Source organism: Arachis ipaensis, chromosome B2, assembly GCF_059453495.1.
Source record: "Arachis ipaensis isolate K30076 ecotype BB chromosome B2, ASM5945349v1, whole genome shotgun sequence".
In the NCBI taxonomy this organism is placed as follows: Eukaryota; Viridiplantae; Streptophyta; class Magnoliopsida; order Fabales; family Fabaceae; genus Arachis; species Arachis ipaensis.
In genome coordinates this window covers 582,796-654,445 of record NC_142437.1, presented here as the reverse complement: position 1 = coordinate 654,445, position 71,650 = coordinate 582,796, and the positions used below count along the sequence as shown (strand labels likewise).

The following is a 71,650-nucleotide window of genomic DNA, read 5'->3' as shown; positions in this document are numbered from 1 at the left end:
CCAGCATCCCTCTGATCTCTTCATTGTACACCATTACTATTGCTGTTGAGGCTGCAACCTTTGAGCTCGATGCCGATCTGCTCACTTCTCATCTCTTCGCTGTTGCTGTGCTCTCTACTCTGTATTCCCTCTCCAACCTTTTGCTTTCTCTACGCACACTGCCGCTATTCTATCCACTAGCAGCCTCCGCCGCCTCCTGCAAACTCTGCTGCCAGCATTGCAACAAATGTCTCCTTACTTCAGAAAATTAGGTATGCGTTCTCCTTCTTTATCTTCTATTTGTTTTCATTTCTCAATTTGGAACCTAAATTTGTGTCTCTTGTTTGATTTTATCTAAATATTTTTTTCCTCTTCCTCTTTGAATTGAATTTATTTATTTTTAAACTATGGTATTGTGTATGATTGTTTTGTGTCATTTTCTCGAATGATAGAGCTTTGGCACTAGAATTTGCTTAACGAAATGGACATTGATGACGTATTTTTTCTTCTACTTTTCTGTGCATCTCTTGATTTTTGATTAATTGATTATTGAATATTGATGACTTGATGAGTTAAGAATATGGATTAGTTCAATTTTTAAATTTCTTTGTTTATCTATCTTTTTTATTAGGATAGTTCTGAGTTGCCTCTATATGAGATAAAAATACAGTGTGATTAAACTTTATTCAATTTAGTGAGAGCTTTTTAATATGTGTGATGTTTTCTTTCCAAATAGAGGCTTAATTTGCTTGTGTATGATTAAACCTTGCTGCATTATAAAAGAATGAACTAGCTAACATTCTGGGGCCTTAATTTGCTTGTGATTTGAATTTAATTAAAGACAAATGGAAGAATGAAGGCCTTAGTTTGCTTCGATTTTGCTTACCATTTTGGTTCACTAATCCATCTTCATTAAATACAATGTAATAAGTGTCTTGCATATGATTGTTTTCAATTCTCAATTTATCTTTTATTCACGTAATGAGACTCTTTTATAGCTATGCAATTGATGACTGCTTGTTAGACCAACTATATTCCTGTCTTTTATTATTGTCTATGTTAATTTGTTAATTGAAATATATCAGATCACACATAATATTATTATCCATTGAAAAAAGTTGAGAAGTTGAAGAAAGAAGGAAGAAAGAAAAGTTGAGATATTCATTTATATAAAGGGAATCTAAAAACACATTGTGATGATTAAATTAAAAGATATCTCTATATATGTATCATGTTGCTAAATGCTACAAAGGGAATGGACATATAACGAAAGATGGAAGGAAAATAATGAAGGATGTTGTGAGAAAATATTGAGTGATTGCTTCAGAAGATGATAAAAAGCTATCCACCTGCTGTAATTTTTGGTCTATTAAGTAATAATGTTGATTAAAATACGATAGTGAAAACTTTTAATTAATGTTGGAGACCTGTACATGGATGTTGCAAATGATATTATGTAGGGTTTTTTAGAGTTTTCTAGGTTTTTCTATCGTTTTTTAGGATTTTTCTAGGATTTTCTAGGGTTATCTAAGGTTTTCTAGGGTTCTCTAGTATTATCTAGGGTTTTTATAGGGTTTTACTAGGGTTTTCTAGAGTTTTTTATGGTTATCTAGGGTTTTCTAGGTTTTTTCTAGAATTTTCTAGGGTTTTTAGGATTTTCTTGACGTTTTTTCATGGTTTTTAGGGTTTGTTAGGGTTTTTCTAGTGTTTTCTAGGTTTTTTAGGATTTCCTTAGGTTTTTGAGGAGTTTCAAGGATTTTCTAGGTTTTGTCTAGGTCTATCTAGGATTTTTAGGGTTTTCTATGATTTTTTTTTAGTGTTTTTTAGGATTTTTTTTTCTAGGATTTTTTAAAGTTTTTTAGGATTTTCTAGGGTTTTCTAGATTTTTTCTTAGATTTTCTAGGATTTTTCTAGGGTGTTTAGCATTTTTAGGATTTTCTAGGATTTTTCTAGGGTTTTCTTGGGTTATCTAGGGTTTTCTAGGATTTTCTAGGGTTTTTTTGTATTTTCTAGGATTTCCTAGGAATTTTTTTAGAATTTTCTACAGTTTTTTTAGGGGTTTTTAGGTTTTTTGTGTTTTCTATGGTTATTTAGTGTTTTCTAAGGTTTTTCTTGGGTTTTCTAGGGTTATCTAGGGTTTTTTAGAATTTTCTAATGTTTTTTTTTGTTTTTTAGAGTTTTCAAGTGTTTTTTTAGGTTTTTTCTAGGGTTTTTCAGGATTTTCTAGGATTTTTAGGACATTCAAGGGTGTTTTTATGGTTTTTAGGATTTTTCAGGATTTTTCTAGGGTTTTATAAATTTTTCTAGAGTTTTCTAAAATTTTTCTATTGTTTTCTTGGATTTTCTAGGTTTTTCTAGGGTTTTTAGGGTTTCTATTATTTTCTAAGATTTTTTTAGGGTTTTCTAGGGTTATCAAAGATTTTCTAGTGTTATTTAGGGATTTCTAGGGATTTCTACAGTTTTCTAGGATTATTTAGGATCTTCTAGGATTTTCTATGGTTTTTCTACAGTTTTTTATGATCTTCTAGATTTTTCTATGGTTTTCTATGATTTTTCTAGAATTTTTTAGGCTTTTCTAGGATTTTTTAGGGTTATTTAGGATTTTCTAGGATCTTCTAGGGTTTTCTAAATTTTTTCTAGGATTCACTAGGATTTTCTATGGTTTTAAGGATTTTCTAGGGTTTTTTATGATTTTTCTAGGATTTTTTATGGTTTTTTCTAGGGTTCTTTTATGGTTTTTAAGGTTATCTAGGGTTTTCTAGGGTTTTCGAGGATTTTTTAGGGTTATTTAGAGTTTTCTAGGATTTTTCTAGAGTTTTCTAGGATTTTCAAGACTTTTCTAAGGTTTTCTAGGTTTTTTCTAGGATTTTCTAAAATTTTCTAATATTTTTTGGATTTTTTAGGGTTTTTTATGGTTTTCAAGATTTTTAGGGTTTTCTAGGATTTTCTAAGGTTTTCTAGGATTTTTCTATTGTTTTATAGGATTTTCAAGGGTTTTTCTAAAGTTTTCTAGGGTTATCTAGAAATTTCTAGGGTTTTGTAGGGTTTTCTAGAGTTTTTCTAGTGTTTTTTAGGATTTTAAGGATTTTCTAGGGTTTTCTAGGATTTTTTAGAGATTTTTCTTGGATTTTCTAGGGTTTTCTAGGGTTTGTTGGGGTACTTAGATTTTTTTTAGGATTTTCTAGGGTTTTTCTAAAGTTTTCTAGGGTTATCTAGAGTTTTCTAGGATTTTTTAGGGATTTCTAGGGTTTTCCATCATTCTTTAGAGTTTTTTAGGATTTTTTAAGAGTTTTCTAGGATTTTTAGGGTATTTTTTAGGGTTTTGCACTAAGTGAGAGATTCTTGGTTTAATACCCACCTATAACAAATTTTTATAACATATATATATAGGATGTAAGTTAGTCACACTCAATTTCCAATCCTATAATTTGTCATATTTTGACAAAATTTATTCGTAAGGTATTCAAACTATTTTAATTAATTCCAATTTAGCCTCTTAAATTTTATTGTTTAAATTTGAAATATTTGATTTTTAATCATAATTTTAATTTGATCTTTAAATATAAAAAAATATTGTTAAACTAATAAACAATTAACAAAAATAAAAAATCTAAAGATTTCAAATTAATACATGAGTGACAAACCCCCCAAAAAATACCCCAACGACTATGACATCCTATTTTCTCTTTGCTTAACCAACAATACCCACTACTTTCAAATCTCCAATATTCTTCTTCCACAGCCCCTCAGTCTCCCACCCTGTCATAGACCAGAACGGCAGCCACTTCTTTCTCCAGCATCCCTCTGATCTCTTCATTGTACACCGTTACTATTGCTGTTGAGGCTGCAACCTTTGAGCTTGATGCCGATCTGCTCACTTCTCCTCTCTTCGCTGCTGCTCTCTACTCTGTACTCCCTCTCCAACCTTTTGCTTTCTCTACGCACACCGCCGCTATTCTATCCACTAGCAACCTCCGCCGCTGCCTGCAAACTCTGCTGCCAACACTGCAACGAACGTCTCCTTCCTTCAGAAAATTAGGTATGCATTCTCCTTCTTTATCTTCTATGTGTTGTCATTTCTCAATTTGGAACCTAAATTTGTGTCTCTTGTTTGATTTTATCTAAATATTTTTTTTCTCTTCCTTTGTGAATTGAATTTATTTACTTTTAAACTATAGTATTTTGTATGATTGTTTTGTGTCATTTTCTCGAATGATAAAGCTTTGGCACTAGAATTTGCTTAATGAAATGGACATTGATGACGTATTTTTTCTTTTACTTTTCTGTAGATCTCTTGATTTTTGATTAATTGATTATTGAATATTGATGACTTAATCAGTTAAGAATATGGATTAGTTCAATTTTTAAATTTTTTTGTTTATCTATCTTTTTTATTAGGATAGTTCTGGGTTGCCTATATGAGATAAAAATACAGTGTGATTAAACTTTATTCAATTTAGTGAGAGCTTTTTAATATGTGTGATGTGGTCTTTCCAAATAGAGGCTTAATTTGCTTGTGTATGATTAAACCTTGCTACTTTATAAAAGAATGAACTAGCTAACATTCTGGGACCTTAATTTGCTTGTGATTTGAATTTAATTAAAGACAAATGGAAGAATGAAGGCCTTAGTTTTCTTAGATTTTGCTTACCATTTTGGTTCACTAATCCATCTTCATTAAATACAATGTAATAAATGTCTTGCATGTGATTGTTTTCAATTCTCAATTATCTTTTATTCACGTAACGAGACTCCTTTATAGCTAAGCAATTGATGACTGCTTGTTAGACCAACTATATTCCTGTCTTTTATTATTGTCTATGTTAATTGAAATATATCAGATCACACAGAATATTATTATTCATTGAAAAAGTTGAGAAGTTGAAGAAACACTATCTCTAGGATCACTTTCGTCCCATTTTGGATTAAAAAAAATTAATAATTTACAATCAAAAGATGTCAAGGAAGAAAATGAGTTAAGCAAAAAGAGAGAAAGAAATAAAAAGAGAAAGAAAGAAGGAAGAAAACAAAGTTGAGATATGCATTGATATAAAGGGCATCTAAAAACATATTGTGATGACTAAAAGATATCTCTATATATGTATCATGTTGCTAAATGCTACAAAGGGAATGGACATATAACATAAGATGGAGGAAAAATAATGAAGGATGTTGTGAGGAAATATCGAATGATTGCTTTGGGAGATGACAAAAAGCTATCCACCTGTTGTAATTTTTGGTCTATTAAGTAATAATGTAGATCAAAATGACGATAGTTGAAAACTTTTAATGATATTGGAGACCTGTACATGGATGTTGCAAATTATATTATGTAGGATATTTGTACCTTTATTTGTGGTCTATTGTAGACATAGTTATCAAATCCGGCTTGACCTGGCCGGTTCGACCGAAAACTCGGTCACCCGGTTACTTGGTCGGGCCAAGCCACTCGTTGAACTGGTTGTGCAACAGACCCGGTCGAACCCGGTTCGACCAAACGGGTTTTCGTGAAATCCGATGATCCAGCCGGTTAATTTAACCCGATCCGGGTCGTTTTTTTTTTTTTTTCTTCCTATTACTTGAAACGGTGTCCTTTCATAACCCCCCTCCTAACCTTTCCCTTTAGATGAAACCCTATGCCCAAATGCCAAATCTAAGACTCTTGACTCTGAGAGTCTAAGTAAAACCCCCTAACCCAGCCAGTCTCTGCGCTCTCTCCATCTCTAGCTCGGCAGTCGGAACTCAATACTCAGTAGTCCCTTTCTCGTCTCTCCCCTCACCTCGACAGTCGTCACTCTCAGTCTCTCACGGCCTCACCTCGTCCCTCTCTCAGTCTCTCACCTCGTCCACTCACCTTGGTCGTCATCGCGGTCCATGCCCCGATGTTCGCTTCTTTGGCGGCAGAAGCAGACGGAACCGCATCTGGTCCCTCGGGTAGTGGTGGTGGTCATCTTCTTGCTTCTCACGGTCTCTGTCTCGCACCTGGTCTCGATCTCTCCCTTCCCTGCGCTCTTCGTCGCCAGTAATAGAGGCAACAGGTCCCGGTGGACTGGTCTTCGTTGTCGTCTTCTTGCTTCGAGCCTTGCCGTTAGCTTCTCCCTCGCCATCAGCTTCTCCTTCGCTGTCAGATTCGTTCGTGCAACCCGATTTGGTGAGTTCCCCCTGTTCTTTCTGTTTTAATTTTGTTGCTGAAAACCGAATGTGTTGCTGAAATTTGTTACTGATTATCATGAACCTTGAATTTGTTAATGAGTTCCCCCTGTTCTTTCTGTTTAAATTTTCTTGTTTTTTTTTGTTGCTGCCTGAAAGTTATCATAGTTTATATTTTTGTTGCTCTCTGAAAGTTATCATAGTTATCATACAACGTAACTAGTTTCTTTTATCTCTCTCTTCAAACTCTTTTTTCTCTTATTCTGATGTTCTGCATAACATCATAATGCAGTGTTTCTTATGAAAGATATAAATGCAAATCAAAATGAGAAAAATGTTGATCAAGCTCCAAATTTGTCCTATGAAGATATAAATTTCGATTTTAAGATCACTTGGACTTGATTATCAATTATGTTATCTTTTGCTTGCTCTTGTTTATTTAAGTAGAGAAAGTATTTTGTATTAAAAACTAATTTATTATCTTTTTTTTGCATCATTAGTTGTCTAAAAATTAACATTTGATTATTATTATATTTATAAAGACTTACATTTTAAGTCTTAGTATGTAATTTTAATTTTATTTATATAATTTATATTTTTTAAATTATGACTGGATCAACCGGGTAAACCAATAACCTACCGGTTGATCCAGTAATCGGGTTACCTGGTCATTTGGTTCTGATAACTATGATTAATATTATATTAAAGTGTGTTTATGTATCGATTAGGATATACTAGAATTAATTAAGATCAATTAGGACTCATCATGTTCTTCTTTATTATATATTATAATTATGAGTAATAATTAATTAGTGTATATAAATCTAAAAATTGAGGAGTTCATTAACCTTTTTCACATTATAATCACCGTCTAAAAGTGGTATCAGAGGCAAAGCATAGGTTTTGTGTTTTTTCAAAAAGCATTCTGTCAGTTTTTCTAGCCACTAATTAAGATGACTTAAAAACTCTGAACCTAAATTAAAATTTAATAAAAAAAAAAAATCTGACATCGTATACCATAGATAAAAATATCATAAATAAACCAATATCAAAGATAGAATAAAATAAACCAATATCATAAACCAATATCATAAATAAACCATTTGAAAAGAGAAACAAGGATAGAATAAAATAAGAACCCCACTTGTTAATGTCATCAGCAACAGCTCCTTGGAATTCTGTTGGTACTTTCAGCTCAACAAGCATAACAGGTTCTAATATAAATGGCCTGGAAGCTGTATAGCACTGATACAAATATCAAAGAATATGGTCATTACTATGAGCACAAAACTATGGACAATATTATCAGGATGATATGAGCAATGTTATGAATATGGATGCAGAATTGTAAAGAACCTGTCTGAAAGCATAGATAGAAGCCAACTTAATGCAAGTTCACTAGAATCAACGGCATGAGCAGCACCATCTGTCAAGACAACTCTAAGATTTTCGACAGGATGTCCAATTAAAGCCCCCCTGTATGAAAGCAACATTACGTTACCATAAAATGAGTATTGTAATACTATCATGGCTGAATCGCATAATAAAATTGATGTTTCGTAAATATGCCAATGAATGAACTTTGGCTTCCTCAATATTACATTCTTAGTCCCCATAAATTACTTTTGAATGCTCACTTATTCCATCATTACATTTTTCGGTGGTCTTTATTACATTCATGGGGAATAAGATAATATATGTTGAACGACAATTAGACTTAAAGTAGAAATCACAAATAAGCAATGATGAAAATTTCACTCACGAGTTGGCGGCTTCCTTAAAACCTTTTTCAATTGCAGGGATAAAACCTGATGGAATAGCTTGCCCAACAAGGAGGTTTTCAAATTCGAATTTAGTTGGTGATCCTGCCCGAAGTGGTTTAATATACCTGCAAACATAGAACATAGTGAATTCACTAAGCATCAAGAAACAAAAGGTGATTAGGGATAAGTTGGAACATCACAAATTCACAATCAGCTGCTATCATAAAGTAAGATATACTTTATACGGAAGCCATTAGCCCAGAACCAGAACCACAGCAAAGAGAAGAAGGCTTTATCCAATTTGTTTTAAATCTAAGGATTATTACACTTTTATTGAGAAAAGAAAAAGGATATTTATACACATGGAGAAGTCTGGAAGTAAATGAAAATCCCTATCTAAAATTTGATTGCCCTTGAATACCAGCAATTTTCTGTTCCTAAGAGACATGCATTTAGTTTGGATGACATTGTTTGAAAATCACGATGTATACTTTCTTCATTTATTAATTCACAACACCTTTTATTTAACAAAACTTTTTTGACTAACTTTAAATTTTTTTAATAACGCATCAACTTAATTTTATTTCTAACCACACAGAAAAGAATATAAATTGAGACAAATTTGTTTAAAAACTAACATGGACAAAAATGCCTCTTTTGTCAAGCGCTTATATTAAAAGGAACTTCTCAAAAAGTAATTTCTGAATAAACAATTTGCTGTAAGATTAATATAAGTTACTTTTTTTTATCTTTTAGAAAGTACTTATTGAGCCTAATACAAAAAATATATAATTTACACACTACAACGGCATATTTATCTTGTAATATTCAGTAAGTTAAAACTTGGGGAAAAATAATTAAAGAATCTTGTAATGATCAAACAGTGCCTACTCCCTAATCTTGCCTTGCATGCAAGGTCTATGCATATTTAGACATGCGATTGTTTGAGAGAAAGTTAATCAAGACTAAGTCACAGTCATTATATTTCTTGCAAGGTTGGTTCACATGATTTCTATGCTCCAACCATAGGGTATTGAAAATTGTAATTGTAATTGCAATTAAACTTTATTTGGAGTTATATCTTTGATGCTAACAGTTTGTCAGTAAGTATCTCTCCTAAAGTTGTAATTATTGTAATTGGATAAAGGTAAAACTCAAAAGAATGGTTTAATATCGAACAGACCCCTTCATACGAATGTCGCTTATTCTGAGTTTGAAGAATGGACAATGCACAGGTCCATCCTATCTTGGGATGCAGCTTTTATTAAGAATAATTGAGAGACAACAAGGATTGAACCCTCTGACTAGTCATAGAAGCTCTTACACCATTATTGAAACTCAGTCACTCTAATTAAACTTTAAAAAATAGCTCAAGGGAGAGGGTTGCCCTAGACTTGTAAAGGCTTCTACCACACCTTATCCTTAGGACATGTGGAACTATAATATACCTTCTCATGCTCAAGACTGGACAAAGACTTGCTATTTGGTTGACTAGACATTTTGGGGTGACCCAAAAACAACCATAGAATAGGTTCTGGTACAGTAATATACCATGATATGAACCATCTTTCCCATGAACTTAAATTGTTGGTCAGCGACACGATTTTATATCTAACACTTTCATGAGAAACAAATCCAAATCTTGATTATTGATATTGTAAATGTGAGATGTAAATTAGTGGGATACAAATAATAATAATAATTAGAGCATATGACGATCATAGTGCAAAGTGCCACTCTCGGGCAATCCACATGTCTAATCTGATTTTAATAAAAATAAAATCTTATGTATGGTAACTAATATAAAAATTACCGATACATACCCGATTACCCGTCCATATTGACGTTGCCCTCCAGATTGCTTCTTGTGTAAATAATCAAAATCAGCACGTTGTGTAACAGTTTCTCTGAAGTTTACATGGGGCTTTCCAACAGTTGCATCAACCTTAACAAGTAGGAACATAATAATGAAACTCCAGAAGCAGGAAATATAAAACCAGTATCAGCAAGGATTAACATTAATGCATGGGAAAGGAATAGGTACCTTATACTCTCTCCGACTACGTTCAACATAAATATCTAAATGTAGTTCTCCCATTCCAGAAATGATAGTCTAACAACAAAGGTAAACTATGTCATTGCAAGTACAACAAATTTGCCACTTTTATGATCTAGAAAAATAGAATAGAACATTACCTGCCCACTCTCTGGGTCTAAACCAACATGGAATGTAGGATCCTCTTTCTAGAAGCGATTCAAAGCTTTTGGAAACTACAAGTGATATACCAAGAAAATCAAATACATGATAAGCTGGGACAGGGTAGTCAGTGTATTACATAAAGAAACTACTTACTTGCCCTCCAGAATCTTTTGAAACTGGCTGTACAGCTAATGACATTACAGGTTCAGGAACATTCATGGAAGTCATTGTGTATTTAACTGATCCATCGGTAAAAGTATCTCCTAATAACCAATGGATGGAAAAAAGTTAGACAAGTAATCATGTATTAAGGCCAATATAAAACTAACTTAGGCAACATATTACTACAAGATTAAGTTCAAAATTGAGTGCAATTCATTCTCTACATCAATAGGCAGAGACTGCTAACAACAAAAGACTCAATTATCAGAAATTCAGAATGTTTAACAGCTGTTGAGAAGGATTGACAGCTATATAGCAAAAACAATAGCCTATAACCTACCCAACAAAAGTTTCTTTTTCTTTTCTTTTCTTTTCTTTTTTGTTTTTTCTTGATAAAAGAAGACTTTTTTTAATATGAAGAGAAAACTAAACAAACTGGGTAGGACAAGGGGATAAGAGTTCCTCTTTACCATAAAAAAATAATGAGAAAAAAATACCAATAACATGAAAATCCGCCAGTAATACTGTAAATCCAAAACCTAACCTCCATCTCATCAGAATGCATCCTAACTATGCGAGGAACCTGCATCCATTAAGAAAAACATTTAGCCAAAAATTCATTCTAATTTTGAAATGCGATACATGAAAGCACAGACCTAATGATCTAACTAGTGAAAATATTACATCACTGGTAGCACAGCAACAAAATTTTGGTGCATAGTTTTAAAGAAATTCATGAACCCAGGGTAGATTAAAATTGAATAATTGCTATAATCTTATGTCATGTAATTTATTACTCTTCCCAAGATGAAATCTAAAGGAAATAATAAAAAGCTGAAGATTTCAACAAAACACTACTGCAAAGTTGTGTTTGGAAAAATCTTGAGAGTTACACCTATGATTTATAGCATAGCATTAGCCAAAAAAAATTCCAGGATTCAATTGCACATATGCACATGAATAACACAATCACAAAAAGCCTTAGATTTTACCTTGATCTTCTTGCCGGTGTTTACATTAATAATAAACTCGCCCTTGCGGATCACACCCTCGTAAATTCTTCAACACCCAAAGCCGGGGGGAAGGAAAATTGAGAAAACAATCCAATAATTTTGTGTAATTTACAAAGTTAACACATTCAAAACAAAATATATGCAGACAAACACACGCAGGGAAAGTGATAAAATGGTTAATGGTGAGAATGAAATGAGTAAATCTCGGTTGTGGGAAAACAAAATGCTCAGGATGGGGAGGAGGGGAGCGCAATATGGGCCTGAGGGACTGGTAACTCTGGGTGGCAAGACTGGTGGGGAGGGGTAGTGAAATGATTTTGTTAGAAAAGAGAGTTGGGGAGTATATTGGGAGGTGACAAAATGCTGAGGAGGGCATTCAGATTGTTGGGATTAGAATCAGACTAGGAGAGGGTCAGGTCTCTCAAAAGCCTGCCATTTGTCACACATTGTTTTTTCCTTTCTCAGTAAAGAACACTTATGACCTGGGGAAGGGTAAAGCCACATTGGATTTTACCCATTTCCTTCAGTTTCTGTACTGTTTGATCTCTTTTCTACCTACAATTGGTACCAGTTGTTACATACATTCATACGAGATGTGACTTCTTTATGTAATCATGTGAGCTCTAAAGTACGTCAACCATTCATGTACGATGATGCAGCCAAGAATTGCTCTCACTCTCATAACAGCCAACTTCTCTCACTTGATACTGCCATATATATGTTGAAAAAGAGTATGAAGTTATATTACCTTAAATATGTCAACTGGCCAAACCGCCCTTCCTCCAACTTAAATGCCAACGCTACAAGTGGCCCATCAAGACTTCCAGTCAACTCAACCTGAAAGTGCATAGATAAATTATTCAATAAAAAAAGAAACAAGAGCACAAATGCAAAATCGGCTTGCAAAATCATTTGCAGGCCTCTCATTGCCACAGCAAGAACTCTTGAGGCCTTTTGGTATCATTTAAAATCCTTGGGTTTTTCCCGATGGATTTGCATCAGTTTCTAATTACCACATTCAGAGTTTTGGATCATACCAAGAAGCAAATACAACTGGTAACTTTTCAGTGTTTTGGCGCATTCGGTTGAAACTTGTAAAGGAAGTCCATGCCTTTTAACAGCTCCTTTTCGACTACTCATTTAATTGAGATACGATTACCTTTTCGGCCTCGCTTTGGTGCTTAGTACATGGTCTGTCTAAGGGTGTTCCTCACTTCCTCTAGCTAACATTCAAAGGGATTGGCATGCTTTAGTACATGGTCCTGTTTGTTGGGTGATACCATTTTGTATCCATGTGAGGATATTCCATCCTCTTGTGTACATTCTTCTCTCTCCTAATAAAATTTCTTTTTCTATCAAAATAATTTAACCTTCCCTTGACTAAGTTGTGATTTATATTTTGAAAACTTATGCAATAGTTAGCATCCCGGTTAAATCTAAGTTATGTTATTTTTCATTTTGTATTTACTTTTTCTGCCTGGAGTCTTACAAATGCTACTATAGATGCAAGAAAATGTCCACATGAGAATTTTTAACTTTTTTAAGGATTATGTTTAACTAGTAATTACATTTTAAAAAATCCATGAAAATTTAATTATTCGAATAATTAACCAAGTTCTTAATTGATGTTTTTCCCCTTTTTCTAGGTTTTACTCTATTTTCCATATATTTTCTTGTATGATTCTTCAAACCAAATATTCTTCTTTCACTCCCACTCAAATATATATCTAATCTATAAATATAAAGAAACTTATAAATCATCATTAAAAAATAGCCTGCAAATTCAGAGGCCAATTGACAATTTATGACAAATAGATCATAATATCAAAGCAAAACAAAGATAAACATCTTACAAATCAGGTACCTTTTCCTCATTCTTTGTTTGGTCAAGGGCATAACTACTAACTTCAATTGGACATGGCAAATAATTAAGTTTCACCATCCAGAAGTGGCTGTACTCCCTGTATCAGTAACAGAAGACAATGAAAAGCATAAGAGGCAGAAGGTAAAAATAGGGATGCCTGGAAGCATATGCATGTACAAGAGAACCTCTTGGGGGTTTGGGAGTTTGAACTTGAGAGCAAGGATACCAACCCGAGACGAATTGATGATAAAAAGATTCATCAATTACACAAATCCGATCAAAAGGTAACTTAATAAATGATACAAATTACAAAACATTACACGCCACATTAACAGAGCAATCCAGAATATCACAAGCAAGATAGGAGATCGAACACAAATAGGAGACGAGTAGTCAGTAATAGATAGTTATAAACACAGCAGCATTCTAATAAAAATTTATCAGGACAAAATATTTTATTCCTTTATATTTATTGTGTATGGTCATAAATTGACCTGTATTTGATTTCATTTGGGCATATGATGGGATCAAAAATCCCAGACATCTATGATCCAATCAAAACAAACGTAAAGGATCTAGTAGGTTGGGCAACTTAAGCTACCTCTTGCAATATTTGAATATTTTACACTCCTAATATTTTGAGCCATCCTGACAAATATTAAATACCTGCTAACATGATGCATGCCATTTATGATCCCATATGATATGCATACTCAACCATTATAGCAGTTGTGTATTACAGAATGTCGAGGCAACTATGCCAAGAGGATTTAAGTTCTCAAAAAAAGAAAAGGAAAAAAAAAACAAATATCCAAATTAGGTGCATTGTGTACATATGGAAAATAAGGATACAACGTATTAATAATGTAAAGAGGAGGAATACAGAAAGCAATGACTATATAGCATAGAATACACATAATAACTAAAGGTAATTCAATGGTTGCCTTATTTTTAAAAACACTACCCATGAACACTGGTACAAACTTCCGTGCTATGGTGGCCCTACGAATTGCTTCCTGCTCAAAGAAAAATGACATCACAATAATAAAACTCAATATTTAATAAAATAATTAAATATTCTAAACTACATATAAAGCTAAAGGAGAATGCAGTACATCGACTTCATGATAATCTATTGGTGAAAAACCATAGGCCGAAGTGAGTGAAAAATGCAAGAACTAAGCATCAACGAAGAACCAAAGAACCATGCTTACAACTTTTATTAGCAGAAACCATACATATTACAATATAAGCAATTTTTTTCACTGATAATCATAAAATAACAAGACCACTTCCCATTGACACACCTATGCCTTTACTATTTCTGATACACATCTAGAATGCTCAAGACTTCTATGTAATCAACAATAAAACATCCCAACAAAATAATTGTCAGAGGTAAACCAAATTCGATGCATATCCTATAAATCAAATAATGAACATACCTAATAGAGAAAGCTAGAAAACTCTCTAACTTGATTAGAAGAGTAGGGACTTAAGAAACTGACTCTACCAGCTAGATTAGGATAAATACAACAGATTCAGAAAATATCTTCTCTCTCTACTCAGTTTCAGTTAATACCAAACTTCAATAGGGATGAGGGAAAGGAAAAAAAAAAACCGACAAATGAAAAAAGAAAACCCACAGACCTGAAGGTCAGCAGGTGATATGGGCTCATCACCAAGAAAAGCTTCAGCAAGTTGATCATCAACTTCTGACAAAGCTTCTATGAGCTCACGCCTTTTTTCTACTTCCAAGGCTTCCATATCTGCAGGCACCTCTTCAGTGACAACTTTTTCACTGAAATAAGCAACAATAGAGCATGCTAAAAGTAAGCCATAAGGAGAATTAATTTTAGTAATAAACAGCAATAATTTTGAAACAAACCCATTAGAACCCCGAAAATAGTATGCTTTTAACTGCACAAGATCAACAAGTCCCTCAAAATCATCCTCCAAGCCTATCGGAACTTGCATTGCAGCACTATGATGCCGAAGTTTAGATCGTGCCTGTAAAAGTATAGTCCTCAAATGAGAAAAAAGTTATACAACTATAATGATGATGTAAGCACTTTTGGCTATATTTTGCTATTGTATATATGATCTCTTATCCTCCTTCTCCTTCTATCCGTATTAATGATATTCTTCTTTTATCAATATAAATACAATAAAAAAGAAAGTATGGTGACAATGATATAATGAATCAAAAGGAAACTAAAAGGATTTCCAGAATGCACAAAGGTAATAACAAATAATACTTACTAAACTACCAAACTAAAATTGGATAGCTTATATATTGCTGCAAAATCTTAATTAATGTGATGCTATATACATATAAAAATTAAGGTGAAGTCATAGAAGATTTTTAGTAAACAGGTTACAGAAGGTTTTATCATGAAAAATCAGCTTTAGAAGAGGTTCAACTTTTTCAAATTCCTTAATTTCTCAAAGATCAGCAACCAAGGGATTGAGGAACCGAATCTGCGAAATTCTCTTCCATAAAATCGTATGAATGGCAATAAAACTATAAAACATATCATCTATACGGTCTTCATTAATCTCCAATGAACCTGATTTAAAACTTTCCATGGATCTGCTCCCATTCGATCAAGCTTGTTAATAAATGCAAGTCTTGGAACCTCGTATCTTCTCATTTGTCAATCTACCGTGATGGACTGACTTTGCACACCACCAACACTACAAAGTACAAGAATAGCACCATCAAGGACACGCAAAGCCCTCTCAACTTCAATGGTGAAATCAACGTGACCAGGTGTGTCAATTATGTTAATCTGCAATGACAAATTTCCCAAAAGAAATACAAATACAATTATATTTTTACCCAAAAATTAGAAAGTATAAATAATTAGCAAGTCAAAGAGATGAAAGAAGGAAGTCATCAGTACTGCAAGTATAATATAGAATTCTTATTCCAATATTCCAATGTTTCAACATTTCTGACTGTCATCGAGACAATTTACTTTTGCTTAGCAGACTAACTTTTTTATTTTCTCAATTCCACTTAAGAATGATTACACATAGAAAACTTTTCAACCTTTTCTCCATTCTCCATCATAACTAATAACTAATCCATAACAATAATTAGTATGTTAGGGATTGCAGTAACAACAGCACTCAAATCTCACTATACATTAAAAGCTCATTAGCTCTTCAAAATTGATTTAATACTTAAATTCAGTCTGAGCTCAGTCAACTCATAACCACATAAAATTCATCCAACTGAATCTCAACTCCAATCATAACTTCAACACTGAAATGAAACTGACTGATTCATCATAGTCACTAGTAGATTGACAGGTACTTCAATACACATTTTCTTTACGGAAAACGTAAAGAAATAATTACTTTTTGAAAAATTAGACTAAAATTGGAGTAAATAACTACTTTTATATTGTTTTATCATTTGAGGAATAGCAAAACAACAAAACCATTTGGAGAAGGGGAACAGTTTATCAATAGCAGAGAAAGAGATATTACCTTATAGTCTTTCCAAGAGCAGTAAGTAGCAGCAGACTGGATAGTGATACCGTTCTCCCTCTCCAAGTCCATGGAATCCTTCTTGGCGCCGACGCCGTCTCTGCCCCGAACCTCGTGGATCTCGTGGATACGACCAGTGTAGAAAAGCACTCGCTCCGTCGAAGTTGTCTTGCCGGAGTCGATGTGAGCAGAGATCCCGATGCTGCGTAACCGCTCCATGGACTCCTTCCACCATGGCTCCTTGTCCGCCGCCGCCGCCCTCGCTCGAGCAGCGTTGCCCGACGAGAAGTGCCGCAGGTGGAATGCACCGGCAAGGAGGGACGACGCCGGAGACGGAGACGGCGATGGAGATGCCGGGGGCACGGAGGAGGAGAAGAAGGTGTAGAGCAGGCGCGGCGCAGAGGACCTGGCTATCCGTGCCATGATGGTGGTGGAAGAGGTGGCGCAGGGTTTGTCGTTTGGTTTGTGGTTTTGTGGGGGGCTTACTGGTGCGTAAACCCTGTGGTTTGAAATAGGAAATTATTAGGCAAATGTTCTTAGGATTTTTTTTAATAAATAAAATAGAGTATATACGGCCAAATAGGATCCAGAAAATTTCATATCCCACGTTTTGGTCTAATGGAATTTTTTTATAATCAAGGTTTTCGAACTTTATGAAACAATTAGGCTCCCATTAATTACTAACAGTCAAAGACTATGTGACCGATAAATTGCTAACTATAATGTTAGTTATCGCCAATCAGATTAATAGGTTCTTTAAATTAAATTTTTTGGACAAAACACTGCACTTTTACTTAAATTAAAACAACAATATTCATATTCAGTCGCATTCAGATTTATATCAAAAATTTTTTGCATTGGCATTCACATAAGAACTCTTGTGTTTTGTCATTCATTTCAGAATTTAAGTAAAAAAGCAGCATTTTATCAAAAAAAAAATGACATCGCTTTTGTCCTTTAATTTGGAAGACCTATTAGTCCGACTGGCGATACGTGGCAACGTTATGGCCACGTCAACAACTTAACGACCATATCTACTTTTATTGTTAGTAGTTAACGACTTTGACTAACTAGATATCTAAAATGTCTTATTTATATAAAGTTTGGGACCTTGATTATAATAAAAAATTTTCGAAGACTAAATCGTCTTATACAAAATTTTTTGGGACCTATTTGAATATATACTCAATAAAATAAATTTAATAATTATATATTTGTGTACTTTTTTAAAAAATTAGACAAATGTTCTTATGAAAATACAAAATATTATATATAAAAAAAAGTATTAAATTAATTATTATGTATTTATATGTATATAGATATATATAGTATTTAACTTATTTTTAATATATTATTATATTTTTATATATTTTTTATATGAATAGTTAATTTTTTAAATACACAAAGCATGATTAGTTAAAATAATTTCTATTTTTCTTTTGTATTTTTATTTTTGAAAATAATTTTTATTTTTAACTTTTTATATTTTAAAAACATAATTTGTTTGTGAAAATAATAAAAACATGTTGGATTAGTCTATTATAAAATATGTTTTTAATATTAATTTTAGAATATAAAATTATGCTTTATTGAATTTATAATTTTATTTATTTTTTATAAAGTTAAGAATTAATTTTTATAAATTTCAAAAATAAAATAAATTACTATCATAAAGTAATTAACTTAATTCATAATAAAAATAGATAATTTAACTAAATAAACAATAGGGTTAAGTACAATTTTGGTCTTTAATGTATAGGTGATGATTGGATTTTTGATGGTATAGAATTTCACAAATGAATTCTCGTTGCAAGTATAGTTTCTAAACCAATCAATGATCCTTTCATACAAAAGATTGTTTGTCACAAGTAACAAACCCCTAAATTTATAAACCGAAGTATTGAACCTCGGGTCGTTCTCCCTAGGAATTACAATAAAGTGTCTTGTTATTGGTTATGAGTTATTTTGGGGTTTTTGAGATTTTAGACAAGAAATATAAATTGCAAAGAAAATAAACTAACAACTAACAAAGCTCTTGGCAAGATATGAGAGCTAGAAGTCCTATCCTAGTTATCTTCCTCAATTGTGACAACAAATTGTCCATTGCCCCCACTTAGTTAACCTCTAACCATGGAGGAAAGTCAAGTGGATGAATCAATTTGATTCCTCAAGTCCTAATCAACTCCTAGAGGAAAGACTAGCTTTAGAGGCATTCAAATCATTTAGCAACTTCTAATTATCAATCAACAAAGGAATTAGATAACTCAAGAGTTACTAATTACTCTACCTAGGCCAAGAGGAACAAAATCTACACTAAAACTAAAAGAAGCATTTTATCAAACACATAAGAGGCATAGAAGGAAAGCACATGAATTCGACAACAAGAATGAAATCTAACAACAATTATTGAAAGGAATTAACAACAACAATCAAAAGAAACACAATTATTATGAATTACCTTGAATTGAATTGAAAGAAAGTAGAAGAGACAAGAGTAGATCTACAACAAAGTATAAGAACAACATAAAGGAAATTACAACAAAAGAATAGAAGAATGATGATTGCAACAACAAGGAATTGAGAAGTAGAAGTAGAAGAAGATGAATTAAAACCTAGATCTAAGAACTAAACCTAATCCTAATCCTAATCCTAGAGAGAAGTGAGAGCTTCTCTATCTAAAACTAACTCTAAACTAATCCTAATGTGTGTAATGATGGAATCCCCCTTTGATCTTCAATCCTTGGCTTTAAATAGCATTTTTGGCGCCAAAGTTGGTTGGGATTGGGCCCTACAGCTTCTCAAAATCGCTGGGCACGTTTTCATTAAAAGATCATATATCAGCATCGACGCGTACGCGCACAGCACGCGTACGCGTCCATGGGCCAATTCGCAAGGTGCGCGTGAGCGCCTGGTGCGCGCGCGTCCATGGGCGAGTCCAAATCTTTGGCTTTTTCCATGATTTCTCCATTTTGCATACTTTCCTCTTCACTCCTTTGATCCATTCCTAGCCTTTCCACTCTGAAATCACTCACAAACATATCAAGGCATCTAGTGGAATCAAAGGGAGATTAAAATCATCAAGTTAAAGGCCTAAAAAGCATGTTTTTACATCTAAGCACAAATAAGGAGACAATCACAAAATCAAGCTAATTCATTGAATAAATGTGGGTAAAAGGTATTAAAATACTCTAAATTCAACACAAGATAAACCCTCAAAACGGGGTTTATCAATAGGCCGAAATTTTTTTTTGTCTCTAATCTTTTTTTGCATACAAAATCGTCCCTAAGGTTCGAGTTGGTTTTAAATCATCCTTGGGGCTAAAAAATATTTTTTAAAGACAATTTTGCTCTTTATGGTTTCTTTTCTTTCATGTCATTCTCGTGAAATCATTTCGTCTTCCTCAAATAACTCACAATATTTGAGAACACACTTGGTCTTTGAAACATTTGCGTGAAACCCTACAAAAGTGTTCCTGCGAGGATGATCTACACTAGTGGTTGAAGGCATTTTGTTTGTTGGGAGTTTGACCGAGGGTGTGGCGTGATGTCGCATTCGTCACTCATCTTCATCGCTGCAGATAGCCGTTGTTGAGGTAAGCTTGCTTTCCATGCAATGTCGCTTCACCTCAAATATTCTTACATTTGGGTGGTTTAAGCTTTACAACAATGTTGCTGCATCTGAATTGTTTAGGGTTTAATGTAGACTGCATTGACGGTGGATAAACCTAGGTTTGTGATGATCTATTTCTTTTCTTTCTTGTTTGTTTCAGTAATGTATTATGTTGAATAATAATAGGGTTGTTTGAGTAGAAGACGGTGTACTTTACATGAGGGTGCATCATGGGGTGCATTCGGATATGAGAACGGGGTATTTAAGTATTTGAAGGGGAAAACTACAATTATCGAAAAAATTGATGGCGATCGGTGCTCTGTGTTGAGGCCTGTGAAGAGTTAAGACGGTTTGGATACTTGGAGTCCAACATTGCAGCATTATGGTATAAAGATCCAACTACAGAAGATTCTGAAAATAACTTGAAGATGTTAAAAGGTGACTCAGATGAAATTGAGATGTGCAAAATAGCTGAGATGTGGGGTTTGGTGATTTGTTTGTGGTCTATGATATTGGGGATGCGGATGGATTTCCGAAAATTGGTTATATTGACATAGGGGGAGTTATTGGGGCGTTGAAAGTGAGAAACTTAATGGTGCTGGTCTTGAGATAGTTGGTATTTGAAGGAGAGCAAGAAAGGAGTGTGATAGTAAAGGATGATGACCATGTGACTGAAGCAATTGATGATGAGGTCGAAATAGAATTTCAGAATGCGGAAAGTGGGGAACATAACGAGGGTGTTTCAGGAGAGTTATTAGGAGGTGGAGGACAGATTAGAAGAGGGCTGTTTGTCACAAAGAGTGCCTCTTTTGGCTTTATGCACACAGGGTTGGCGGAGAGGAGTCAACATGGCAATTAAGAAGCTTAAATTTGCAACATACTTGCATGCAAACACACAGGATTGGCATAATGAACTCCAAATGGCTAGACAACCAATTTAAGAAGAAGGTGGAGTCTAATCCAAGAATCAAAATAAAGGAGTTGGTGGCAAAGGCATACAAAAAGTGGAATCTGACTGTGACTAAATCAATGGCAGTAAAAACCAAGCAAAAGGCATTGAGCCAGATTCAGGGCATTTAGAGAGCAGTATAAGAGGATTAACGATTATTGTTTGAACTTCTAAGAGCAAATCCAGGATCATCCGTTTACCTGAAAATGATTCGGTCCCTGGATTATGCTCAGGAGATCCAGAACCCAATCTTGATGAATTATTGTGTATTCCAGAGACTGTATGTATCCTTTGATGCATGCAAGAAAATCTTCCAACACTGTAGACCGTTTGTTATTTTGGACGGATGCTTCTTAAAGACTCCTCAAGGTGGACAACTGTTGACTGCAATTGGAAGAGACCTGAACGATCAGATGCTTCCAATTGCTTATGTAGTGGTTGAAGCTGAGACATATGACTCCTTGATTTGGTTTCTGCGCCATCTTGTTGAGGATTTGGAGTTGGAGAAAATTGGAAAATGCACCTTCATGTCTGATCAGCAGAAGGTAATGATACAGTTTACATTATTGTTATGCTTTTACAAATAATGATTGTTTCAAATTAGATACAATGATTTCTGGACTAATCAAATGCATGCTCACCTTCATTTCAAAAGGTTTGTTACCAGCATTTGAAGAGGTCATACCAGGGGTGACAACAGACTCTGCATGAGGCATCTCTATAGCAATTTCAGAAAGAAATTTCCTAGTTTAGAGCTAAAGAATAGAATGTGGCAGTGTGCAAAGGCAACTCATTGGAGGGATTGGGAGAAGGAAATGAAATCTCTGAGACTTGTAATGATGGGGAATTTTGACATTTAAACGGCATTGCACACAGGTTTTGGTCGCGTTCTAGATTTATATTTCATTCAAAATGTGACACCCTTGTTAATAACATGGGTGAAAGTTTTAATGCTGTCATAGTAGAGGCAAGAGAAAAACCTATTGTAACCATGTTAGATGACATTATGGTGTATCTCATGACTAGATAGGCTGCCAATAGAGATAGGATTCAGCTTTACTAGGAAAATATTATGCCAATAATTAGGAATAAATTGGAGAAAAGAGCAAGGTTAGCTAGGGACTGGAGGCTATACTGGTCAGCTACTAATAAATATGAGGTCATGTGTGGATTAGATAAATTTATTGTGGATCTGGCTGCTGCTTAGTGTTCTTGCAGGAAGTGGTAGATGAGTGGAATTTCATGTCCTCATGCCATTAGTTGCATTAACTTCAAAGGACTAGATTTAAAATCCTATGGGGATGATTGCTAAAAGAAAGATGCTTACCAGAAGTGCTGCTACCAGAAGGTGATATACCCTCTTAATGGACCGGATTTATAGGAGAGAAGCCAATATGATGATGTCATGCCACCTGCATATAGGAGGCCAAGTCACATACCTGTGAAAAAGAGGAAGCGAGGATCTGGAGATAAGGAGAACAGAAGCCAGAATCACCTATCACAGAGGGGTCAAATTCAAAGATGCTCTAATTATGGTGATGTAGGGTACAAGAAGGGGGCTGCACAAAATCTAATAAGAGTGTATGTGCCATTATGCTCTAGGGTTTACTTGGGTTTATGCTATGTATATATTTTACTTTTTAGTTATGTATTTAATTCTGATTCTTTTTATATAATTGTGATTACCTTTATAGGCCCAAATCTCAACACAACAAGCTGCCAAATCTCCTAAGAGAGGGAGGAAGGCTTCATCCTCACAACTCCCTGGTCAAATAGTTCAAAAAGGGAAGTAGAGGAAAACTTCATCCTCAGAACCCAACCCTCCAGCAACTCAACCCAAAAAACCAGCTTCTAAACCCAAGAAATCAGCAGCTCAACCCAAGAATGCAACAACTCAGTCCAATAACCAATTCTAGTCCAATCCTAAAGCACCTTCAGCCCAACCATTGGCCAAGAACAAAAGTACAGTAGCAATAACCTCCTCCATCCAATAAGAAATAGTCACTGAGTCAACTAACTAAGAGAAAGAGACATTTTTCTGTCATCCAAACTGGTGCACCACATGTTCTTCTACAGAAGTTCAAGCTAATGGCAAAATTACCTTCTAGTAAATGGAAAAATCTTTAGATATTGCTCGTTATATTTGTTTTGTTATCAATGTGTTACTTAGTTGGAAACAATGTTTTATGCAACATTCCAGATACTGTTACTTGGCTTTAGGTATTTCAACACACTATCTTGAATTGTGTTTTTTGTTTAAGTGGCATGACATCCACTGTAAGCTATGGTTTCAATTTAGACTTGTATAATCCATAGGTTAAATTGTGAAAGTTTTAACTTGTCTTTAATTAAAATTGGCCATTAGGTCATTACTAAATTTACAAATCTCATTCTTACATATTGCTATACCAAGCTTCTGATTTAAGCTTGGCAATATTATTATTATTATTATTATTATTATTATTATTATTATTATTATTATTATTATTATTATTATTATTATTATTTAATGAATATTTTATGAATTAAAAAAATTATTTATTTATTTTTACCAACTTATAAATTTTATTTCTATTATGTTATTGTTGATTTTTCAATATACTATTGAGATTCGATATGCTGTTGTTTATTATTTAAAATTTGATGTTGAAACTTGTTATGTATGTTTAATTTTGTAATTTACAAAACCACAAATCCGATTCCATCCAAACTGCACCTCAAGTAAAATTAGTATTCGAATCAAATGAGTGTTTGACTCAAAACTGATCCAAACTGCACGAACACCCATACCATCGGCGTCGTCTCTCCCTCCCATCTTCTCTTTTTCCTTCCTCTTCTTCCCTATCTTTTTGTTCAGTCTCTGCTCTCTCTTTCTTTATTTCTTTCGTTTTCAATGTGTGGGATGACCAAATAGGAATTTTATTCTAATTTTAATTTTTTTATTAATAAGGATATTTTAGTAATTTTATTTATTTCAATTTCTATATTTATCTTCAACTAAACAGGATACTAACATATAACTCATTCTTATATACTTTCCACTAAATATAATACAGAGACTTTATCTTTGAGCGAGAGTGTGCCAATAGTCAGACCATGGATTAAACACCAACTACTTCAAGATAAAAAAACACTAACTATTTGCAACATAAGAGAAAATATTACGATGTAAACTCTGTTAAACTCTAAAGTGGTCATTAAAATTGGCAGCTTGCACAAAAAAAAAATCACCGAAATTTTAATTGCACTATACAAATCTCCAAGATTAAAAAAAATTACACCACGTGGTTCCTATCCCCTCTCTGTCGAGTTACACATCATATCTTGAGTAACTTGACTTAGACAAAATGACGTTACTTTAGTTTTGACGATAAATATTTGTTGAAATGATAATAATACAATTTTTTTAATCTTAAAGATATTTATAATGTATTTAAAATCTCAAAAACTTTTCCGGTGCAAACGAACAATCTCAAAAACTACTTTGAACTTAATCCAAATGCTACATTGCAAACGTCGATAGGGTGAAAAAGGAGAAAGATTTATTGCACAATCAACTTACGTCTATCTTTTTCTTCTCTTTTTTTATGGGATTGTATGCCGCTTGCTATTATTCTATTGCTTCTGCCATTACTTTCAGATTAAATACTACATGATGGTTTTCATAACAATATAAAACATCTATTAGCAAAGAGAATACACAATTCAAATTATTAAAATTTATAACACGAAGGGTTAACAAATGTCAATAGCCAATGGAATGCACGGAGGCTCAGACAAATTGAGTAGGTTGGGAGAAAAATCTAAGCATAAATTTAAAATGAGGTTGACCGATACAATTAATCATAGCTATCAGTTACATACTCATTTTAAGTAGTTTGTACTACTCTTAACAGAATGAAACCAATCCTAACATACATATTTAGGAGAATAATTCTCATTACTAACTAAATAACTGAACCTCAATATAATTATGTAATAATCTAACAATTATGCTTCCCCAAGTATAAACCAACACTGAATTTGAAACTATATGGTATAAGCAACTTTGTAGAATGGTCTAGCAACTAAAAACCAATACTTGCATTTCTTCGATCTAATTAGTCAATGGCATTAATCTAAAACTGTAGAACATTAAATAAAAAATGATGAACTAGGGGCCACCAAATTTACATGGCCATCCTCTAAAGAGATGAAGAGGATGGTACTGTTAGTGCGCATAATAGCTTTAGCAGGCATTTAACCTTCTTCTGACTCTGCAGATAATAATAGATATCATAACTAGAGTATTCTGGAAGATTCCAGGATTTTCATTCAGTGTGAAAGAACAAAAACAAAATCAAGGGTTGAAATTACGCAAAGTCCCCCAAAATTGACAATGCTCAAACTCAGCTTGATAATATTTAGCTCAACTCATGGTTTGACTGATTTATTATTGAGCTTAATCTTATTATGGAATCTTGATGCACGAGTAAAATTTCAAAGACCATTTTAAACATTAACCCGTAGATATTAATTAAGCTTTTGGCTATAAGTACATACTTATTTTCAACATATTTAATCTACAAGACACATTATGCAAATAATTGAGATATTATATATTATTATTGATAATATATAATGATATAGGTGATATTATGCCAAGGTCTCAGGCATCTACATATCTATGTGAACCGAACAATGAATATACAATCCTGCTCATGGAACATAGCAAAGTTAAGTTTGACTCATTTAATAAATGAGCTCAAATTTTTAGCTCATGCTCAATAGCTCACCGGCTTAAGAGCTTAGCTTATAAAGTAACTAACAAATTGAGCTAAAAATAGCTCACATGCTATTAGGAACAAGGTAAACTACCGAAATTGCACCAAAAAACTCATATCGCCATGAAAAAAAAACCAAATAAGATTTCTATGAATGACAAAGAAGTCTCAAAGGATTTAAAAACGTGACAAAATTAACAAAAATATAATTTTTTCTACATAAATGATAAAAGAATTTTGTATTTAGCAAAAAACTTGTGCATTTTATTTTAAATTCAATCATTCACAAAAAACTTTGAAAAAATTCCTTAACAAATCACCAAATTTTAACTATGACAAAGTCTCATTTTTCTAATAATACTTACAAAAAATCGCATCGAAATCTAATATCTAAAGTATTTTATGAAAAAATATAACTAATATCTGGTTAGTTTTCTCACGTTTTAAATCTTTTGGAGCTTATTTGTTATCTTTCTAGGTTATTTTTATTAGCGGCATAAACTTTCGAGTACCATTCTTGGTAGTTTATTTTTAAGAAAGTATCTCTTCATGCAACAAGGAAACTAAATGAACAAGATATAGCAATATTTTCAAATAGAACATTTGCTTCATACCATATATAGCTTCCATGTTATTTTCCTTGTAAACACCAAAAGGTGATCCATGGACAGAGAGAAGCATCTCGGTAGGTTTCGGCAGCCTAAGGGTTTTGGGTGTCATCCCAACAGACAAGCGTTGACTACTCACCTGCAAAAGGCAACAAATCCAAATCAATCACAACTGTTTAAAAAATAGCCTCAGCAATGAATACTAGAGTTCATAAAGTCATCCATAAAAAACAGAAGGTAAAAAATAAAGGGAGAAAATTCGGACATTGGGAGTCTGAAGACCTTCTTGACTTGTGAGAGTCTGAGCTTCACATGGCTCCTCAAAAACCTATGTAACAAACATTCAATCAATTCATATTATCACAATACATTGCAATCACTAATTAGTTTTTATTTGCAAGCTGTTTAAGTTAGTCATAATAGATTTAGCAGCGTATGCAATGAAACTAGTAATAGAGGCAAGTTCTCTTCCATCTGCACATGAAAGGATCCTAAATGAATAGCAACATTTCTCATTCAAATCAATTCGTGGATGCTTCAGCACATGATGGAAATGAGAATGGAAGTGTGGTGCACGAAATTGTTATCACCCGGCATGGCTCCAAAAACTTGGTCGCACTATACCATGATTCACACGTTTCTTCACAACTTTGCACACCTGACCAGCAAGTGCACTGGGTCGTCCAAGTAATAAACCTTACGTGAGTAAGGGTCGATCCCACGGAGATTGTTGGTTTGAAGCAAGCTATGGTCATCTTGTAAATCTCAGTCAGGCAGATTCAAATGGTTATGGAGTTTTGATAATTAAAATATAAATAAAACATAAAATAGGATAGAGATACTTATGAATTGGTGGGAATTTCAGACAAGTGTATGAAGATGCCTTATTCCTTCTGAATCTCTGCTTTCCTACTGCTTCCATCCAATCAATCATACTCCTTTCCATGGCAAGCTGTATGTTGGGGATCACCGTCGTCAATGGCTACCTCCCGTCCTCTCAGTGAAAATGGTCCTCTACGGTTTCTACACGGCTAATCAACTGTCGGATTTCTCATCTCGGATGAAAAATACCAGGCACAGCTACCGTATGACTAATTAGCTATCGGTTCTCACTTGTGTTGAAATAGGATCCAGTGACCCTTTTGCGTCTGTCACTACGCCCAACCTTTGTGAGTTTGAAGCTCGTCACAGTCATCCCATCCCAGATCCTACTCAGAATACCACAGACAAGGTTTAGACTTTCCGGATCTCAAGAATGCTACTATTGATTCTAGCCTATACCACGAAGATTCTAATCTCGGACTCAGATGCTCTGTTGTCAGGAGAGACGATGTGAATCGTTGAAGAGAGATTCAAGCTTGTTTTCATGTAGAACGGAAGTGTTTGTCAGGCACGCGTTCATAAGTTAAGAATGGTGATGAGTGTCACATAATCATCACATTCATCATGTTCTTGTGTGTGAATGAATATCTTAGAACAAGAATAGACTCGAATTGAATAGAAAACAGTAGTAATTGCATTAATACTCGAGGAACAGCAGAGCTCCACACCTTAATCTATGGTGTGTAGAAACTCCAACGTTGAAAATACATAAGTGATAAAGGTCCAGGAATGGCCGAATGGCCAGCCCCCTAAACATGCAAAATATGATCCTAAGATCTAAAAATGATCAAAAGATTACCCCAAAAAGATAATCCCAAGATAATCCAAAGATGAAAATACAATAGTAAAAGGTCCTATTTATACTAAACTAGTTACTAGGGTTACAGAAATAAGTAAATGATGCAGAAATCCACTTCCGGGGCCCACTTGGTGTGTGCTTGGGCTGAGCATTGAAACTTTCATGTGTAGAGACTTTTCTTGGAGTTAAACGCCAGTTTTTATGCCAGTTTGGGCGTTTAACTCTAGTTTGTAACTCAGTTCTGGTGTTTAACGCCAGAATAGGGCAGGGAGTTGGCGTTTGAACGCCAGTTTGCGTCGTCTAAACTTGGGTAAAGTATGGACTATTAGGTAGCATTTGGTGGAGAGACAGAGACGGAAAGACTGAGACTGAGAGACAAAGACTAAGAGACAGGGATTGAAATAAATCTCAATATTCTTTTTGGTGCAAAATAGGAGAAAGGAATTGAAACAAGAATGAAACTCTAATTTAATTTGTACAAAGGGTAAAATTGGAATTAATTAATTGAAATGAAAGTATTTTAGGTATAAAATGTTATTAAAGTTTCAGTCTCCATCTCTAAAAATTTCAGTCCCCTGTGTCCCTACTTTTTGGAGGTACTAAAATACTGAAATTTTAGAGACAGAGACAGAAATTTTAGTACCAGTCTCTAAACTAACAAACACGATACTGAGTCTCAGTCTCTTAGTCTCTGTCTCAGTACCTCAAAACAAATGCTACCTTATATATTGCTGGAAAGCCCAGGATGTCTACTTTCCAACGCAATTAAGAGCGCGCCAATTGGGCTTCTGTAGCTCTAGAAAATCCATTTCGAGTGCAGGGAGGTCAGAATCCAACAGCATCTGTAGTCCTTTTTCAGCCTCTGGATCAGATTTCTGCTCAAGTCCCTCAATTTCAGCCAGAAAATACCTGAAATCATAGAAAAACACACAAACTCATAGTAAAGTCCATAAATGTGAATTTTGCTTAAAAACTAATAAAATTATAATAAAAAGTGAACAAAACATACTAAAAACTATGTAAAAATATTGTCAAAAAGCGTATAAATTATCTGCTCATCAAAGTGCTATATTAATGCTGCTCCTACACAGCTACCCCAATTTTATGTCGCATCAAGTCCTATGTAAGTGACCCAAACAAGCCAGGTAAGGATGTTACAAAATACAATTAATCAAAGTGCACAGAGAAGATAGAGAACATACAAAGTCCTTAAAATGAAGATTTTCATCACCAAGAAATCCTGTTCTCCCTACCAACAAAGAAGTAAACTAACAGGTATCAACTACAATCTATGCCAAAATGTATAAGAACTATAATATCTATAGTAAAATCGTTCAAAATTGAAGGAACTCAAACATTTTAAGGGGGCACAGAACAATAGTATGTTTCGTAACATACATTTCCATTTTTTTTAATTCAATTTAGGAAACTTTAATTCAGATATGAAATGAGTTAAATCGAAAGAGAAAACTAAACACTACCAGTATTGCTAGAGTATTCAAAACCACCAAACTGAGGAACCGAAAAAGGACATTCCGAAGGAAAAACAATCGAAAGCCTCTAGAACAGAGAAGCGTGCAAATCTCTTCCTACACCACCACAAGTCGTGGACATTCTGCTCCCTCTCTCTTTCCACTTCACATCAAATTTTCCATTCCCTTCATCTTTCACAATTGAGGGATTCGGTAAGGTTTCTTCGAAGAACTGCAGCATTGGCTTCCGGAGATGTTCCTCACTGAAACACGACCGAACCAAACGAAGTTCCATCAACAATCGCTCAATCTCAACATCACGAACCACCTTAATTGCACTGATTTGACGCTCCACTGCCACAAACACACAGGTAGAGTTTTAATAAAAATAAATAAATAGGGAAAACTTTATGCTGATCAAGAAATTTGTTATTTGATTTTGCTGTATCTTCGATTTCAAGCTCTTTGAATTGAGGTTGCTGCGTTTGGGTTTTAAGTTCCTTCAATTGAGTTGATTGTTTGACCATTTTCTTCGCTCTACGCCTTGGAAATTTTGCCTTTAATATACTAAAACTAATATAGTAAGAAAAAAGGGCTACAAATCTACAATTATAGTTATCAGAACTGAATCGGCAATCCACCCGGTCATATGACCGGGTCACTGGTTCAACCGATGGGTCACTGATTCACCCGGTTGACCCGGTCATAATTTAAAAAATATAAAATTATATAAATGAAATTAAAATTACATATTAAAACTTAAAATGCAAGTCTTTACAAACATAATAATAATAATAATAATAATAATCAAATGTTAATTTTTAGACAACTAATGATGCAAAAAGAGATAATAAACTAGTTTCTAGTACAAAATACTTTCTTTATTTAAATAAACAAGAGTAAGCAAAAGATAACATAATCGATAATCAAGTCCAAGTGATCTTAAAATCGACATCTATATCTTCATAGGACAAATTTGGAGCTTGATCAACATTTTTTTCACTTTGATTTGCATCTGTATCTTCCATAAGAAACACTGCATTATGATGTTATGCAGAACATTTGAAACAGAGAAAGAAGAGTTTGAAGAGAGAGGTACAATAAACTAGTGATCTGAATTAACTTCATCTTACTCTTCCATCAATGAATCAATTCTACACACCTCTTAGAGGGATGCAAGAGCTTTATTTATAACAGAGTTGAAAAAGAGAAAAAGATCAGAAATCAGAATAACAAACCCTAACTAACTGTACCAAACTGATTTTGTTATTGTCTAACTCTCTTATCTCTTATCCCTTAACATACAGCAACAAAAGATTTAGCATTTTTTAAGCAACACAACAAGAAGGTTCAGTAACAAATTCAACTCAAGTCAGTTATCCAGTAACAAATTCTACTTCTAGCAACAACTACATTTATGATAGGTTTTGCATCAAATTCAACTTAACAACAAATTCTACTTCTAGAGTTCTAGCAACAAATTCAGCTATGATAGCTATGATAACTTTCAGGCAGCAACAAAAACATAAACTATGATATAACAAATTTCAGCAACACATTCAACTTTCAGCAACAAATTATTTTGGCAACAAAATCAAAGTACAGTGATGCAGCAACAAAATTGAAACAGAAAGAATAGGGGGAACTCACCAAATCGGGTTGCACGAAGGAATCTGACGGCGAAGGAGAAGTTGATGGCGAGGAAGAAGCTGACGGCAAGGCTCAAAGCAAGAAGACGATAATGAAGACCAGCTGATAAACCACTATTTTGTGATTTATCTTGTGCTCAATTGAGTGATTTTATCAATTCTTCACCCATTTATTCATATGAATTTGCATGGTTTTACAATTCCTTCCCTATGATATGATAAATGTGAAAACATGTTTTCTATGCTTTAGAATTATTAAATTTAATTATCCTTTATTACCATTCGATGCCGTGATCTGTGTGTTAAGTACTTGCAGGCTTTATAGGGCAGGAATGGCTTAGAGGATGAAAAGGAAACATACAGAAATGGAAGGAATGCACAAAACAGAGTTTTTGAAGAAGTGGCAGCGACGCAAACGCGTGGATGACGCGAACGCGCGCCTCGCGCGAAACACAACTGATGCGAACGCGTGACTTACGCGGACGCGTGGAAGAGCGAAACTTCAGATGACGCGGACGCGTGACCCACGTGGGCGCGTGACGTACGCGATCTGCAGAATTTACAGAAGTTGCCCCAGCGATTTCTGGACATCTTTCGGCCCAAATCCAAGCCCAGAAAACACAGATTGGAGACTATAAAGTGGCAGAATCCATTCATTCACACATACAGAATATACAACATTAATAATAAATAATTTTAGGATTAGATGTAGTTTTTAGAGAGAGAGGTTCTCTCTTCTCTCTTAGATCTTAGGATTAGGATTACTCTTAAAGGATTTAGGATTTATTTCTTCGTCATATCAGGTTCAATGTTTCCTTACTTTAATTCCTTTTATGCTTTTATTTACTCTAATGCTTTTATGTGTATTTGATTTATGTTGCCAATTTGGCTTATGAACTTTTTCATGTTAGGATTTTCTTAATTAATATAATTTGAGGTATTTCAGACTTATTACTTCTTTTATTAATTATTCTCAATTGATGTTTTAATTTATATTTTCTCTTGGCTTTGGTTGAGTAATTGGTAATGCTTGAGTTGTTGAAATAAAGCAGTGGTTGAAATTGGCAATTGCTAATTGATTTATATCGCTCTAAAAGTTGACTAGGACTTGAGGATCAATTTAGTTAGTCCACTTGACTTTCCTTTATTTAATGAGGGATAACTAAGCGGGATTAAAACCCAATTTCAACACACCTGATAAGGATAACTAGGATAGGAATTCCAGCTCTCATACCTTGCCAAGAGATTTTCCTTAATTATTAATTTATTTTTCTTGCCATTTAAATTACTTGTTCTCTATTTCGAAAACCCAAAAATATATTTGTTTTCCATAACCAATAATAAGAACACCTCCCTGCAATTCCTTGAGAAGACGACCCGAGGTTTGAATACTTCGGTTTATAAATTTAATTGGGTTTGTTACTTGTGACAACCAAAAATTTTGTAAGAAAAGGATTCTTGTAGGTCTAGAAGCTGTACTTACAACGAGGATTTATTTTGTGAAAGTTCTAGACCGCGCGAGAGTCTCGTTCTTCAAAATGGCGCCGTTGCCGGGGAATTGCAAATGTGTGCCTTATTATTGGTTATTGTAAATATTTTTCTTTTGCTTGTTTATTTGCTTTTATTTTTATTTTTAATTTTTATTAGCTACTATGAATTCTCACCCCTCTCGCTTTGAGTTTGGTTCTAATTTTGTTGAAAGGAATGGAAGCTATAACATGAATATGCATCAAGGTCAAAGCAACCAAAGATGGATGGAGCCAAGAGGATCTGATCAACCCTTTAGGCAACAACACCTTCCAAGATATTATGGACAAAGACCATTCTACAATGCATACCAAGACAATAGATATGGTGGGCCCCCTTGTAGTTACCAACAAGCCCCACCTTATGCTTGTAAACCATCTCCTCAACATAGCTTTGGACCACCGTACTCACAAGTCCCCTTTCACCATTCACCCCCGTATGACCCTTATCCATCCCAATTCTTATCCAATTACTCCCAAGAACCACCACTTCCCTATGTACCATGTCCATATCCATCACCTTAAGAATCAAAGGAGCGTTTCAAGGAAACAGTGGAAACACTTAATGCAACCCTTCGCCAACTGGACCAAGCGATAAGTCGATTACCTCCCAGACGTTCAAACACTCAAGGAACCCCCATGGCTTTATGTGGAGAATCTAATGAAGAACGTAGCATGAAGGAGACACTAGAAACTCCAGTAGACAATAAGGAGCATGACTTTGTTTTGGAACAATTGGAGGAAGCCCAAATTATCCAAGAAGAAGAAGTACTGATTGAAGATTTAGGAGATGCTGAACCTCCATGGGAATCCAAAATTGTGGAGAATTCCGTCAAGGACGTTACAATTGATGCTAAGGAGGATAGTACACAACCCCCAAAGCAGGTGTATTATGAAGAACTGGACGAAACAACTCAAGACACAGGTTCCCTTGAGAATGATAGTCACGAGTCAAGTTCTCCTAGTAATGAACTTGCATCCGCAAGTAAATTCTTTGAGACTGCAGAATCTTCCTCAAGTGACTACGAAGATGATGCAGAGGTAGACTTTTCTCAACCTCCCAATTATGACTCAAGTGATGAGGAAGATATCGTGCACTTTGATCAAGACGTGGTTGCAGTTGAAGAAATTCGCAAAGAAGTGGATGAAGTCCCAGAAGACTACAAGGGAGTAGAGCTTGCAAAACCACTGGAAACACCTATCCCAAGGCCATTACCGCCCAATACTAACTTCAAGTGGGTAAAATCCTTAGCTTTTGTCTTTACTTTTCCATTTGAATATGGTTTACTTGAAACAGATGGCCAGCTTAGAGCCCTCTGCGGCTTTAAGGGTAAAAGGGAAATGACTCGCACTCAGAGCTGGTATGCGAGATTCAATGAGGTTTCACACTTCAATTTGAGGTGCAAGGATTGGTGTCAAGCTCAATTGTATGGGTCTCAGATGCTGTTTGGTCACTACAGTGAGAATTCAATTTACTTATCACCCGGCTGGAAAAATGCAGATCAAGACAAAGACGGGTGTAAAAGTAGAGTTTGGGATCCTGGAATCTATTCTGACATTCAACACCCTAGGAGCCTTGGTACTTGTCTAAACTTACTCAAGGGCTTTACATGCCTTGTTTGGGACCCTGGAGGCTGTTGGAATTCCAAACATTGGTGGAAATTTCTGGATGAATTCAAGCACAAGCCACCATAACAGGAAGCTCATCAAATGTCCAACTTAAGGACTTTAACTAAAAGTGCTAGGTGGGAGACAACCCACCATGGTATGATTGTCCCCTTTTTAAATTTCAATTTTTATTTCGTTTTGTTTGTTTTTAAGTTTTATTTTATTTTATTCTATTTTGATTGAACCTGGAATTTTGCATAACATGCATTGCATTTTGCATTTATCTATCTTAAAAAAAAAAATCACCCACGCCAGCGCGCAGGTTACGCGTGGGCGTGGAATGGAAATCGGCGTAAGGATCCAACGCCTAGAAAGTTGGGCTGGAATCGTACGGCTGGTGTGCGTTTAGCACAAAACAGCCCACGCATTCGCGTCCCTGACGCAAACGCGTCACCTGCACAACCATCATCCCACGCGAAAGCGTGAGCGACGCGTTCGCGTCGCGTGGTTGGACCATATTGAATAGAGAGTTGCGCCAAAACGACGCTGGAATTGTGCATTTAACACAATTCACAGCGACTCGTTCGCGTGCTTCACGCGGCCGCGTCACCCATCTTTTACCCAATTTACGCGATAGCGTCAATTACGCGACCGCGCCACTCCCTTTTTCACCCTAATCACGCGATCGCGTGCCCCACGCATTCGCGTGGATTTGAAATCACTTAACCCCCCTACGCAAAACCCTACCTCTTCGCGTCACCATTCTTCCCCCTCCTCCTCTGCACCCCCTCCACTGCCTGCCCCCAACCACCGCGACCACCCAGCACCGCCGCGCCGCACCACCTCGCCCCCACCGCGACCCCCCATCTCTTCTTTCCTTTCTTCTTCTCGCCTCACTTCTTCTTTCCTCTCTTCTACCCCCCTCCGCCATAGCGCCCACCGCGGCCACCCCAAGCCCGCTGCCTCCCATCACTGCCGACCACCACCACCGCCCATAACCCTCGCCCCCCTTCTTCTTCCTTCCTCCTCCCTTCACCCTAACCCAGCATCCCAAGACCTCCAACAACCCTCTGCCGCCACCTCCGACCGCCGCCGCTCCACCCCTCCTATCACCGCCGTGTCAGCAACACCATCACCACATTCCCACCACCTCTCTGTCTCAATTTCTAATCTGCCCACACCAGGTTCCGTCATACACCGATTTCTTTATCATTCATAGTTAGTTGCATATTTTTCAGATTATGTTCATGTTAGGATAGTTAGAGATGCATGATTGTAGTGGACTCTAGGTGGTTAGGTAGCTAGGATGTGGTTAGTGGATTTAGGCCTGATAATTGCGCCGTTTTTGTTACTTGTTTTATCCTTTCCGCAATTTTGATCTGGCTGTGCTGATAATACTGTTCATATGCTGTTCTTTCATGTTTGATGCTGATGTTACACTGTTCATTACTGTTCATGCTGTTTGTGACTCCTTGCAGCACCTTTTCCTCTCATATAAACTATTTTTCTTGCTGTTTATTTCCCGGGAACATCCAATTTTAGCCGGAATGCTGCCCAATTTTCTGCAAATTGTTTTTCACCCATTCATGTATTGGTTTTGGCAATTTCAACATCTGCACTGCTTAGCTATAACCAAACCAATTCATGATTGCATGAGCTAACATTCTTATTTCTTTCTGGTTCCCTGATTAATAGACTGCATTATTGATGATTTTATTTTAATTTGCAACTCTTGCATCTATCTGTATTATCATCAATAAATTGAAATCTTTGCTTGAACATGAGTTGATTATTCTTTAAATTTGAGAATTTATTATTAATTAGGATACCATTTATCATGCCACTCACTTTAACTTTCTTTTTACTAACTCACTGCTTTCACTTTCTCACTTCCTTTTTACCGACTAACCCTTTTAACTTTCTGCCTTCTCTTTTCACCTAACTACTTTAAATTTTTAACTCAGGGCGTGATCATTGTTTTTCCTAATTAACATGAATTTTCCTTTTCATATATTTTGGATTGTGATTTCTATTTTCAGACTTTTTCACTTGAATCCTGTAACACCCTACCATACAGAGTCTTATGCTTAAGTCATAATTCAGAGATGGCAAGGTATTACGACCTCTAAAAATAAAAATTTAGTACGTATAGTAGTGTGAATAAGGTTTATAACTAGGAGCCTTTGTGGAAAAGGGGGTAAACAAAAAAATCGCAACTCGAAAGCGCAACACTCCGATCGATAATGTAACGAACAAAGGATAAGCCAACGCAAGATTATATATATACAAAGGAGTGTCAAAAACAGGAATATCAAGACTCAAAATCCGGTTGCGAAGATAACCGGTCCGAGTATAGCAATATATACATATGATAAAATAAGGAAAACCCCAAAGGAAACCCAAAGGGACACAAATACTGACAACCTATTCTCCAAAATCTCCTATAAGAGGAGTCATCACAGTTTGTATTATTTAATGGAGATAAAGGTATCTAAGCAAAACATATGAGCCAAAACAGAGTCCCGAGAACAAAGGATCTTCGCTAATCCAGAAGTCTCCAGCATGCCTCAGCGAGAAACCTCACGTCCCGCATCTGAAAACCACAAAATCCGCATGGGTGAGAACCAGAGGTCCCCAGCATGGTAACAGCTTCCATATATATAATACATAATAATAGAGGAAAGCCGAAGGCAATCCTAGAACTTCCTCCAGATAATTCAAAGCTTATAAACAAGCTAAACCATAAAGGGCATCTGACTAAAGATTCTTCAGTCTAAATAATACTTCCCTTTCCAATTTCTTCAGACCTCCCAACCACCAGCAGGAGTATAAAATAGCAAACACAGTTATTTCAAACAATAGATATACAAATAGGAACAGATAAGGCATTTAGACAATTAGCAAGTAATATGCAGTCAAGTAAGCAGTCTCAAACAAATCACATAGTATGCATATGATGAATGCCTATCCCTAATGGCTGATGATATCATTTGTCGGTTATAGAGCCAACCCGACAAGTCCTGGTAGCTAACCATTGAACTGTCCCTCTGTCGCGCATCCCCAACTCGAGTTATACTCATCATAAACTTGATCATAATCATGATCCATATCCATCACCTTCACTGGTGAATATTTACGGGGGCGAGCTCATCCGGGTCTTTCACAGTGCCCGACCACCCTTACCATAGGGTCAACAGAGTCTCGAGTCTCCACCTGGAGCACGTGGTGGCTAGCCACTGCTTCCTCCCAGGGAAACTCGTGTCTCCGATGGTGCAAGTGCAACATTCACATTTTATTCAACAGCATATATGCATTTATACTTAGCCATAATCATGGCTCCGCCGTAACTCAGCAACAATCTAGCCATCCGGCTCACGGTTAAATCCATAACCAGCCAATTCATTAACAATCACGGCCCTTCGGCCCATGGCATGACAAGCACTTCCACCGCCATCCTCCGCATCTCACATAATCATCTTTGATCCACATTGATCATACATTTTTCCCTTGCTTCACTCGCAAGTTACCACATTTACTAGCCCCTTTTCTCATTGCTAGGCATATCATAATGATTTAAGATATAAGTGGTGAGATCGGAGGCTTAGAAGTATGAAATTTGGCTTTTAAAACTCAAAAAATCAACTTTGGAATAAAAACAGATCTATGCGCACGCGTACACCATGCGCACGCGTGGATGGCCACAAAAACTCATCGACGCGTATGCGTCATTCACGCGGACGCGCGGATTGGAAAATAGCCAACGACGCGTATGCGCCCTTCACGCGGATGCGTGGATTGGAAAATAGCCAAACGACGCGCAAGCGTCAGCCACGCGTACGCGTGGGTGCTCTTGCGCCCCAGGCACAAAACTGGCATAATTCTGGCACAACTCTCGAGAAAATAGCTGGGCATTGGGTGCAGCGCATCGGCGCACCCGTGCACACCACGCGCACACGTGGATGGCGCTTTCTAGAAGAACGGCGCGTACACGCCAAGTGCGCCTACGCGCGGGGAGTTATTCTGCTAAAATTTTTCTAAGTTAAAAGCTGCAGAATTCACAGATTCAACCCCCAATCTTCCGACGGACATAACTTTCTCATTTTAAATCGTTTTTCACCCGTTCTTCGAACGGCATGGACATCCCGGATCCAATTTCATTTCTAAACAGATTTGGCACAAAACAAAGATCCGTAGTCTAAGTTATGTCCCGTCAAAGTATGCCCAAAAATAATGTTTTCATACAAAACCATAAAGTGCCATTTTCAAAACAAGCCATTGTCAACTCTTTTCAAAATCAATCAAAACATGCCAATTTCATCCCTTTTCTTTGAAATCAATCAAAATATATTAAAGTCGATATCAAGCCTCCTCAACTCACACATTGACACTATATCACAATTCACAAAATCACCATCCCATCATTTTAACCCACTTCACCCAAGTGGCTCAAACTCAAACACATTGACACATCATATACTCATCCTCATGCCAATTTTCAACAACACCATTTCCAATTAACCATCATTGTACATAATCAATATCATACTCACCATCAACATGGTTTCACCCATAATTCAACCTTAATCAATCATCAAACATATATCACAACATGCATATTTTTCATACATCATACCATCAAGGCATCAATAATCATCATCACATATATGACCACATCATATATTTCAACCATTCAACAACAACAACAATTCAATGCCTATCTTAGGGCCACTAGCCTAAGTATTTCCTACCACATTACATATTAGATACGAGAAACCGAGACCATACCTTAGCCGATTTTCCAAGCTCAACCGGAGCACTTCCAAACCATTTTTTCCTTAAGCTCTCAAGGTCTCAACACTTCTAAGAACAGATTTTTCACCACCAAATCCCTTTTCAAGCTTTTCAAAATCATCAATCAAGCTCCAATATTCACCCATGCACAACATCTCAATACCCAAACATCATAGAATAACAAATTATACTAGGGTTGAGAATCTTATCACACCCAAGGTCCAAGGAGACAAGATTAAACTTCTCCTTCAAGAGAGTTGGGTCCTATAACATCAAAGAGCCCAAAATCTCAACATTTTTGCTCATGAAACTCGAAATCAAAGCTGGAAATTCAAAGATCAAAACATGGCTTACCTCAAGATTGATTGTATGAGTTTTGTAGAGCTCTCCGTGATGAACGCGTGGCCACAAACGGTGCGGCAATCGGAGCTCTAGATCAAAAGTTATGGTAGTTTGAAGATCAAGGGAGAGATAGAACTTGAGAGAGTGTTCTTCCCTCTTCTACCTCCATTTTCAGCGTGTAAGAGTGTTATGTGAGGAGAGAGAGTGCTGAAATGAGTGTTTTTAGGGTTTAGTTATGTTGGACCAAGGGTGCACTTTGGGTCCGGTTGGCCCGGTTTGGCCCGTTCGGTCCAATCTTGGTCCGATTTCTATAAAATTGGTACCGAAATTCTCGTCTCAATCTCCTCTATCACATTTAGCCATAAAAATCTCATTTTGGGATTTCTAGAATAAATTCTCCTTTATGGGTTAATTAGTCGTTAATTAACCGGGTCTTACATTCTACCCACCTAATTGGAAATTTTGCCTACAAAATTCAAATGCAATTACCTGAGAATAAGTGCGGATAGTCCGTTCGCATCTCCGACTCAAGTTCCCAAGTGTGTTCCTCAACACCGCCTCGACTCCATGCCACTTTGACTAATAAAACCTCCTTTCCACGCAACCGTTTGATACTAGTATCATCAATTCTGACCGGAGCCACTGGAAGCGTCAAATCTTCTCTTAACTGAACCGATTCAGGTTCTAACACATGGCTGGCATCAGGAGTGTATTTCCGAAGCTGCGACACATGAAACACGTCGTGCAGGTTCGAAAGATGAGGTGGTAGAGCCATTCGATACGCCACCGGCCCAATCCTTTCCAGGATCTGAAATGGACTAATGTACCGAGGATTCAACTTCTTTGCTGAAGCAGTAGTGGGGTTAGCATATGACCCCAGAGTCCTTCTGGACTGTTCATTTCCATTTAGGTCCATGATGGAGAAAAGGAGATGATAAGGATTGGAGATAAAAATATTATTTATTTATATATAAATTTTTTTATATATACCAAGATTAAAATAAAGTAAAATAGGATAAATGAAAAATAAAATAAAAATTCAAAAATTAGAAAAATAATTAAAGGAAAATTCAAAACTAAAATAATTAATTAATTAAAAAGATTTGAAAAATTGGGATAAGGATTTTCGAAAAATGAAGAGAGAGAAAGTGGTTAGGAAGTTTTGAAAAAGATATGTCTTAAAAGATACTTGTAAGAAAAATAATTAAAAGAAAAGATTTGAAAAAGATATGATTTTTGAAAACTTGACTACTAAGATATGATAAGATAAAATTTTGAAATTGAAATCTGAAATTTTTATTAAAATTTTCAAAATTTTTGCTTAAAATTAGTTAGGGAAGATATATATATATATTATTTTATGATGAAAGAGGAAAACACACAAAAGACATAAGACTTGAAATTTTTAGATCTAATGCTCCTTGTTTTCGAAAATTTTGGAGGGAAAATAACAAGGAACACCAAACTTAAAAATTTTAAGATCAAAACACAAAGAAGACTCAAGAACACTTTGAAGACTCACAAGAACAACAAGAACAAAAAGAAAGAACACCAAACTTAAAATTTTTAGAAAATCAAAATAAAATTTTTGAAAACTAAAGAAAAATTAAGAGAACACCAAATTAAAATTTGACACAAGATTTAATCAAAGAAAAATTATTTTTGAAAAAAAGATACCAAAAACATAAGCCAACGCTCTAACCAACTGAGTTATGAAGGAAGAAGTATTTTCTTGAAAAATCTTTTTGAGCTTTTCGAAAATCACAAGAAAAACAAGGAAGGACACAAAACAAGAAAAACTAAAGATCAAACAAGAAAAATAAACAAGAACAACTTAAAAATCAAGAAAGAACAATGAACACAAATTCAAAAATATGAAGAACAATTAGGGACATACAATTTGAAAATTTAAAGGAAAATAAAAAAATGCAATTGACACCAAACTTAAAACATGAAAAAAAACTCAAAGAAAAATTAAGAATTAATAAAGAAAAATAAAATTTTTGAAAAGAAAGTAAAGGACTCAGATTTGATGACTCTCTAGCAACAATAAATAAATTATTCCTAATCTAAGCAACAAGATGAACCGTTAGTTGTTCAAACTCGAACAATCCCCAGCAACGGCGCCAAAAACTTGGTGCGCAAAAATTACAATCACACTTTGCAATCCGCACAACTAACCAGCAAGTACACTGGATCGTCCAAGTAATACCTTACGTGAGTAAGGGTCGATCCCACGGAGATTGTTGGTTTGAAGCAGGCTATGGTTATCTTGTAAATCTTAGTCAGGATATCAATAATGGTTTTGGTTTTAATTGCGAAAAATAAAAGAGCATGAAATAAATACTTGTTATGCAGTAATGGTGAATGGGTTGGAGTTTTGGAGATGCTCTGTCTTCTGAATCTCTGCTTTCCTACTGTCTTCTTCTTCACGCACACAAGGTTCCTTCCATGGCAAACTGTATGTTGGTGGATCACCGTTGTCAGTGGCTACCATCCGTCCTCTCAGTGAAAATGGTCCATGTACATGGCTAATCATCTGTCGGTTCTCACTTGTGCTGGAATAGGATCCAGTGATCCTTTTGCGTCTGTCACTACGCCCAACATTCGTGAGTTTGAAGCTCTTCACAGTCATCCCATCCCAAATCCTACTCGGAATACCACAAACAAGGTTTAGACTTTCTAGATCTCAGGAATGCTGCCAATTGAGTCTAGCTTATACCACGAAGACTCTGGCCTCACGGATTTGAATGCTCTGTTGTCAGGAGAGCCAATCAAACTCGTGAACCAGAAACCCAAGAGATACACATTCAATCTAAGGTAGAACGGAAGTGGTTGTCAGGCACGCGTTCATAGGTTGAGAATAGTGATGAGTGTCACGGTTCATCACATTCATCATGTTGAAGTGGAAATGAATATCTTAGAATAGAAACAAGCGTGATTGAATGAAAAACAGTAGTAATTGTATTAATCCATCGAGACACAGCAGAGCTCCTCACCCCCACCATGGAGTTTAGAGACTCATGTCGTAGAGATACAATGTAAAATGTGACAATGTCACGAGGTACATAATAATTCTCTAAAAGTAGTTTTTATACTCAACTAGTAACCTAGGTTTACAGAAAATGAGTAAACTAAGATAGATAGTGCAGAAATCCACTTCTGGGGCCCACTTAGTACGTGCTTGAGCTGAGCATTGAAGCTTTCATGTGTAGAGACTTTTCTTGGAGTTAAACGCCAAGTTGCAGCCTGTTTCTGGCGTTTAACTCTAGTTTGTAACCTGTTTCTGGCGTTTAACACCAGAATAGGGCAGGAAGTTGGCGTTTAAACGCCAGTTTGCGTCGTCAAAACTCGGAAAAAGTATGGACTATTATATATTGCTGGAAAGCCCTGGATGTCTACTTTCCAAAGCAATTGAGTGCACGCCAATTAGACTTCTGTAGCTCCAAAAAATCCATTTCGAGTGCAGAGAGGTCAGAATCCAACAGCATCTGCAATCCTTTCTCAGCCTCTGAATCAGATTTTTGCTCAGGGCCCTCAATTTCAGCCAGAAAATACCTGAAATTACATAAAAACACACTAACTCATAGTAAAGTCCAGAAATGTGAATTTTGCATAAAAACTAATAAAAACATAATAAAAAGTAATTAAAATATACTAAAAACTACCTAAAAACAATGCCAAAAAGCATATAAATTATCCGCTCATCACAAAGCAAAGGGGAAAAATCTAAATTATTTATATCATAAATAAAAGAAAGCAATTATAAATCTGAAATATCTCAAATTATATTAAATAGAAAATCAAATTAAACATAGGAATCCATAAATCAATTTGGGAAAATAAACAAACTAATGTAGTAGAATAAATAAATGTAGAAGAGAAACTAAATTAAAGGGACATTGAACCTGTAATGAAGAGAAGTAGCCTAATCATAAAAGAAATCCTAAATCCTAATCCTAATCCTAAATCCTAAGAGAGAGGAGAGAACCTCTCTCTCTAGAAAACTACATCTAAAATCTAAAATTGTGTATATGATTGAATGTATGATGAATGGATTGATTCTCCCACTTTATAGCCTTTAATCTGTGTTTCCTGGGCTGAGAACTGGGTCAAAAGCTGGCCCGAAATCGCTGGGGGCAATTTCTGCATTTTCTGTACGTGGCGTCTGTCATGCGTGCACGTGGGTCACGCGCACGCGTCATTTCGGAGCTTCCCTTGTTCACGCATTCGCGTCTTCCATGCATGCACGTCGCTTGGTGTCTGTGCAAATCGCGCGTCCGTATCGTCCATGCGTGCGCGTCACTTCCAGTTCCTCAAATACTTCATTTTTGTTGTTCCTTTCACTTTTGCATGTTTCCTTCCCATCCTTTAAGCCATTCCTGCCCTATAAAGCCTGAAAATACTCAACACACAGATCGCAGCATCGAATGGTAATAAAGGATAATTAAAATTAATAGTTTTAAAGCTTAGGAAACATGTTTTCACATATATCACATAATAAGGAAAGGATTGTAAAACCATGCAAATTATATGAATAAGTAGGTGAAGACTTGATAAAAACCACTCAATTGAGCACAATATAAATCATAAAATAGTGGTTTATCATCGCACTCATCTAAATTTATTGTATCTTAATTTTCTTTTCTATCCTACTGTGTTTTTAGTTGCTTGGGGACAAGCAACAGTTTAAGTTTGGTGTTGTGATGAGCGGATATTTTATACGCTTTTTGACATCAAATTCATAGGTTTTAGTAGTTTTTATTTAGTTTTTATTGAGTTTTTATAGTTTTTAGTGTTAAATTCACATTTTTGGATTCTACTATGAGTTTTTGTGTTTTTGTACAATTTCAGGTATTTTCTGGCTGAAATTGAGGAGCTGGAGCAGAAGTCTGATTCAGAGACAGAGAAAGCACTGTAGATGCTGTCCAAATCTGACCTGCCTAAATTCAGAAGAGCTTTTCTGGAGCTACAGAAGTCCAAATGGAGCTTTCCATCAATATATAATAGTCCATACTTTGCTTCGGATTAGAAGGCCCAAAAATTAGCGTCCAACGGCAACTACATACCCCCTTCCAAGCATCCAGTGCCCATAGAGCAGAGGCCAGAAAGGACCCCCTAGCTGGCATTCCACGCCCAAGAGACCTCATAGCACGTGGATCTCATCAAAGCTCATCCCAAACACTAACCAAGTGGGCCCCAAAAGTGGATTTTAGCACTAAATAGACTGTTTTACCCTTACTAATCATTTGTTTAGCATTTAAGGGTTTATGCTTATGTAATTCAAGAGGAATTTTTACATTTTTCATCACCTTCCTCCCCCTCTAGGAGGGAGGTCTGCCATTAGTTCATTTTTCTCTGTATTTTTACTTTCAGTATGAGTTTCTAAACCTCCTAGGTTGAGGGGAGGAGCCCTGCTGAGCCCATGAATTAATAAAAGTACTACTGTTTCTCTCCGATCCGTGTATGATTAATTCTAAGATGTTTATTCGTACTTCATCGTGGTGAATAGGATAATCTAACCAATTAGCTCTATTCATCACATTAAGATGAACGTGCCTGACAAACACCCGCGTCTACTTGGATTCTAAATGCGTCTTTCACCGGACAGTGACGAACAACAGCTTGAATATACATCTCTCAGACGGCTAATCCGTGACTTCGTTGGGGACTTCTCAAGACATTAGTTCAGCCAATTTCTGGGGAGATTAGGGTCTCTGTGGTAGAGGCTAGAACCCAAATACATCATTCTCTGATCCAGAAGATCCGACCTTGTCTGTGGCGTTTTGAGTAGGATCATGAAGGAGAATGGAATGTATGCGCTTCACCCTCAAGTAGAAAGGGATCCACCTTAAACTGGGGGTTTAGATCCGGAGGAGTATTGGCAGCTACTCAAACCAATGTCAATCACATACAGCCTGCCATTGAAGAAATCACTCACAAGCAAAGAAGACAGTAGTACCAGAGTTACTTCAGAAGACAAAGCAACTCAAACTCTCAACCTTATTCCCATTATTGCATCCAATCATTTATGACATATAAAGTATTCAAAGTTTATCCAACATAAACCTTCTGATTCTGCCTGACTAAGACCTGCAAGACAACCATAAGCTTACTTCAAGCCACAATCCTCGTGGGATCGACCCTGACTCGCTCAGGTATTACTTGGACGACCCAGTGCACTTGCTGGTATTGCTTGTCGTACGGAAAGGTATGGGGGGTTTTACGTACGCACGCACCAGACCCTATTTGCGGATAAGTCGATGACATATGCTCATGCGTAGTATCAACCGTTGCTACGCGATTTTGACCAGATCCACACTTACAGTTGGGGGTCAGCATGTCTCGCGCATCTTTACAGGGCATTGTACTATGCATCACGGTATGATCCTAAAGAGATGGATGGCCCTCTTAATCTTTTGTTTGTTTGGGCATGGGAGCACATGTATTGCGCTTGTACTGAGATAGTACCTTCCAGTGGTTGACGTACCGGTTGCTCGGAGGTAATAGTTCCTATTTCGGTTATGTATTCTATTGATGACACATTTTTAATTTTTTCAATGATACGTGTTTTAGGTGGAGTTATTCTGAACGAACCGCAACGTGGTTATTGAAGACCACGACGACATTTAGGAAGGAAATAGACTACATGGAAGAGGTAAATGTTTTTGCTTTGTGTGTGTAAATATCCAACATTAATATTAGGATTCTAATTTTCTAATAATATGTTGCACTTTGTGTGGCAGTCGTACGAAGGAGTGATCATACCCGACGAGCTACATGGACACCTTGAGGTGTGTGACACCATTACTCCGTTATTGTCGTTCGAGTGTGTCGGATGGCACCTTGTGAACCGAGTGATACATCAGTTCGGATATGCACAACCCGTCCTAGAGGTAGCAAGAGTTATTCTACCGGAAGAACGTTGGATGACTCTTCGCGAAGTGTAGCTTCATGACTAGAGAGTTTTACATGCAAGGTGGATAGTAGAATGGGGGCATCCATCATAACACTCGGTTGCGGGATGGGCACCCCCTTTTGACTTGGGACTTTAGACCGTCGGCTGAGTACCATGATTGGTATGTGGGGTTGTATGGGCATTTGCTGAGATTGTCGGAGCAAATTCCTCAGCCACCAGCACCTCAGGGACCACCACAGTATGCAGTATTTGAATTGTTTCTCTATTATCTCCCACAGCAACTAAACCATGGTAAACACAATCAGCACAGTCAGCACAGCCAGTCCAGCGACCATGCCGAGCCCAGCCGTCGCAGTCAACACAATCAGCATAGTTAGCATAGTCACGTTGGCTAGTCCAGTGACCACAGCTGTCGCAGCCGACATAGTCAGCACAGCCGGTCCAACAACCACGGCAAGCCTAGCCATCACAGCCATCAGAGTCAGTCCAGCCACCACATCCAGCCCATACAGCACATTTCGCCCAGACAACAATGGGTTGGCTTTTCGCATATCCCATTGCAGATTCCCGTTGATGGGGATGGGGATCATCATATACAGTAGTGGGTTGACACTGGTGTTGGTCATTTTGCAGATTTCAGCACTATCCCTACACCAGCAGAGTCTGGTCGACAGGGGTCTACTTCTGGTCGCACTTCAGGGCGGGTGTCGTGTGATTCCTGACAGAGTGGTTTCATCACTCTATATATGATTTTCAACTCTGCTCGTCTCAATCTACCAGATATTGGGCCAAGCACTTTTGAGCATGAGGCTGTTGAGGAGTACAACCCCGGTGCATCTCTTCTGACAGAGGCTGGTGGGTCAGCCACTCCGAATGTCAGTGAGTCAGTTTAAGGTCATTCGTATAACCTACGGACAAAAAGGAATCCACCTAATAGATTTACTCTGTCGCGTTTTGGTCAGGGCATGATGGGCAAGGGACTTGATTGGATGATTCGAAAGAAGTAAGCAGGGGTTTAATAATTAAGTTTAATTTTTAATTAATGTTTTGTAAGTTTACCTTATCGAACTTTAAATCATGGTTTCAGAATTAAATTAATGTAATTTTTAATTAACCTTTTGTAAGACTATTGTATGAAATCTGAAATTATCCTCTCAGAAATCGTCAGCTGTAATAACTCACAGAAGTTAACATGTAACTTAATAATACAAACACGACGACACACACAGACATTAACTGAGAAAATTAACTTTAAAATACGAACACGACAAACCTCAAAAATATTAATTGATAAAATTAACCCTAAACATACAACACAATGACTAACAAAGATCTAGTGTCCAGCATCATCAACAACTCCACTCGGTTCAACATGCTGAGGACATCGACTCCGACTATGACCCTGTCTACCATAGAAACGGCATATCCGAAGACCACGCATTTCTCGTGAATCCATGTCATTGAAGTAAGATAAGAATCAAGAATCTAGGAAGATAAGTAAGATAAGATTTTAAAATTTGAAATTTACTAACAAGAAGCACCAAACTTTTTTAAAATTTAAAATTGAAAATAAAGATGCAAGATTTGAATTTTTTTTTTTGAAATTTTAAAATTTAAACAAAAAGTGATTTTAAAAATTTTTGAAATTTAAAAAGAAAACAAACTAAAAGACACACCAAACTTAAAATTTGAAATTAAATAAAGATAAGATAAAGATTTAAAATTGTAATTTTAAAATTTTCGAAAATATGAAGAAGGGTGTTCATACCCGGGACCGAGCTACACGATCCGGGTTGGACGAAACCAAAGCGACTGACCTCTTGCAAGATGGGTTATCACCGACCTCTTCCCAAAGAGCTCGGCCAAATTAATATATAGACCCACACCGGCCCAAAACAGGAGATAACGGCCCCTCTAAAGGTGGCTAGCCAAAAAGATAGGTGACCTCGCTTAAGATAAAGATAAGATAACTAACTTATCTCATAAAAGGTCACTCTCTACTATTATAAATACACTGGAGCACCTAGGTATAACTCATACTCTGATTCTACAAAAAATCTGCCTAAAGCACGTGCTGACTTAAGCATCGGAGTCTCTTGCAGCCTTGCAGGTACCACCACCCTCCGGTGACCAAGGATCAACAGCCCCTCTAACCTCAACAAGTTGGACACGGCAGCATCACCCAGGACACAAGATCTCATCCGAGATTGACCTCCAGTTTCAGGTAACCCTCAGAACATTGGCGCCGTTGCCGGGGACCCTGGAAGTCATCCCCTCAACATGGAAAGCAACCCAGTCAACGACCATAACTCTGGATTGGAAGAAGGAACGCCTCTAGAGAACATGGGTGCCACACCAACCTCCCCAAAGGATACACACCAACCTAAGGGAGGCAAACAACCTCAAAATTCTGAAATCCTAGATGCCATCGGTGAACAACAGGATCGCCTTAAACAGCTCGAACAAGAAGCCGAACACTAGCGCGAAGCCGAGCGGGACCTCCGGAGAGAAACAAGACGGCGATTAGAGCTGGAAGACAAGCTCCTCAAGCTCGAAGCCGATCTCAAATCTAAGACTACTCGATTCGACTGCGAAGACTGCCCCCACAAGGATCAAGATCCGTTTACAAAGAAAATCATGAAAGCCAAAGTCCCAAAAGACTTTAAAGCTCTTGACATGACTCCAGACGATGGCACGTCCGACCCGAGCCATCATCTCAGTAACTTTAGAATCCAGATGTACCTCACGGACGCCTCCGACGTAACTCGCTGTAAAGCCTTCGCGACCACCCTAACTAAAACAGCAATAAAGTGGTTCAACAGTTTGCCTCTAAGATCAATCACAAGTTTTGACGACCTTGCTAAAAAGTTCCTCGCCAGGTTCTCCATCCAGAAGGATAAAGCCAAGCACGCTCCATGTTTGTTAGGAATTAAACAAGCCTCTGCAGCTACATGGAAAGATTTAATAAAGCATGCCTTGACATACAAAATCTTCCGACAGAAGCAGCTATCATGGGACTCATCAACGGTTTGCGCGAAGGACCCTTTTGCCACTCCATATCCAAAAAGCACCCAACATCTTTGAACGAGGTACAAGAATGGGCAGAAAAGTACATTAATATGGAGGAGAACTCCCGATTAGGAGAAATCTCAAAGCATGGATTCTCCTACCCATCTTGGGACAAGGATAAAGATTCCAGGAAAAGAGAGGATTAACCTACGGAAAAACCTAGAAAGTACCACAACTACACCCCCACTTTGGGTGTCCCTTGTGGATGTCTACCGAGAAATATGCAACACAGAAAAGATCCCGCCCCCTCGTCCGATTAAACACAAAAGCGGAGGAAGTCGGACGGAGTACTGCGAGTACCACCGAATCTATAGGCACTCTACCAATGAATGCTACGACTTGAAGAATGTCATAGAAAAGCTAGCTCGAGAAGGCAGATTAAAACGGTTCCTCGCCAATACAGGGGACGAACCAAGGAAGCGAATAAGGGATGAAGAGGGAAGACGAGCTGAACGTCCCCCTCACACCCCTGAAACACATGTTCACATGATCAACGGGGATTCGCAGGCGGGGGGATCTCCAAGTCGTCCCGTAAAAGACACCTCAAGGAAGTGTACCACCTCGGAGAAGGGGATAGGTCATCAGACCTTCCCACTATCACTTTTACTCAAGAGGACGCCGAAGGCATCATCCCGGGACACGATGATCCCGTGGTTGTAACTGTCATACTCGCCAATGCCAACCTCCACCGAACATTAATTGACCAAGGGAGCTCTGCAGATATACTTTTCAAGTCTGCCTTCGACAAACTCGGCCTACAAGAAAAAGAGCTCAGAGCATATCCAAATAGCCTATTCGGCCTTGGAGACACCCCAATTCAGCCGCTTGGGTATATTCCATTGCACACAACCTTTGGAAAAGGAAGCCGGTCTAGGACGCTAAGCATAGACTACATCGTAGTCGACGTGAGCTCCGCTTACAACGCTGAACCAGCTTACTGCAGAAGTCTCTACTCCACATTTGTGCATGAAGTTCCCAACTCCAAAAAGGATCGCCACGATAAAGGGAGACCAAAAACTCGCGCAACAATTTTACAATGAAAGTTTGAACCTTAAGGGTAACCCCAGAGGAAAAGAAACCAACACTATCGAACTCGGGGGAGTCCGAGCTCGCGAAGAACTTTGTCCACAACCTGAAGGTGAAACTGAAGAAGTCCAGATCGGGGATACTCAAGACAAAATAACAAATATAGGGACAGCCTTAAAAGGAGACCTAAAGGAGCTACTGATACAGTTCCTAAAGAATAACTCCGACCTCTTTGCATGGAAGGCCGCTGACATGCCCGACATAGATCCCGAGCTGATATGCCATAAGCTGGCAGTGTATCCCAGATCTCGGCCAGTACAACAGAAGTGCAGAAAGCTTGGCCCAGAAAGGTCCCAAGCTATGGAAGAGCAGGTACAGGCCTTACTGGAGGCAGGGTTCATAAGGGAGGTTAAATACCCATTGTGGCTAGCCAACGTCGTCTTGGTAAAAAAGTCAAATGGAAAATAGCAGATGTGTACTGATTACACCGACCTTAATAAAGCCTGCCCAAAAGATCCCTATCCACTCCCAAATATAGACAATCTAGTGGATGCCTCTTCAGGGTACAAGTACCTCTCATTCATGGACGCCTACTCAGGATACAACCAATTCCCAATGTATCTGCCCGACCAAGAAAAAATATCGTTCCTAACTCCAAAAGCAAACTACTGTTACATAGTCATGCCTTTCGGACTCAAGAACGTAGTGGCTACATACCAAAGATTGATGAACAAGGTTTTCGCCGATCACATTGGGAAGTTAATGGAGGTTTATGTCGACGACATGCTGGTAACAGAGTGAGAAATCGTTGTTATCTGGCTTTGCCAAAGTATTCGACACCATAAGAAAGCACGGGATGCGACTTAACCCCGCAAAGTGCACTTTCGTGGTAGAGGCCGGCAAATTCTTGGGCTTCATGCTCACTCAGAGAGGAATTGAAGCAAACCCAGATAAGTGTCAGGCCATACTCAACATGAAAAGCCCGACTTGCGTTAAGGAGGTACAACAGCTCAACGGAAAACTAGCAGCCCTATCTAGATTTCTAGCTGGATTAGCCTTAAGATCTCTCCCCTTCTATGCAACGTTAAGGAAGGGAAAGAGGTTTGAATGGATCCCAGAATGTGAACAAGCCTTCCAGGATTTCAAAAGATTTCTAGGGCAACCACCCATCCTTACCCGACCATGGGAAGGCGAAGAACTCATACTATACCTCGTCGTAGGAAATGGAGCAATAGCCTCAGCACTAGTCAGGGAAGACAAAAGTGAGCAACAACCCATTTACTTCATCAGTAAGGCTCTACAAGGGGCTGAACTAAACTATCAAAAGATAGAAAAGTTCTCCTACGCCCTCATACTCACTTCTCGACAACTCCGCCCATACTTTTAGGCTCACACTATCAGAGTACGAACCAACCAACGCATAAAAGGTATCTTACAGAAACAGATTTAGCCGGAAGAATCCTACAATGGGCGGTCGAGCTATCCAAATTCGACCTCAAATATGAAGCTCAGACAGCTATTAAGTCACAATATCTGGCCGACTTCATCGCAGAATACACTGACACCCCGGGTATCCCCATAGAATGGGATCTCTACATAGATGGCTCCTCGAACAAAACAGGGAGTGGCGCCGGCGTACTTATAGAGAGTGATCAGGGAACTCAAATCGAGCTCTCATTAAAGCTCGAGTTCCCTGCCTTAAATAACCAAGCTGAATACGAGGCACTACTGGCTAGTTTGAGGCTGGCTAGGGAGCTGGGAGTTCAAAAGTTTAGCGTCTTCAGTGACTCACAAGTAATCACCTCACAAATAGGGGGGAGCTATCAAGCTAAGGACTCCACAATGAAAAAATACCTAGACAAAATCAGAGAACAGCTCAAACAATTTAGGGAATGTGAAGTCCGACATATACCTCGGGAACAAAACGCCCGAGCCGATGCACTTTCAAAACTAGACAGCACCAAACCAGGGGGCAATAATAGAAGCCTCATCCAAGAAACACTGCAAAATCCATCAATCTCCAAGGAAGAGAAGATCCTAACTATATCAGGACAGGATCAAGGATGGATGACTCCCATAATCAACTACCTCAAGTCGAAAACACTCCCCACAGATAAAAAGGAGGCAAAAAGGCTAGTACAAGAAGCACAGTACTACACCATGGTGGATGACATCCTATATAGAAGAGGGATTTCGACACCCCTCTTAAAATGTGTACCGACCTCCGTTATAAGGGAAGTCTTGGAAGAAGTTCACAGTGGCGTGTGCGGCAACCACCTGGGGGCACGAGCTCTTTCCAAAAAGGTACTCCGAGCTGGTTTTTACTGACTGACCTTGCAAAAGGAAGCAACAGAGTTCGTCAAGAAATGCCCACCATGTCAGAAGCACACCAACTTCCATATAGCTCCACCCAAAGAGCTCATCTGTGTTACATCACCCTGGCCATTTGCAAAGTGAGGGCTTGACCTCCTCGGATCCTTCCCCCAGGGATCAGGGCAAGTCAAGTTCCTCATTGTAGGCATAAACTACTTCACAAATTGGATTGAAGCAGAGCCATTAGGTACTGCCATTGCTCAGAGAAGTCAGAAGTTTCTATATAGAAACATTATCACAAGGTTTGGAGTCCCATACTCCATCATCACAGACAATAGAACTCAATTCACTGACATAGGTTTTAGAAACTTGGTAGTTGATCTGAAAATAAAGCACCAATTCACCTCTGTAGAACATCCGCAGGCCAACAGACAGGCAGAAGCTGCCAACAAAGTCATATTGGCCGGGTTAAAACGGAAGCTACAGGACGTAAAGGGAGCTCGGGCTGAGGAGCTCCCACAAGTCCTATGGACATATCGGACAACACCACACTCGACAACAGGAGAATCACCATTCCGACTTGCTTATGGAATAGAGGCAATGATTCTCGTAGAAATAGAAGAAAGATCCCCCAGACTGATCCTCTTCAACGAAGATGCCAACTCCCAAATCCAAAGGGAGGAGCTCGACCTACTTCTAGAAGTCCGAGAAAGAGTCTGGATTAGAGAGGAAGCGTTAAAGCGTCGAATGGCTGTAAGGTATAATCGGAAGGTGGTCCAACGAAGCTTCTCCACCAACGATCTCATCTTAATTCGAAATGACATCGGAGCAGGTCGGTCAGGAGAAGGGAAGCTAGCAGCTAATTGGAAAGGACCATACCGAGTTGCAGAAGTGCTAGGAAAAGGTTACTATAGGATGGCCGACCTCGAAGGGCGGGAGCTACCAAGATCATGGCATGCCTATAACTTAAGAAGGTACTATAGCTAGAAAAGATCTAAGGCCAAGGCATACTCTTTTTTGCCTAAAGGGTTTTTTAATGAGGTGCCAAGCCAAGATCTAAAAGCTGCCCGAACTAGACGGGTAAGCACTTACATGTACACACTCTTATTTATTTCTTTGGAAAAACTACCAAAAGTACCCATGAAGTTTACGAACGATGACAAAAGTACCCATAAACTAAGGAAATTAACAATGTATCCATGGAAGATGAGTTCCGTATGACAAAAGTATCCAAACCCTAATTTTTTGTTGATTTTTTTAATAAAATTCCCAAACTATCCCCACCCTCAACCTCAACTCACTTTTTTAATCTTCCATAACTCAACATGCACCTTTAAAACTTGTCATGGAGTTCAAAACTACTCTTACAATAGATGAAATGAACCTTTTATGGTGTAAATTTTGGATAATAACGCAACAGAGGATTGCAGCGCCGAGATTAACAAAAGAATCAATCAATACCAATGAAGAATCAGAGAAAGAATCATAAAGGAACAGTTTTTAATCGTTTCATTTATTTTTTCCTTTTTTTCTTAATTTGAGGATTTTCCTTGTGTGAAGGGATTGGTGAAAAAAATGGAAAAGAGCTCACCATACTAAATTTATTTGCTAGGAATCGGTCGAAGTCCTCTACCACCACCACCACCACTATTGATTTTGGTCTGGTCTATTACAGGAGTAGTTTTGGACTCCATGACAAAGGTTTTAAAGATACAAATTGGGTTATGGAAGGTTGAAAAAGTGAGTTGAGGTTGAGAGTGAGGGTAGTTTAGAAATTTTATTAAAAAATTAATAAAAAAATTAGGATTTGGATACTTTTGTCATACGAAATTCATCTTCCATGGGTACATCATTAATTTCCTTAGTTTATGAGTACTTTTGTTAGCATTTATAAATTTCATGGGTACTTTTGGTAGTTTTTCCAAACAAAAAAAACAAACCAAATTAAATGAAATTAAGTCAACTCAAGTTTAATTTTAATTTATAAATCACATTACAAGTTAATGCGAATTCCAAATTAAATATTGTCAATATGATATATAGTATAATTTATATGAAAAAACGTTATTAATGATGTATCTTGTATTTAATATAAGTCATATCACATGTTCAACGTCTAAAATAAAAAAAATGGTTATAAGAAATTTTTTCGATACCAATATCAATTTATTTTCAAATTTATTGATTTTTTTAAGAATAATATTATATGACTAGTAAATATTATTACTTTTTGTCAGTATTTAGTTAGTAATAATTTGAATTTATATTTATAGATATTTTGCACACAAAAAATATATAATTACACATATATTTAATAGAATTTTTTACATATGAATCAATACAGTGTGTACCCACCAATGAGTTATAACTCAAATGACATAGTTTTTTCTTACTTAATTAAGAGGTTGCGGGTTCGAGTCTCATATCTTTGGTAAAAAAAAAAAAATACAGTGTGTACCCATGAATTAAAACAATTTACAGTTACATTTTTTCAGAATTTACACATATAAATTAGTAAAATGACAATTTAGTATTTATACTGGTTAAATAATAGTTGCTGATTTCCAAAAATTTTTCTTTTTAAAATTCTTACCCTTCTTTAAAAAAATAAAAATAAAATGCATCGTTTTTCGAAAATATTTTTACTTTTTACTTAATTTTTGTCATTTCTAAAATTCTTTTAACATTAAATTTGTATTTTTTTTTCAATTTTACGGCTTTATTTATATTATTTTTAAATTAATAAAATACAAAAATGTTTATTAATTATTAGAGTCTTCCATCATAATTCACCAATTTAAACTCATCGTATATCCATTATGAACGATTTAATTTAAGACAGAATCCATTTTGAGTTATTGCCCTTACGTACCTGCGCTAGTTTCCAGATACATGAAACACGCTTTTGTGAATTGTGAATGATGCAGAATTGATTGAATTAATTAATTAATTAATTAGCCGACTTGTTATTTTATTTTCTTGTGTTTCTTGTTAAGAAATCGATAAAGCAATTGCTTTTTCTTCCACCTTTTGTTTGAAAATGTATAATCTGAGTCAGCAGTGTCCTAATAATTCAACAAAAAAATCTAACTAATAATAATAAGAGAGTTGATCTTCTCAATTTTTTTTACAATAAAAAGAATAATCATTAATTTTATAAGTGAAAAGTGAAAACAAAAATAAACCTTTTTCTCTCTCTTGTTACTTGTTAATAATTCATTCATTTCCTTCCTTCTTCCTTATTTCGAGAAAATAAATAAACGTGGAATAGTTTTAATTAATTAACTAATTAAAATTATTAGATGAGAGTACTATAAGACATAAGATAGTTGTGCATTGCGTGGCTAAGTTGTTTACTCGGCGGTTTGATTGGTTGCAATGAGTGTGACAGAATGCGACTCGTTTGTCTTGTGACTTGTGAGTTGGATTTATACTCATATATATATATACAAAAATATTATTTATACACTAAAATTAATTGTTAATATATTTTTATATAAATATATATGTGATTTAATTTATTTTCAATATGTATTTATATTTTAATATATATTTTATATATATATATAACAACTATGACCTAATGTTCTTTCATTTCTCAAACAAATTCAATTGGATAAGGTTCTCAATTATTCACTACCTCTTAACAATTACACCATAATCATACTTTTAATGTCTCCCATATTTTGGATGGAAGAAAAAAAATTGTTATCTCATCTTATTTGTGATAAGGTTCTCAATTAATTACTAATTGTTTTGTCGATTTTTAGCAAATCGATGGTGGTTCGATATTTAATGATCTGGAAGCGAAACCTACTTCTCTTTTGCAGGTATCAATTTTCTATAAGTGCATTAAAGTGTCTCGAATTAGATGAGCATCGAAATGGAAAATAATTTGAAATTTGTAAAAGAATAACATAAGTAAAAAATAAAGTTTTCGAAAAGTAAATTGACAGAAATCGAAAAAGGTTGCACTAAAATTTAAAGAAAGCAGTAAAGGAGCCTTCGACTGGGTCAAAGGACTTTGGGCATGAAAGTTAAAAATACTGAAATGTAGATTGAACTCGAAAATTAAACATTGCTTGAAACATAAATTTGCTTGAAAGATAAGGTTTACAGGAAGTTTAAATGGAAAATAAAGACATGTGGAAGGAACCCTACAGATAATTGACTCGAGGCAGACTCAGAAAGTCTCTGGGATGTGAGTGTGCGTGAGTAATTTCTGAAGCGAAGTTCCAACCTTTATTCCCTAAAACTTTCTAATATTTATAGTCTACTTCTGTAACCGATTATTAATTACACGGTGCTGTCTTGTATGCGCACTCCCAGGTAACCGTTCCCACTCTTTTGCTAATAAACGTTATCCATAAATTCTCCACGTGATGAAAGCCCTCAACTTCTCCACTTATGTAACCGTTCGATTCACTATTCGAACAACTAATTCAAATCCTCATTCGAATACCTTTTCGACTAGGCCCGTTCGATTTAATAAGGTGTCCAAGACCGAGTCTATGTCGAGTAACTCTCGACTTATGCCTGCACGTGCACCTTTTCGATATCTACTTCCATCCCAATCATCTCTCCAACATTTAGAATTAGTTCAACCTAGTCGAAAATATTTTTTGACTAACAAATTGCCCCTTGGATTAATGTGTTTGTTTTCGAAATCATTTTTTGAAAGATGAAACACTTAATCCAAATTCAAACTTCAATTTCCTGAATCAGTAATAATTACCATTTAACTTCCCCATTAATACTGACCCGTTTGACACGTCTCCCACGATTCGCACTTTCTCTCTCCATCACTTCGCCTTCTTTGCAAAGATACCTCTTTCTCTTTGAATTCCCTCTGTAATAACGACTACAGTGACAAACCCTTTAAATTCGACACTTCCGTCTTTGTTAAACTTTCTCGAACCCTTATTCTCTCGATTTCCCTTGCATCCATCTCTTCACACAACCTCTATTCTTCAATCTTCATTCCTGTTTGCTCTATAATGGCCGCTTCTTCATCTCACGCCGCTGCACAAGACAAAGGCAAAGGCCTTGCAGTACAACTACCAGCTCCTCCAACTCTTCACATTTTGAATCAAGTCAATGATGAGGTCATCGACGACCCACAACTTCAAATCAACGACCCTAGAATTCTCATTCCTTTCACTGTGGGTGAATATATCCATTGTTTCATTGGACCAATTGAGAGTCTAGAAAGGGCAAACAAGAAACTCCCTTTCTTCCCCAGCACCCAAGGATAGGACTTGTTGATCAGTCAAAACCTTGACATCTCCTTTTTTACTAATCAAAAACCCTTTCGAAACAACCCTAAAATTACTCCTCGAGGAATTGACTTCACTTCCTGGAATGAACGTCTTGCCCCATCGAAGAGCGCTGCTTGGGGGACTCTAGGAATTCAGGATCTCTTAAGACTTTCCCACTTTTCGCCTTCGACACTCCCTTGGATGATCGGAGCTGTGACCTTTTTCTGGAACAAGACTATCAACAATTTCCACCTTCCTTGTGGAATGATTGGTATGCCATTGTTAGACGTGGCTGCTATTACTAGACTCTCGATTAGTCCTCCCGACGTTACCTCTGACATGCAGCCCAGGCACCAATACAACATTGCCCCCACAACTTCTTACAGTGACTTTATTGTTCATCACATAGGTGCAGAAGGCACTGCTATCACAGATGATGAACATGTAGCCTTTTAATTCTATTGGCTAAATGTAATCATCTTCTGCTTCCGAAGTGTCCAGATGTCAAAGCTTTTCCTTCCTCTTGCTGCTTTACTTCATGAAGGACACACCCTTAATCTGGCCAAGCTTCTCCTCAGACACATCTTCAAAGAACTTGGTCAATTTGTTAATTGTCTTCGGAACAACTATTTGATCAGTATAGGTGGCCCTATTTGGCTTCTTCAATTATGGCTTAACGCCATTTTCGAAAAACACATGATTACACCTGGAGGTGGTGCTACAGACAAACAACACATTGAAGGATTTCGATTGGCCAATTTTAAGCCAAATTTTCCAGGAGCAGAATCGGACGAGGACTGATTTTGGACTATTTTTTCTCTATTCCATTCTTGCAAAGACTTTCACAATTAGGACCTCAATTTCACCCCTTTTTTGCATCGAAATTATGGTCCTGTCTGGCTCGAACGCCTTCTCTTTCCCAATGACACTAAAGAAAATGAACTTGCTAAAAGGAATTGGACAAATTTACTGGCTGTCCAAGTAACTCCTACAGGGTTACCTCAACACAAAAAAGAACGTTTCAAGGTAACTCTATATGCACCTCACTACACAGCCAGGCAACTTGGATTCTCACAAGCTATCTCGATTCCACTTCCCTGAAACAGCGAACCATTCTGCCACATCACTTTGATCTCTCAGAAAAAACTCGACATCTGCCTTTTAAAAAATAAAAAACACAGAGAGGGCTATAATTTTCTAGTTTACGATCAAAGTTCGTACATCACCAAGTCCTGCTTCGATTGGTGGATAACTTATTACTCTAGGTACAGTCATACCTTAGAGGAGATCAAAAGCTCTGCTATTCAAACTGTCCCTGCTGCTGAAGGTTCTCCCAAGAGAACTCAAAAAAGAAAAGCTGAACCCGCTGCTTCTTCACGTCAACCATTAAGGAAGAGTCGAAGAACACCTTCAAAGACTTATAGGAAGGTAACTATATTTATATGATTATTCTTCAATTGAAATTCCTTGACAATCATATTTACTTACAACTCTTCTTACGCCAACCTTTATTTAGTTATAATTGCCATCATCGAGTGAGAGCTCTGATGGAAGTGAGCAATCTATTCGGAACATCCTTGCTGCTTCCTCACAATCAGAGGATACAATTGACTCAGATTTAGGTCTTCAGTTGGTTCGAAGAGCAAGACCCATTCTGGTAACCTTTTATCATTTTCACATATATTCCGATTGAGTTAAAATAAATCTCAACTAATAACTATGTACCTTGCATGTCAGCCTACTACTGCTGCTCAATCAATCACTTCACCCCTGGCATTTGATTAACCACATCATCAACAACAACAAGACCTGGGATAAACCACATCTCATGATTCAATCCAAGCCACAGAGTCTGTTCAGCCACTATAAGTTGCTTTTCCGCCTTCCACTGGGACACAGGTGGTTGATTTAACCACAGAGCATACCCAACACTCACCAACGCGAACTCTGAGCACTGGACATACCTCTCCAATCATCCAGGCTGCACCTTCATCCGAATATCAAGTGGCCCCTGATTCTGATTCTCCATCTCGAGTTGCTGAGACTACTGGCCCTGATTCGGATTCTCCATCACGAGTCTTGGAAACCTTGTCTTCTCCTCAAAGAATCTCCAGTCCTCCTCAACAGGCTAAATTTCAAACTCCCCTTGATCAATGATCTGGAAATTCGGGTGCTTCCACTGAACCTACAAGCACTACCCTGGCCAACCTGTTTTCCATCCTGAATCAGGCTATCCAAGAAGATGAAGTGCTGATTCCTGTCCCTTCACTCCTTGGTCCTTCTTCATCTGGTCCTTCATTCGAGCTAAATATTAATGCTCGAGAACAACTTCGATCACTTTTGAAACTCTTGGACCATCCACCTACTGCATGGGTTAATGATGCAACCCTCAACAAGCTTTTATCCGATCTCTTGAATTCTGCCTTTGAACTTCTGACTCCAACCCCACATTCCGCCATAGTCCGTCAATTCAAACAAATTTCCAATAAAAGCGTAGCTGTCCAGGAAAAACTTCAGGATGTCAAAAATGAAGAGACTAAAATCAGAACTGAGGCAGAGAGCTATACTGCGGCCCTTCAACCAATTAAAGCTTTCCGTGCAGAATTCGATTTGAGAATCTCTCATGCTATTTCTGTTCAAGCCCACTACGACAAGGAAGAGCATAAACTTGAAGCAGAATTGGCTCAAATAAATGACAAGCTTGCCAGAATTCGAAAGAGAAGAGCTGACATAGCTACACCTCTAGCCACTGCCCAGCAAGAGCAACACCAACTTATCCAGGAAATCGTTTCTATTGAGGCCAAACAAGAAGAATGCAAGAAACCACTCGACGAGGCCCAATACGAAAAATTCAAGCATGCTGAGGCGCTTTCAGTTTTGGACAACGAAAGGGTAAAGCTACGCTTAGATTTGGCAAAACTCATGGAGACTCATATTTCTTCATCTTAGATTTCAGTATTTACAATGGTTTTCTTTCCTTTCGAACTTATGCATTTTGACTTTAACTTAGCAAACAATAATATTGCTTTAAGTACTTTTCGTTAATCGAATTAATTATATTTCTCGATTCGATATCTTTGATCCGATATGCATCTCCCGAATATAATCCTATCACTTGGAAAGGACCTTCCCAAGTATAGGACCATTTGCCAAGAAATCTCGATTTCTTTTCCATTGGAAAAATAACTTTTAAAACCAACTTACCTATATTGAAAAACTTTTCTCTTATTCAATGATTATATCTTTGAGCAACACTTTCTTTTTGTCGAATCATATTATCAAGTGCCGATATTCGCTCCGAGTCTACTTGGTGCACGAAAATTACAATCACACTTTGCAATCCCGCACAACTAACCAGCAAGTGCACTGGGTCGTCCAAGTAATACCTTACGTGAGTAAGGGTCGATCCCACGGAGATTGTTGGTTTGAAGCAGACTATGGTTATCTTGTAAATCTTAGTCAGGATATCAATAATGGTTTTTGGTTTTAATTGCGAAAAATAAAAGAGCATGAAATAAATACTTGTTATGTAGTAATGGAGAATGGGTTGGGGTTTTGGAGATGCTCTGTCTTCTGAATCTCTGCTTTCCTACTGTCTTCTTCTTTACGCGCGCAAGGTTCCTTCCATGGCAAGCTGTATGTTGGTGGATCTCCGTTGTCAGTGGCTACCATCCGTCCTTTCAGTGAAGAATGTCCATATACATGGCTAATCATTTGTCGGTTCTCATTTGTGCTGGAATAGGATCCAGTGATCCTTTTGCGTCTGTCACTACGCCCAACATTCGTGAGTTTGAAGCTCGTCACAGTCATCCCTTCCCAGATCCTACTCGGAATACCACAGACAAGGTTTAGACTTTCCGGATCTCAGGAATGCTGCCAATTCATTCTAGCTTATACCACGAAGACTCTGGCCTCACGGAATTGAATGCTCTGTTGTCAGGAGAGGCAATCAACTTCGTGAACCAGAAACCCAAGAGATATACATTCAATCTAAGGTAGAACGGAAGTGGTTGTCAGGCACGTGTTCATAGGTTGAGAATGGTAATGAGTGTCACGGATCATCACATTCATCATGTTGAAGTGCAAATGAATATCTTAGAATAGAAACAAGCGTGATTGAATGAAAAACAGTAGTAATTGTATTAATCTATCGAGACACAGCAGAGCTCCTCACCCCCAACAATGGAGTTTAGAGACCCATGCCGTAGAGATACAATGTAAAACGTGAAAATGTCATGAGGTTCAAAATAATTCTCTAAAAGTAGTTTTTATACTCAACTAGTAACCTAGGTTTACAGGAAATGAGTAAACTAAGATAGATAGTGCAGAAATCCACTTCTGGGACCCACTTGGTATGTGCTTGGGCTGAGCATTGAAGTTTTCATGTGTAGAGACTTTTCTTGGAGTTAAACACCAGGTTTCAGCCTGTTTCTGGCGTTTAACTCTAGTTTGTAACCTGTTTCTGGCGTTTAACGCCAGAATAGGACAGGAAGTTGGCGTTAAATACCAGTTTTTATCGTCAAAACTCGGGAAAAGTATGGACTATTATATATTACTGGAAAGTCCTGGATGTCTACTTTCCAACGCAACTAAGAGCGTGCCAATTGGACTTCTGTAGCTCTAAAAAATCCATTTCGAGTGCAGGGAGGTCAGAATCCAACAGCATCTGCAGTCCTTTTTCAGCCTCTGAATCAGATTTTTGCTCAGGTCGCTCAATTTCAGCCAGAAAATACCTGAAATTACAGAAAAACACACAAACTCATAGTAAAGTCCAGAAATGTGAATTTTTCATAAAAACTAATAAAAATATAATAAAAATTAAATAAAACATACTAAAAACTATGTAAAAACAATGCGAAAAAGCGTATAAATTATCCGCTCATCACAACACCAAACTTAAATTGTTGCTTGTTGGTGCACGAAATTGTGAATCACACTTCTCACAACTCGTACCACTAACCAGCAAGTGCACTGGGTCGTCCAAGTAATACCTTACATGAGTAAGGGTCGAATCCCACAGAGATTGTTGGTTTGAAGCAATCTATGATTATCTTGTAAATCTTAGTCAGGAAGTCAATTACGTTTATCAGTTGAATTGCGAATGAACAAGAGAGCATGAATTAAAGGTTACTTGTTATGCAGTAATGGAGAATATGTTGGAGTTTTGGAGATGCTTTGTCTTCTGAATCTCTGCTTTTCTCTGTCTTCTGATTCACGCACGCACGTCCTCCTATGGCAAGCTGTGTGTTAGTGGATCACCGTTGTCAATGGCTACCATCCATCCTTCCAGTGAAAAGGGTCCAGGTGCGCTGTCACCGCACGGCTAATCATCTGTAGGTTCTCAGTCGTACCGGAATAGGATTTACTATCCTTTTGCGTCTGTCACTACGCCCAGCACTCGCGAGTTTGAAGTTCGTTACAGTCATTCAATCCCTGAATCCTACTCGGAATACCACAGACAAGGTTTAGACTTTCCGGATTCTCAGGAATGCTGCCAATGGATTCTAGCTTATACCACGAAGATTCTGATTAAGGAATCCAAGAGATATTCATTCAATCGAAGGTAGAACGGAGGTGGTTGTCAGGCACGCGTTCATAGGTTGAGGATGATGATGAGTGTCACGGATCATCCCATCCATCATATTGAAGTGCGAATAAACATCTTAGATAGGAACACGCATGTTTGAATGGAAAACAGAAATACTTGCATTAATTCATCGAGACACAGCAGAGCTCCTCACCCCCAACAATGGAGTTTAGAGACTCATGCCATCACAGAGTACAAAGTTCAGATCTAAAATGTCATGAGATACAAAATAAGTCTCTAAAAGTTGTTTAAATACTAAACTAGTAACCTAGGTTTACAGAAAATGAGTAAACTATAACAGATGGTATGGAAATCCACTTCTGGGGCCCACTTGGTGTGTGCTGGGGCTGAGACTTAAGCAATTCATGTGCATAAGGCTGTTTTGGGCGTTCAACGCCAGGTTTGGATCCATTTCTGGCGTTGAACTCCAACTTGTAATCCTTTTCTGGCGCTAGACGCCAGAATTGGGCAGAGAACTGGCGTTGAACGCCAGTTTACATCATCTATCCTTGAGCAAAGTATGGACTATTATATATTGCTGGAAAGCCCTGGATGTCGAGTTTCCAATGCATTTGGAAGCGCGCCATTTTGAGTTCTGTGGCTCCAGAAAATCCACTTTGAGTGCAGGGAGGTCAGAATCCAACAGCATCAGCAGTCCTTTTTCAGCCTGAATCAGATTTTTGCTCAGCTCCCTCAATTTCAGCCAGAAAAATACCTGAAATTATAGAAAAACACACAACTCATAGTAAAGTCCAGAAATATGAATTTTTCCTAAAAACTAATGGAAATAAACTAAAAACTAACTAAAACATACTAAAAACTATATGAAATTAACCCCAAAAAGCGTATAAAATATCCGCTCATCACAACACCAAACTTAAACTGTTGCTTGTCCTCAAGCAACTAGACAAATAAAATAGAAGACTAATAGGTTGAGAAGCAATAATATCTCAGAGTTTTTGAGTGAAGCTCAGATTCTAATTAGATGAGCGGGACTAGTAGCTTTTTGCTTCCGAACAGTTTTGGCATCTCACTTTATCCATTGAAGCTCAGAGTGATTGGCATCTATAGGAACTTAGAATTCAGATAGTGTTATTGATTCTCCTATTTCAGTGTGATGATTCTTGAACACAGCTATTTTATGAGTCTTGGCCGTGGCCCTAAGCACTTTGTTTTCCAGTATTACCACCGGATACATAAATGCCACAGACACATAATTGGGTGAAGCTTTTAGATTGTGACTCAGCTTTGCTAAAGTCCCCAATTAGAGGTGTCCAGAGTTCTTAAGCACACTCTTCTTTTTGCTTTGGACCTTGACTTTAACCGCTCAGTCTCAAGTTTTCACTTGACACCTTCACGCCACAAGCACATGGTTAGGGACAGCTTGGTTTAGCCGCTTAGGCCAGGATTTTATTCCCTTAGGCCCTCCTATCCACTGATGCTCAAAGCCTTGGGATCCTTTTTATTACCCTTGCCTTTTGGTTTTAAGGGCTATTGGCTTTTTGCTCTTGCCTTTTGGTTTTAAGAGCTTTGGCTTTTTCTGCTTGCTTTCTCTCTCTCTTTTTTTTTTCCTGCAAGCTTTGTTTTTTTGCTGCTTTTTCTTGCTTCAAGAATCATTTTTATGATTTTTCAGATTATCAATAACATGTCTCATGTTCATCATTCTTTCAAGAGCCAACATATTTAACAGTCTTAAACAACAAATTCAAAAGACATATGCACTGTTCAAGCATTCATTCAGAAGACAGAAAGCATTGCCACCACATGTAACTAATTAGAATTTCTCTTATTAAAAACTCGAAATTTTATTGCCTCTTATTCAAAAGATCTACTATTTTATTCATGTTTAATGATGATGAGAGAATTAAATTATAGCTTAATTGGAGATAAAATCAAAATAGATACTAATTACTACTATATGACTCCTAAGGTACTCTCCTATAACGACAACTATCACAGAGTTAAAGCAGAAATTGGAATTTAACAACCTTTGTTCTTGGAAGTGGATGTTCCTCTGATCTGTGGGGTGCTTGGTCCTTCAAGAGATAGCTTCTGGCGCTTCAATTCCCTTAAGTCACACCCTTGCTCCTCTTGTTCTTTAATCAAATAGCAAAGAATTTGACTTTGTTCCTTCTGTTCTTTTATTATTTGTTCCATAGCTTCTTGTATCTTGGTAACGGACGTCTCAAGATACTCCCAGTATTCAGATTGAGGGATTTCTGGGAGAAATTCCTGTGTTTTCTTCTTGATGGGATCATCCTGTGCTTGTTGTTTTTCCATTGATGCTTTGGTGATTGGTTTCTCAACTGAAATATACTCAGTTATTCCCATCCTTACTCCAGCGTCCTTGTAGAGCAGAGAAATCACGCTTGGATAAGCCAACCTGGCCTCTTTAGAATTTTTGTTAGCAATTTTGTAGAATTCAGCTGAGATCAGTTGATGAACTTCCACTTCTTTTCCCATCATGATGCAATGGATCATCACTGCTCTTTTAACAGTGACTTCAGAACGGTTGCTAGTGGGCAGCAAAGAATGTCCAATGAAGTCCAGCCATCCTCTGGCGACTGGTGTGAGATCTTCTCTTTTGAGTTGATTTGGGACACCCTTTGTGCTGGTGGTCCACCTGGCTCCAGGGATACATATATCCTCTAGAATCTTATCCAGGCCCTTGTCTGTTCTCATCATTCTCCTGTTGAAGGAGTTTGGATCATCTTTCAGCTGAGGTAACTTTAAGATCTCCCTGATCTTGTCAGGGTGGGTATGAACAATCTTTCCTCTGACCACAGTCCGATAGTCATAGAAAGCAGTCCCAGATAGTTTCTGCTTGTCTGTTTGCCACATATTAGCATAGAACTCCTAGACCATATTCCTTCCCACTTTCGTTTCAGGATTAGCTAGGACTTCCCAGCTCCTGATTCGAATTTGCTCCTGGATCTCCGGATATTCGTCTTCTTTCAGATCGAATCTAACTTCCGGGATCACTGATCTCAAACCCATTATTTTATAATAATGGTCTGAATGTTCTTTAGATAAGAACTTCCCTTGATTCCAAAGTGGTTTTGGAACGCTCTCTTTCTTGCCTCTTGGAGTGGGTTGTTTTCCTTTAGGAGCCATGATCTTAGTAATCTCGGATAAACACACCAAACTTAGAGGTTTGCTTGTCCTCAAGCAAAAGAAAAGAAAGGAGAGGGATAGAAGGAGAGCTAGGTGCAATTGTTGATGGAAGGGGAGGGAAGCCGAACCCATTTTTAAAGGGAGGGGGTGGGTTTTCGAAAATTTGGAAAAGATATGATAAAAAAGATTGATTTGAAAAAGATAAGATAAAGGATATAATTAAAAATTTAAAAGATATGAAAGATTTTTGAAAAAGATAATGTGGAGATTTGAAAAAGATATTGATTAGTTGAAAAGATTTTAGAGTGAAAAGATAGATTTGTTTTTAGAGAAAAAAAATTTGAAAAGAGTTGGATTGGATTGGAAAACAGGATTTGTGCTTATGGATTAAGATATATTTGATATTCATAAAGTAGGGTTTTTAGAAATTAGGGATTTTAGAAATCAGGGTTCTTAACATGTTTATGCAAGAAATCATGATTTGAAAACATGGGATTTTAAAATTAGAATGAAAAAAAATGAAGAAAAATGATTTTACCTCCTCCCCACCATCCTGGCGTTTGAACGCCCAAACATTGCCTGTTTTGGGCGTTCAACGCCCAAATGCTGCTCTCCTGGGCGTTCAACGCCCAGTTGTTGCCCTTTTCTGGCGTTGAACGCCAGATAGCTATCCTTACTGGCGTTCAGCGCCCACTGGATGCCCCTTTTGGGCGCTGAACGCCCAAAATGGGCTCTCACTGGCGTTTTCTTGCCAGTGAGCTCTTTTTCTCTGTTTTGTGTGCAGATTCCTTCTGTAACCCTGTGAATTTATAAAATTGATTTTTTACCTTAGTATCAATGAATAGATAAAATTAAAAATAGGGCAAAATGCTTAGAGGATTGATGCCCCATGGCTGGGTTGCCTCCCAGCAAGCGCTTCTTTATTGTCTTTAGCTGGACCTTGCTGAGCTTTTAATTTAGCTTCAGCTTTGAGCACTCTTGCTCAACGTTGCCTTCAAGATAGTGCTTGATTCTCTGTCCATTGACAATGAACTTCTTATCAGAATCAATATCTTGAAGCTCCACATAACCATATGGTGATACACTTGTAATCACGTATGGTCCCCTCCACCGGGATTTCAATTTTCCGGGGAATAGCCTGAGTCTAGAGTTAAACAGCAGAACCTTTTGTCCTAGTTCAAAGATTCTAGATGACAGCTTTCTGTCATGCCACTTTTTTTTATTTCTCTTTATAAAGCTTGGCATTTTCGAAAGCAGTGAATCTGAATTCCTCTAGCTCATTTAGCTGGAGCAATCTTTTTTCTCCTGCTAATTTGGCATCAAAGTTTAGGAATCTGGTTGCCCAGTAGGCTTTATGTTCCAGTTCCATGGGCAGGTGACATGCCTTACCATACACAAGTTGGTATGGAGAGGTCCCTATAGGGGTCTTGAATGCTGTTCTGTAAGCCCACAGAGCATCAGCCAAGCTCCGTGCCCAATCCTTTCTACGGGTACTTACTGTCCGTTCCAGGATTCTCTTTAATTCTCTGTTAGAGACTTCAGCTTGCCCATTGGTTTGTGGATGATATGGAATAGCCACCTTGTGGCGAATCCCATACCGGACCATGGCAGAGTAAAGCTGTTTGTTGCAGAAGTGAGTGCCCCCATCACTGATTAGTACTCTAGGGACACCAAACCTGCTAAAGATATGTTACTGGAGGAACTTCAGCACTATTTTAGTATCATTGGTGGGTGTGGCAATGGCCTCAACCCATTTTGATACATAGTCAACTGCCACCAGAATATAAGTGTTTGAGTATGATGGTGGGAAAGGGCCCATGAAGTCAATTCCCCATACGTCAAACAGCTCAATCTCCAAGATTCCTTGTTGAGGCATGGCGTAACCATGAGGCAGATTACCAGCTCTTTGGCAACTGTCACAGTTACGTACAAACTCTTGGGAATCTCTATAGAGTGTGGGCCAATAGAAGCCACATTGGAGGAACTTGGTGGCTGTTCGCTCACCTCCGAAATGGCCTCCATATTGTGATCCATGGCAATGCCATAGGATCCTCTGTGCTTCTTCTCTAGGCACACACCTACGGATTATTCCGTCTGCACATCTCTTAAAGAGATAGGGTTCATCCCACAAGTAGTACTTTGCATCAGTAATTAATTTTTTCTTTTGTTGCCTGTTGTACTCCTTGGGTATGAACCTTGCAGCTTTATAGTTTGCAATATCGGCAAACCATGGTGTTTCCTGGATGGCAAATAAATGCTCATCCGGAAAAGTCTTAGAGATCTCAAGAGAGGGGATGGGCGTCCCTTCTACTGGCTCTATCCGGGACAGATGATCAGCCACTTGGTTCTCTGTCCCTTTTCTGTCTCTTATTTCTATATCAAACTCTTGCAGAAGCAACACCCATCTGATGAGCCTGGGTTTTGAATCCTGCTTTGTGAGTAGATATTTAAGAGCAGCATGGTCAGTATACACAATCACTTTTGATCCTACTAAGTATGATCTGAACTTGTCAATGGCATAAACCACTGCAAGCAATTCTTTTTCTGTGGTTGTGTAATTTTTCTGGGCATCATTTAAAACGCGACTAGCATAATAAATGACACGCAGAAACTTGTCATGCCTCTGTCCCAATACTACGCCAATAGCGTGATCACTGGCATCACACATTAGCTCAAATGGTAATGTCCAGTCTGGTGCAGAGATAACTGGTGCTGTGACCAGCTTAGCTTTCAGCATTTCAAACGCCTGCAGACACCCTGTGTCAAACACAAATGGCGTGTTAGCAGCTAGCAGATTGCTTAGAGGTTTTGTGATTTTTGAAAAATCCTTTATAAACCTCCTATAGAATCCTGCATGCCCCAGAAAGCTTCTGATTGCCTTAACATTGGCAGGTGGTGGTAATTTTTCAATTACCTCTATTTTTGCTTGATCAACTTCTATTCCCTTGTTTGAGATTTTATGCCCAAGAACGATCCCTTCAGTCACCATGAAGTGACATTTTTCCCAGTTTAAAACTAGGTTGGTCTCTTGGCATCTTTTCAGAACAAGTTTCAGGTGATCAAGACAGGAGCTGAATGAGTCTCCATACACTGAGAAGTCATCCATGAAGACTTCCAGAAATTTTTCCACCATATCAGAGAAAATAGAGAGCATGCATCTCTAGAAGGTTGCAGGCGCATTACACAGCCCAAATGGCATCCTTCTATAAGCAAACACTCCAGATGGACATGTGAATGCTGTTTTCTCTTGATCCTGGGGATCTACTGCAATCTGGTTATAGCCTGAGTAGCCATCCAAAAAGTAGTAATAATCATGACATGCCAGTCTTTCTAGCATCTGGTCTATGAATGGGAAAGGAAAATGATCCTTTCTGGTGGCTGTATTGAGCCTTCTGTAGTCAATACACATGCGCCACCCTGTAACTGTTCTTGTAGGAACCAGTTCATTTTTTTCATTATGAATCACTGTCATGCCTCCCTTTTTTGGGACGACTTGGACAGGGCTCACCCAGGGGCTATCAGAAATAGGATAAATAATCCCAGCCTCTAGTAATTTGGTGACCTCTTTCTGCACCACTTCTTTCATGGCTGGATTTAGCCGCCTCTGTGGTTGAACCACTGGTTTAGCATTATCCTCCAATAAGATTTTGTGCATGCATCTAGCTGGGCTTATGCCCTTAAGGTCACCTATGGACCACCCAAGAGCTGTCTTGTGTGTCCTTAGCACTTGAATAAGTGCTTCCTCTTCCTGTGAATTAAAAGCAGAGCTTATGATCACTGGAAAAGTGTCACCTTCTCCCAGAAATGCATATTTCAAGGATGGTGGTAATGGCTTGAGCTCGGGTTTAGGAGGTTTTTTCTCTTCCAGAAGAAATTTCAGAGGCTCTTTCATGTCCTCTGAATCCTCCAAATCAAGCTGAACATCTTTAAAGATGTCTTCCAACTCTGATTCGAGACTCTCAGCCATGTTGATCTCTTCTACCAAAGAGTCAATAAGATCAACTTTCATGCAATCTTTTGATGTGTCTGGATGCTGCATGGCTTTGACAGCATTCAACTTAAACTCATCATCATTGACTCTCAGGGTTATTTCCCCCTGTTGGACGTCAATGAGGGTTCGTCTAATTGCTAGGAAGGGTCTTCCTAGAATGAGAGTAGCACTCTTGTGCTCCTCCATTTCCAGCACTACAAAGTCAGTGGGAAAGGCGAATGGCCCAACTCTGACAATCATGTCTTCAATCACGCCGGATGGGTATTTAGTGGAGCCATCAGCAAGTTGGAGACATATCCGGGTTGGTTTAACTTCTTCAGTTAAGCCAAGCTTTCTGATAGTAGATGTAGGTATTAGGTTGATGCTTGTCCCAAGATCGCATAAAGCTGTCTTGGTGCAATTACCTTCTAATATGCATGGTATCAGAAAACTCCCAGGGTCTTGAAGCTTTTTAGGAAAGCTCTTCAGAATGACTGCACTGCATTCTTCAGTGAGGAGAACTCTTTCTGTTTCTCTCCAATTCTTTTTATGACTCAAGATCTCTTTCATGAACTTGGCATAAGAAGGTATTTGCTCAAGTGCTTCTGCAAATGGAATCTTTATTTCAAGAGTCCTGAGATAATCTGCAAAGCGAGCAAATTGCTTATCCTGCTCCTCTTTCCGGAGTTTTTGAGGATAAGGTATCTTGGCTTTATATTCCTCAACCTTAGTTGCTGTAGGGTTATTGCCTACAGAAGTGGTTGAA

At 37.4% G+C, this 71,650-nt stretch overlaps 3 pseudogenes across 1 annotated transcript; 1 reads left to right on the top strand and 2 right to left on the bottom strand.

Annotated features, from left to right (window-relative positions):
• Nucleotides 1-7,092: 7,092 nt before the first annotated feature.
• On the bottom strand, nt 7,093-17,174 carry LOC107626622 (elongation factor G-2, mitochondrial-like; annotated as a pseudogene). Its single transcript, XR_015905183.1, has 16 exons — nt 16,630-17,174; nt 15,702-15,923; nt 15,020-15,141; nt 14,782-14,932; nt 14,076-14,147; nt 13,132-13,228; nt 12,016-12,104; nt 11,247-11,313; nt 10,799-10,837; nt 10,246-10,416; nt 10,089-10,163; nt 9,937-10,005; nt 9,716-9,837; nt 7,892-8,017; nt 7,486-7,605; nt 7,093-7,374 (listed from the first exon to the last, which is right to left on the bottom strand). The product of XR_015905183.1 is annotated as an elongation factor G-2, mitochondrial-like (transcript).
• Nucleotides 17,175-25,844: 8,670 nt separating this feature from the next.
• Nucleotides 25,845-30,239, bottom strand: LOC107623222 (uncharacterized; annotated as a pseudogene).
• A 2,846-nt stretch (nt 30,240-33,085) lies between these two features.
• Nucleotides 33,086-46,578, top strand: LOC148572759 (uncharacterized; annotated as a pseudogene).
• The last annotated feature ends 25,072 nt before the right edge of the window (nt 46,579-71,650 follow it).